The 72,089-nt window shown below is 38.9% G+C and overlaps 1 pseudogene; it reads left to right on the top strand.

Moving 5' to 3' along the window:
• The first annotated feature begins 53,844 nt into the window (after nucleotides 1–53,844).
• Nucleotides 53,845–71,283, top strand: LOC131748053 (glyceraldehyde-3-phosphate dehydrogenase pseudogene; annotated as a pseudogene).
• The last annotated feature ends 806 nt before the right edge of the window (nucleotides 71,284–72,089 follow it).

Below are 72,089 nucleotides of genomic sequence, written 5' to 3'. Positions count from 1 at the left end.
GATTTCTTATTGCCAAGTCTCAGATGTCATAAAGCCTATCACTCATTGAAGGGAAGGTAGAGCTAACTGTTTCTGGAAAAGGAGTTTTCCCCCTGAGTCAAATAAGCAAAGAGAATTTTTTTGTCCATTTTACTATCTTAATTTTTGGGGGTTGTTAGTTTGTTTAATTTCTTTTGACTTTGAATTGCTCATTTTATGTATATGTATATTTTTGGTCTGCTTTCTATGTGTGTGAAGCAACATGTTCTGGAACTTAGCAAGAAGCCAGTAGCAGCAGATGGGGTATTAAGTGGGAGACAGTATCGTCTCCATTGTTTTTAGCCTTTACTGCACCTGCCAAATCAAGATAGATGATGAGTATGGGTTCTGCCCGCCCCCCAAGCTAAAGCATCTATGATTCTGTTTCCTGGCCCTGTCATCCATCAACTTGATTGAAGTTGAGTAAGTCCAAAAGCTAAACGTGCCACAACTCTCATCTGACTGCCTTTAAATGGGCTGAGGATAGGGTACGGAGAGGACAAGTTGAGAGAGAAAGAAAAAAGGTTGGGAAGAAGAGGTAGAAAGGGTAGGTAGTTTTCATCCAATTTTCTTAGATCATATCTGCATTTTAAACAGAAAAGTTCTCTTGCATACTAACTTAAAATCTTCATCTAATGTCAATACTGACATTTTCAATCTCTTTTTACATTTGTCATATTATTGGGAAGTGACTTGGTATGTCTGTGGACTCTCTGGAATCCTATAAGAATAAGATCACGCAGTACAATGGCAACCCGTCAAGTACAACTTGTATTAAAGCTCCTTGACTTTGAGAAGTCTCATTATCAACCAAAGCACAATGTTAGTCTAGCAGGAGGCAAGTTAGACTGTTGATTAGCAACACTATGCACCAGCCACTGCATACTTTTTCTGTGATCTTTGTTGTAATCCATCTGGGCTGTGACTTGTTATGTGTTCTGCATCATGCCATTTATTCTTTTTACCTGGACTTGTGCTGTGGAGTTTTAAGTGATTTTGTACAGTGAAACAACACAAGTCTAGCCATAGGCCACCTGTACCAAAAACTATCATTATCTTTGCCTCATATTCTGCCAATCCCAGAAAAGAATACCAACATGGGTTATAGTAGCTACACCAATTGGATAGTAGAAACTAAATACTGAATATTCATTCGTAAATATTACTCATTATAGAGACTAGTGGGACAAATATCTCTCTCTCGCTCTCTCTCTCGCTCTCATTCTATCTCTCCCTCTCTCTCCCTTTGGATTCTTTAAATGAATACATTCAACACAGTCTACTGCAAACATTTAGTAGAAGGCAGTAGTATGAGAATAGCTGAGATATGAATTCCTTCCCATTTGGATAATTTTTATCTAGGAAAAACCTTTTGAAAATGCACAGAACTGATGTCTCAACACTGCTTTTTGGATGCAAAGGAATGGAAATTGAATGGCATGACCATATGACCTAGTTACTAAGGCAGTCAGGTGACTGAACTACTGAAGAGACTTTTTTCTCAAAAGAAAAGTAGAAATGAGGAAGAGGAAGAAACATTTGTTTACAGACACTGAACAACAGAAAGTACAGTATTATTGTTCCTGAGAGAAAAGAAACAAATGAAGTTAACCTTGGCTTTCTACCTAGAGGTAATTCTAGACCATGGTGCAAGGCAGGGGAACCCAAGTAGAGCATAGTGGTTTCACCGAGTCAAGGGCAGAGAGATCAATATTCAGGAAGACTGAGGTAGCCAGGGAGGAGGAAGCTACACAGAGAAAGAGCTCAAGAAATCTGCCTAGAGGTCCCTTGGAATTTGCTACTAAGTAAAAAGCCCTGAACGCATTAGGCAGAACTCTATGAAGCTGGGCAATGAATGATTGGAGAACTGTGAGTAGAGTGAAAAAATTCTCAGCGTTCACACAGAGCTGGGAGATATTTAAGTTCCTACCAGCCAGAGTAAAGTGGCCTCATGTAGCAACCAGGGCTTCCAATTGGATAGTAGGGAGCTAGGAAGGGTCATGCCTTGCTAGTAAGACTTAATTAGGCAAGAGTAAAGATTATCCTACATCCATCTCACAAAAGTAAAATAGGCCTTGAAAGGATCAAACTGATATGCAAGTAAGTCAACTGTCTTCCAGAACAATGTCCAACAGTCCTTAAAGGAAGACAAGAAAATCCAGCACTCAAAAGTGTAGCAATCAAATTCCATCCTCCAATAAAAATAATCATTAGACATGCAAATGGGAAATGGGACCCATAACTGAGGAAAAATCAGTCCATAGAAATAGACCCAGAAATGACAGAGGTGATAGAATTATCAGAGAAGGCATGCAAAACAGCTATTATAAATATGCTCAGGGTTTAAAGGTATACATGAACACAGAGAAAGTAAATGGACTTATTAAAAAATAAACACATGGAAATTCTAGAGCTGAAAAATACAACATCTGAAAAACTCACTGGATGGAAGTGAAGTCAGATTAGTTACTACAGAAAAAAATAGTCAACCTGAATAGATAATGACAGAAACTTTTCAAAATGAAGCACAGAAAGAATAAAGACTAAAATTAGTAAAGATGAGCTCATAAATAGTCAAGCTGAAGGAAAAGTCTAAGCAAATGGCACAGCGGCTTTGAATTTGAGGATGAGATGTTTGGGGAATAGTCATATTTCAATGTGGTTAGAACATAGAGAGTATGAAGGAAAATGCTGGAAAATGATGTTATAAAATTGGGTTCAGTCCTACCAAGGACCTCATATACTATGCTAAAAATTTTGAACCTTATCCTATGGATGATGGAAAACAATCTGAGCTTTTGAAGTGAGTGCTTGACATGCTAGGATTTGCGGTTTTGAAGGTCAGTTTTGAAGAATGATGATTTGCAAGCAGGAGATATCAAAGTCAGGGAGATAAACTGTGCAGCTTTTGTAGAAGTCAAAATGAAATAGGACAAGCACCTGAGCTTGGGCAGTAGATAAAAAGAAGAAGGACAATTCACAAAATTTTTAAGTAGAACTGACATGATTTGGTGCTAGGGTTTTGAGGAATATAGGAAGAGGGAGAATGAGGATGTTAATCAATATTTTATTTTATTGAAGTATAGTTGATTTACATGTTGTGTTAATTTCTGCTGTACAGCAAAGTGATTCAGTTTTGTATATATATATATATATATACATATATGTATATTCTTTTAAAATATTCTTTTCCATTATGGTTTATCATAGGATACTGAATATAGTTCTCTGTGCTGTACAACAGGACCTTGTTGTTTATCCATTCTATCTATAAAAGCTTATATCTGCTAACCCCAACCTTCCACTCCATCCTTCCCCCAGCTCCCTCCCCCTTGTCAACCACAAGTCTGTTCTCTATGTCCATGATTCTGTTTCTGATAGGTTCATTTGTGTCATAGTTTAGATTCCACATATAAGTGATATAATATCAAATTTGTCTTGCTCTTTCTGACATACTTCACTTAGTATGATAATCTCTAGTTGCATCCATGTTGTTGCAAATGGCATTATTTCATTCTTTTTTATGGTTGAGTAGTATTCCACTGTATATACATACCACATCTTCTTTATCCATTCATCTTTTGATGGTCATTTAGGTTGTTTCCAAGTCTTGGCTATTGTGAATAGTGCTGCTATGGAACACAAAGGTGCATGTACCCTTTTGAATTATAGTTCTGTCCAGATATATGCCCAGGAGTGGGATTGCTAGATCATATGGTAATTCTATTTTTAGTTTTCTGAGGAACCTCCATACTCTTTTCCACAGTGGCAAGAATGAGGATGTTAAAGAAGAGGAGAATCATTTCTAGGTTTCTGGCTTGAACAAATGGGGAAATGTTGATACCATTCATTGAGACAGAGAATGCAGTAGGAACATCAACGTGGGGGAAACAGTTTTGGACATACCGAGTTGAAGTTGCCAAGTCAGAATTTATTCACTCCTGATTTCAGGCGTTGCATGTCAATAATAAATTTCTCCACGTAGAAAATCTCTTTCTGTAAAACTAAACTGTTGTTGCATATGATGTTATTTTTTAAAGTTTTAAGACTAAGAAACTGCATTTAAAATGAAATTATAAAGCAGATTTAATGAGGTTCCTTTTATATTTTCTCTTTCTCTTTTTTTGCCCTAAGTTCCCTCAGGTTCCTGTACTAATTAGTATATTCAAAGGTCAAGTGAATCTCAAACTCTTTGTGTCCCAGCCCCAACCATACTAGCTCCAGAATTGTTATTATCATAAACCGCTGCTTATAGCTTGAGGACTGAGCTAGGACCACGAGGGACCCTCGAGATCATCCTCTGCTGGGTCTGAAGCTGCTTGAGGTCAGGCAGATAAATGATAGAGGAAGTGCAGGGTACTGGGAGAGCACAAAGCAAGGAGACCTCATCTAGGCTGTGACTCAGGAAAGAGCCTCCCTGAAATCTGAAGAGTGAGTAGGATATAGTGTGGAGGCCTAGACCTGAAAGAGCATGTGGTATGTTTAAGAAACTGAACAAAATTCAGGGCAATTGGAGTATAGAGAACTAAGAGATAATGGTGTGAGAGGAGAGTGGAGAGGTGGACAAGTTACAAAGCTTGGAAGGTAAGTCAAGAAGAGGACATCCCTCTTAGTGGTGTAGAATGCAAGCACAACACTTTAAGTTATATATTATTGGGAATTCCCTGGTGGTCCAGTGGTTAGGACTCCACACTTTCACTGCCGAAGGCCCAGGTTCGATCCCTGGTCAGGGACTAAGATCCTGCAACCTGCAAACTGTGTGACGTGGCCAAAATAATATATAATAATAATAAATTATATATTATTTTGGCCAATAATAAACCAAATACTGTTCTAAATATTTTAAGATATTAGCTTATTCACACTCTCTTATTCCCCATATAAGAGATGAGGAAACTGAGGAATAGAGTAGTTAAGTAACTTGTCCAAGATCACACAGTGACAAAACTGAGACTCAAACCCAATATGTCTGGCTCCAGAGTTTGTTTTCCTAAACACTCTACAATACTGTCTTATGCCAATGTAATGTGCCTTCGTGTGACAAGTAAATAAGATTTTCTTTAGAATAGTTAGAGCTACTAATTCAGAAGCAATACAGTTTTTCAGTATAGAGGGATTGGACTCCAGGACACTCCATGGATGTCAGAAGCCCAGGAAAATCCACCAAAAGCAAAAAAGTCATGCATTCATGTGCATGCACACACACACACACACACACACACACACACACACACACACACATTAAGTTTTGTTAAAAGATATGTTTGATTACTTCTGATTGTGGCAAGATGGAGTAGATTTACTTTATCTTATTCCTTCCAATTAAGTATAAGTAAAACCCTGGACATTATGTATGAAACAAACAAGAGAAGACTTAAAATTAGAAGGAAGAAAGCACACTGGCTAGGAAATTTGGGACCCAAGGAATGACATGGTGGTGAGTTCCCTGGGTTTTCTTATTGCCTCATATATCACAGACATGGAACTGAAAGAAACCTTCAACTAGAAAATGCCTACAGGTGGAAACAAAAAGGTCCCCACAAAAGCCTCATCTCTCTAGCTAAATGGCCAAGAAAGGGACAGCCTAACAAGATAGAAAACATTTTAGGTAGTACCTTTTCTACTCTGGCTAAACACTACAAATAAAATGGTGGCCCCATGCCCATCCATGCTAGTAAAGGACATCCAAGCCTACTACTCCCTGGAGTCTGTAACCAGGCACCACAACACCCTCACAGAGAGGCTGAAGTAGGAGAAGGCAAAATAAGGAGTTGGGACTTTCATCACTGCCAGCTTGTAACAAGGTCACACCTTCACCTGCCACAGTTTCAGTGCAGACTACACGGGGAACCTGAACTTCCACCCACTTTAGCAGTAATGAGGCACTTCGCCCCCTCCCTGCTTGTGGTGGTATCCAAGGAGGCCTAGTGGAAAGTAAGAGCTTTCACTACTAGCCAGCAGTCATAAGGCCACTCCATCACATGGTGTCATTAGATGCCACGCAGAGAACAGTAGTGAGGTACTCTTACCCCTCCCAATCAGGGATATATCAGTAGTAGGGAGCTAAAAATGCCACCACTACCCCAAAATAATGACACCCCACTTGAGTGTCAAAAAAGGCTTAGTAAGATTGTGTATACATGGGGAATATAGCCAATATTTTATAATAACTTAAAAAATGGTTAAGATTGTAAATTTTAAGTTATGTATATTTTAACACAGTAAAAATTTAGAAAAAAAGAGCTTGAGTAAGGAATCTGGAATCTACCTCCTGCTGGCAGTAACAAGGTGCATTCCTCTTCTTTGCTAGGACAGAGTCAGAAGAAGCCAGCTAAAGCAAAATTAAATAAGATCCAGAATCTCATATAACAATACCCAAAATATCCAAGTTTCAATAAAAAATTACTCATCATACCAAGAACCAAGAAAATCTCAATCTGAATGAAATGATTTCACAGGTGTTTGCATATGCCCAAGCTCATTAAATGTCCACATTAAATACATACAGTCCTTTGTATGTTAATTATACCTCAATAATGCTGTTTTTAAAAAGACAGTCAATAGGTTCCAACACCAAGATGACAGAAATATTAAAATTATCTGACAAATATTCAAATCAGCCCCATAAAAATATTCAGCACACAATTACTTATGTGCTTGAAACAAATGAAAAACTCTTAGCAAGGAAATAGAAAGCCTCAGCAAGAAATAGAAGATATAAAGAAGAACCAAATAAAAATTTGAGAACTGAAAATTTCAATTACCAAAAACAAGAAAAATAACCCACCATGGGTAATTTCCAACAGAAAGAATCAGTGAACCTGAAGAGAGAAAAATAGAAATTGCCCAATCTGACAACAGAGAGAAAATAGCCAGGGAAAAAAGTGAATAGTCTCAGATATAGTAGTCATGCTATTGGTGTCTCAGAGGAGAGAATACAGATGGCAAGATGGAAAAAGTAATCAAAAAAATAACTTTTGAAACTTGCCAAATTTGGCAAAAGATACAAAACTACACATTCAAGAAGTGAAACTCCCCCCCCCAAAAAAAGAAATCCACAGCAAGACACATTATACACAAACTTCTAAAAACTTAAAGACAAAAAAAAAAAAAAAAATCTTCCAGAATGTAGTAGCATCACTTTTTTCAAGTGCTGAAAGAAAAGAACTGTCAATCCAGATTCCTGTACCTGGCAGAAATAACATTCAGAAATGAAAGGGAAATTAAAACATTCTCAGATGAAGGAACACTAAGAGAATTTGTTGCCAGCAGCCCTACCTTAAAAGAATGGTGAAAAGAAGTTCTGTAAACAAAGACATAACAAGAAAAGAAGGAATTTTTCAACTTCAAAGATAAAACAAAAGAAAGAGCAAAATTATGAGTAAATAAAGTTGGCTTTCCTTTTCATCTTGAGTTTTCTAATTATGTTTGCTGTTTGAAGCAAATATTATAACACTGTCTAATGTGGATATAAATTAGTGCTCTAGTAACCCAAAGTAAGGCAGGAAAAAGAAAACACAGAAAGGAAAAACAGAGAGAACAAACAGAAAACACAAAGGAGCTAGGCAGACACAAGCTCTAACAAATCAGTAATTACATTAATCATAAATAATCTAAGTACACCAATTAAAATAAAGTGGAAGAGTGAATTTAAAAACATGACCCAACCATATGTTGTCTACAGAAGACACATAAGTTAAAGCAATTTACTGAGGCTGAAAGTTGAAGAATGGAAAAAGATATATCATGCTAGCATTAGTCAAAGAGGCAAGAATGCCTATATTAATATCAGATAAAGTAGACTTCAGATCAAGTAAAATTACCAATGACAGAGACATTACAATTGATAAAAAAGGGTCAATCCACCAGTAAGACATAGAAATCTTAAATGTATATGCACCAAGAAACAGAACTGCAAATTGTGTGAAAAACTTACAGAACTAAAAGAAGAAATAGACAAATACAGAATTGTAGTTTGAGATTTTAGCACCCCTCTCAACAATTGATAGAATAACTAGACCAAAAATTAACAAAGACGTAGAAGAATTCAACGACAGGGTCTAATTGGCATTTATAGAACATTGCATACAATAATAGCAGAATACACATTCTAAACACATATTCTTTTCAAGATCCCACAGAACATTTTCCAAACTAGACCATATCCTGGGCCATAAATCAAACCTTAACAAATCTGAAAGAATTGAAATAATTTAGAGTATGCTCACTGACCACAATGAAATCAAATTAGAAAATTAACAGGAAAATTTTCAAACACATGGTAACTGAAGAGCACACTTCTAAACAACCCATGAATCAAAGAAGCTTCAAGGGAAATTTAAAAATACATTAAACTGAATGAAATGGAAACATATATATCCAAATCTGTGAGACATAGCTAAAGCAATTCTGAGAGGAGAATTTATAGCACTAAATGCTTATATTTGCCAAGAGGCAAAGTCTCAAATCAATAATATAAGTCCTACTTCAAGAACCTGGTAAAACAGTAGCAAAATAAACACAAAGGAAGCAGAAGGAAGGAAATAATAAACATAAAAGCAGAGATCAATACAATTTTTAAAAAGATAGAGAAAAATCAATGAAACAAAGACCTGGTTCTTATAAAAGATCAATAAAATTGACAAACCTCTAGCAAGACTGACAAAGAAAAAAGAGATAAAACACAACTTACCAATATAAGGAATGAAACAGGGAATATTGCTGTAGATGCTTCAGGCATCAAAGGGATAATAAGAGAATGCTACAAATAACCCTACATGCTTAGATGAAACAGATTATTCCTTAAAAAATATAAATTACCACAACTAGCTAAATTTTAAATAGCCCTATAAACTATTAAATAAATGTAATTCCTAGTTTTAAGCTCTCAAAAAGGAATCTCCAGACCCAAATTGTTTCACTGGAGAGTTCTACCAAACACTAAGAATTAATTCCAATTCTACACAATCTCTTACAGAAAATAGAGGCTAGTATTATAAAGCTATTGTTACCTCAATACCAAAACCAGACAAAGACAGTACAAAAAGGAAAACTAAAAATATTCCTCGTGAATATAGATACAACAATCCTTAACAAAATGTTAAGAATAGAATTCTGGGCTTCCCTGGTGGCACAGTGGTTGGGAGTCTGCCTGCCGATGCAGGGGACACGGGTTCGTGCTCCGGTCTGGGAAGATCCCACATGCCGCGGAGCGGCTGGGCCCATGAGCCATGGCCGCTGAGCCTGCGCGTCCGAAGCCTGTGCTCCTCAACAGGAGAGGCCACAGCAGTGAGAGGCCCGCGTACCGCAAAAAAAAAAAAAAAAAAAAAAGAATAGAATTCAGCAATATATAATGAGAATTATACCCCACAACCAACTGGGATTTATTACAGGGATGCAAGGCTGGTTCATATTAGAAAATCAATCAGTGTAGTCTACTATATTAATAGGCTAAAGAAGAAAAACCACAGGATCATATCAATCTATGTAGAAAAAGAATTTGACTAAGTTCAACGTTCGTTCATGATAATATCTCTCTGAAAAATAGGAATGAAAGGGAACTTCCTCAAAATAAAGAGCATGTAAAGAAAAGGGAAAAAAAAAAAAAAAACCCTAGAGCTAATATTATAGTGAATGATAAAATAATGACTGCTTTCCCCCTAAGATCAGTCAAGGATGTGAATTCTCACTGCTTTTATTAAACATAATGCTAGAAGTTCTAACAAATGCAGTAAAGCCAGAAAAGGATACAAATGGCATATGGATTAGATGAAATAAAACTTTTCCTTTTTGACGATGACATGATGGTCTACATAAAAATTCCCAAGGAGTCTACAAAAAATATCCTAGAACTAATAAGCAAGTTCACCAAGATCACTGGATACAAGACAAACATACTAAAATCAATTATTAGAGTTTCTATATATTAGCAATGAACCTGAGGTCACCAAAATTAAAAATACAATACCTTTTACAATTGCTCAAAAATGAAATATTTAGGTGTAAATCTAACAAATATATACAGAACTTGTATACTGAAAGCTACAAAAAGCTGATGAAAGAATTCAAAGAAGATCTAAATAAATGGAGAGGCATGGTTTGTTCATGGATTGAAAGAGTCAACAGTAAAGATGTTAATTCTCCCCAAATTAATATGCAGGTCTAATATAATTCCTCTTAAAATTCTAGCAAGATTTCTCGTAGATATAGAGAAGATTATTCTAAATTTTATTTGGCAAAATAATAGAACTAGAACAGCTAGAGCAATTTTGGAAAATAAGAATAAAGTGGGAGGAATCACTTTACCCAATTTCAAGACTTACTATTAGCTACAGTAATCAAAACTATGATATTGAAAGAGTGATAGAATGATGAAACATAGAATGATGGAACAGAATTGAGAACCTAGAAATAGACCCACAGAGATATGCCCAACTGATTATTGACAAAGATGCAAAATCAATTCAATGGAGGAAGGATCCTTTTCAACAAATGGCATTGGAGTGAGTAGACATCCATAGAAAAAAGTCATAATAAAGAACCTTGACCTAAGTCTTACGTCTCATACAAGAATTAACTCTAAATTGTTCATGGACTTAAATGTACCCTGCAAAACTACAAAACTATTTAGGAAAACACATAGAAGAAAATCTTCAGGATCTAGGGTTTGGCAAAGAGTTTGTAGACATGACACTAAAAGCACAACTCAGGAAAGGAAAATTAATAAATTGGGCCTCACCAAAGTAAAAATATTTTACTCTGAGAAAGACCCTGTGAAGAGGATGAAAGGACAAGTCACTGACTGGGAGAAAATGTTTGCAAACCAAATATCGAACAAAGGACTCATATGCAGAACATATATCAAATACTCTAAACTCAACAGTAAACAAATAAATAAATAATCAAATTAGAAAATTGGCAAAAGAATAACACATGAAGAAACATTTAACTGAAGAGGATATGCTGATGGGATATAAGCACATGAAAAGATGTTCAACATCATTAGTCATGAAGAACATGCAAATTGAAACCACAATAAGATATCAACTACACACCCACAATAATGGTTAAAACAAAATAATGACAACACCAAATGTTGGTAAGGATGAAGAGAAACTGGACCACTCATGCATTGCTGCTGTAAAGTGGTACAGCCACTTGGAAAACAGTTTGGCAATTTCTTAAAAACTAAACATGCAACTACTATGCAATCCAACAATCACGTCCTTGGGCTACTACTCCAGAGAAATGAAAACTTATATTCATACAAATTCTGTACACAAATGTTCATTGCAGATTTATTTGTAACAGCCCCAAACTGGAAATAACCCAGATGCCCTTCATTGAGGTGAATGGATAAACAAACTGTGGTACATCCCTGCCATGGAATACTATTCATCAATTTAAAAAAAGAACAAACTAGTGATACATGCAACAACCTGGATGAGCCTCCAGAGAACTATGCTGAGTGAAAAAAAGCAAATCCCAAAAGGTTACATACTGTAAGGTGCCATTTACATAGTCTTGAAATGGCAAAATTATATGACTAGAGATTAATGGTTGCCAGGAGTTACAGAAGGGGGGACAGGAGGGAACTGGGTGAGGCAAGAAACGGGCAATATAAGAAATCCTAGCAGTGATAGATATACCTTGCATCTTGACTGTATCAATGTCAATATCCTGCAATACTTTACTATAGTGTTGCAAGATATTACCATTAAAGAAAACTGGATAAAATGTACTTTGGATCACTTTGTATTATTTATTATTGCTGTATGATAATTTATAATTATCTCAAAATAAAAATTTTAATTAAAAGAGATATTTGAAGTATTAGGAATATCAAAATGTATTCCATAAATACAAGTGTTTTTAAATATGTTATTGCCGTTGTTGCTCTGCCCTTGGGTACTCTGTAATCTTCAAGGTGATACCTCTTATTACTTTCTTTTGAAATTCTGAGTAGCTGATTAATCACTACTGTAAGTCTCTTAATCTTCCTTATCTTTAGATTTTCAATTTCCTGAAAAAATGGACACATGAGAGCAAAATTTTCTCTAGGGTGCAGCAACAGGGATCAGAACAACACTGCCTTGAAAGCTAAGTATAATGAAAAAAAGGCTGAACCTGGAGCTTAAGAAACTGCATCCAGTCCCAGTTGTCATAATTAGCAGGGTAATCTAGGAAAATCTGCCTATTATCTCTGAGTCGCAGCCCCCTCATCTGTAGAAGAATGATCTCTAAGGAACCCTTTAGCTCTGACATCCTAGGAAATCAAAGGGAGGCTGCCCTTGGGAAGAGAATTTTCCCACCTTGATCTAGTTGGACTAGCTGTGTGAATACCACTCCAGTTCTTAGATACCTGTAATCTTTTCTACTACCTTTTCTCCAGAAGTCACTGTGGATTTAGGGCCTGTTCTGTCTCCTGAAGATAGTGAGTCTGAAGTTGCAGATGTGATATTTTGTGTGAATGTAAGGGAAAAAAATCTCAAGAAAAATCCCAGGAAAGACAGTGGGGTAAGATAATTTCATGTCAAGCAAATGTGTGGTTGACTGTGAGCTCTGAACCAATCACAATGGGAAGTTCAACTTAGTGACACTGGGAAGAGACTAGGTGCCTTGAAGCAGCACCAAAAGAAAAGTTTTCTGTGTGCCAAGATTAAGACATGCCTACTAAGTGGTAACTTCAACGTGAAACTGCTGAAATTGGACTTAGGACCCCAACAGATAAGAATCCTGCTTCATCGGTGACCCAGGGAATAGAGAAGTAGGTGGTAAGTGTGCATGTGCCGGTGTGTGGGGAGGAAAACCAACAGGGCAGAATGATCATACAAAATATACTACAACAGTTTTCTAATTGACCTCCCCAGTCTCTCCTTACTTCAATTCATCTTCCACATTGCCATCAAATTCATTTCCTAAATCCCATATCAGATCGTCTCTTCTTGTTTAAAACTTTTCAACAGCTTCTCACTAAATTCAGAATAAAGTCTTAACTATCTATCATGGCTTTTGGCAACTTCTCAGATTTGACTCCAACCTATCTGATCCAACCTTACCTGCAGTTATAGGTTTACCATGTATTCCATACTACTCTCCAAACCAACCACATGCTATTCCACAAACAAATCTCTTGGCACTCCCAACCTATACTTTGCTGTTCACATATTTCTTTCCCTATTGCAAATTGCCAACCCCTTCCCGTATGAAGTCTTACTTGACCACTCCAGTTAATGTGCATTTCCTTCCCCTCCTGAATTCCTACAGTACTTTGCATCTACTTTGGAAAGAGAGGAATTAATCATCACAACTGGCTTCAAACACTTTCTCATCTTAGAAATTATTTCTCCCAGCCTCATTACTCCACAATGAAATCTTTGTTTTGCTTGACTTTCCAAAGGAGTATTTAACTATCTCCTCAAGCTATGAAGGAAAAGGCAGACTCTCATACTATTTTGCATGCTCCATAGTGGTACCAATGCTATGCACTTAAGAGGCCGTCAAGTTTTACTGATTTTACATTGATGACTAGCTGTTCAATGGGTTCCTCCCTCTCCATCCTCCTTAATCATGCCCTCCTCACCTCTGTCAGGAACCACTGCAACAGGCTCTTCAGTGGTTTCTACTGGGATGATCTGGCTTTCTAAATGTGAGCAAGACCCATTTCTCCTCTCAAATAAACCCACCAATGGCTCCTCATCTCCTAAAGAAAATGTTCAAGGCCTTTAAGGTGGTATGAAAAGAAATCCCACCAGAGCTTTTTAAGAGCTGGGGCCATGTCCTTCTGCCCTGCAAACCGGTTCATCTGTACCATTTTGCTAGGTTCCACATATATGTGTTAATATACAATATTTGTTTTCCTCTTTCTGACTTACTTCACTCTGTATGACAGTCTCTAGGTCCATCCACATCTCTACAAATGACCAATTTCGTTGCTGTTTATGACTAATATTCCATTGTATATATGTACCACATCTTCTTTATCCATTCATCTGTCGATGGACACTTAGGTTGCTTCCATGTCCTGGCTACTGTAAATAGAGCTGCAATGAACATTGTGGTATGTGACTTTCTTTTTGAATTATGGCTTTCTCAGGAACTTTAGAGAGTATAGTTTTAGAGATGTAGTTCAACCCTCTTGATTTACAAATGAGGAAAACTAGTCTCAGTGAGTTTAATACTAAGCCAGTCTTCATCTCAACCCTCTGTACTGCACTGAACTTTGTTAAATAATAGAATGGGTCTCCTAAAGTGGAATGTGATGCTTATTCTCTGAATAATTTTAAATATAGAAAGCATGAAGACTATAGGGATGGAACTCACTGGTCTTGGTTAACTCCAGAAAATTTTACAACTTGGCCCAGCACAGTGTGAAAAACCAGTGGTATTTCCCTCCTTCTTAGTAAAGCTTGTTAAAGTCCCAGAATCATTTTTCCCAAATAAACTTACAGAATGTAATGGAGGGGAAAAAAAGACAGTGTTTTTAAAAAGTAGCAAAAAATGTCTTGAAATGTTAGATGCAGACTAGCTTCTACTCAAAGGGCACTTTACCCTGACACCTACAGTTATGGTGCACACAACAGGCCAAGTCAGGAGTTGGCTCTGTACTGGAATGCATGATACAGAGGCCTCATACCTGCTTGTGCTTTCCAGAATGCCTAGCTTTGTAAGAATCCCACTCCAAACATAATAGTAACTTTTCCCTCCTCCTTTCAGTCAAGAGATACCTCTCTAAATGTCAGGGAGTCTTCAGATACCTCCCTCCAAAAGAATCAGGAATATTTGAAAAGCAGTATACATTCTCTAAGGTGCTCAAGAGATAGGAGTAGCTTTAGCAGGAAAGGGATATTATTTTGCCTGGATACACTTATGCCTTAGTGGCCACCCTTCCTCCTAGGAATATCGTGACTGCAGAGACTCCTCAAGGTGAAAGTAACCAGTGCTTTAACAATTTAGAAAGGTGTACATATGTTGGGAAGAGGTGAAGACCGTGAGGATAGGAAGGTGAGGACCCTTCAAGTGTCAAAAACTCATTGAAAGATACTTTCCTGTGTCCTCAAACTCATTTTATATGGTATCAAAAGACAGTTGTTTGATAAAGTCCAGGAAAAACTTTCTGGATTTACCATACCTTTTCAACTTATTAACTTTCAAAAATGACAAGGGTTTCTTTCTTGCTTCAAACTGTCTGGGTGTGACACCACTTCCTCGTGACCTAAAAAAATGTTTCTTAAAGTGGTTGTGTAGAAGCAACTACTTTGGAACTTGAGTATTTATGAACAGGGCTTGGTGTTGTGATAAAATACAGCTTATAACTAATAAGTTAGTCCGATATATATTGAATCATCTGCATAGAAATAACTGTGCTTTATGGTCATGTGGAGGCATACTTTAGGAAGTCAATGTAAATGACTAATTCCTCAAACTTTGACATATAGCCAGATGAAATGCCTAGTTTTTCTTTTTGTCCCTCGACTTTGGGCTGCGGTACCAGGCATTTCCAACCCCTTCATATTCTCTCAGAACCCTTGGCCTCCCTCCCTGATTACTCTCTGATGTTCCTGTTCTGAAGGATCAGCCCTGGGTATCTAAGGGACTCCTAGCAGCACAAATTCTGGGCCATCTGGTTCAGCCTGATTGATGTGGAGACCACAGAAGGGGCAAGGAAGGCATGGCAGGGGAAGGGGGTGGCTCCGCTGTATATGTATGCAGCTAGGAAAACCCAGATAGGTGAGGAGGTAAAAACTCAGGTGGAGTGTTCAATGGACTCTGGATCCACGGAACCTTCATGTTTTGAGGCAGATTGAGAACAAGCATTCTGATCAGGCTGTCAGTTCAGGCAAGAGCCAGAAAAGCAGGAAAGGCTCCAGTTTCCCAGGCTCCTTGGATCCCAGCAGTCTCAGAGAATAAGTAGACAGGCACTGTGTTAATCCCTACCAGAGGCTTATTGACTCTAAAGGATGGCAAACCCACAGCTGATCAATCTTTTCTCTGATAAGGAGAATTGAGGAAAAGAGCAGAAGGGAACTGGAGCATAGAAAACAAACATTGCTCATTTCACACTTAGATGTTGGATGTTGTTTTGACCTATTTACCACTAGAGCCTTCTAAGGGCTGGGACCATGTCTTATTCCCACTTGTATCTGAAATCCCTACCCCACGCTCCTGCCCAGTGCAGTGTCTCACACATTGTAGATCCTTAATAAATATTTTCAAACAAAATCTAAAGATGTATGGAACTGGACAAGGGAGTGGAGATAGAGGAAGTATATGAGGTTCTATCTAGCACTGGAAAACGTGGCTGGGTCATGAACTTTACTTGTTATATTTTCCCAGAGGGAAAGACTTGCAGTGATTTGAGACCTTAAAAACACTGCCTACTAATGCTTTAGCTGTATGGGTAAGTGTTTGAATTGAACTATGAAGGCTGTACAATTCTAGGTATAAATATCAACAATTTAACTATTTTTTTTTGCTGTTTTTTCCTTTATCTTTCCAACAGATTTATTGAGATATAATTAACATACAATAAACTGCACATGTTTAAATACATATATATATATATACATATATATAACCTTCATGAGAGCATCACAACAATGAAGATAATGAACATACCCATCACCTGTCAACGTTTGATCTTCATCCTTTGTAATTCCTCCTTCCTGCTCCTCCTGCCACAGACAACCATTGATTTCCTTTCTGTCACTACAGATTAGTTTACATTTTCTAGAGTTTTACATAAAGGGAATCACACAGTATGTACTCTTTTTGGTCTTCTTTCTTTCCACTAAGCATAATGATTTTCAGATTCAAATATGTTGTGCATGTATCAATAGCTCATTCATTTTTATTTCTATGTTGTATTCCATTGTATACATACACTAGAATTTGTTTTTCCATGTACCTGTTGATGGACACTTAGATTGTTACCAGGTTTTTGGTTATTACCAATAATGCTACTATAAGCATTCATATACAAGTCTTTGCATGAACATAGGCATTCATTTCTCACGCGTAGTCAGGAAAGAAATGACTAGGTCATTAATGTACACTTAACTTTTTAAGAAACTGCCAGATTGATTCCAAACAGGTCGAACCATTTTACCTTCCCACCTGGAATATATGAGAATTTCAGTTCCCACACAACCTTTCTAACACTTGCCATAGTCATTTAAAAATTTTTTAACTATCCTAATATTGTGTAGTGGTATCTCACTGTGGTTTTTTTTGCTTTTATTTATTTTTTTCTTTACATCTTTATTGGAGTATAATTGCTTTATAATGGTGTGTTAGTTTCTGCTTTATAACAAAGTGAATCACTTATACATATACATATATCCCCATACCTCTTCCCTCTTGCATCTCCCTCCCTCCCACACTTCCTATCCCACCCCTCTAGGTGGTCACAAAGCACCAAGCTGATCTCCCTGTGCGATGCAGCTGCTTCCCACTAGCTATCCATTTTACATTTGGTAGTGTCTATATGTCCATGCCACTCACTCACTTTGGCCCAGCTTACCCTACCCCCTCCCCGTGTCCTCAAGTCCATTCTCTAGTAGGTCTGTGTCTTTATTCCCATCTTGCCCTGGTTCTTCATGACACTTTTTTAGATTCCATATATATGTGTTAGCATAAAGTATTTGTTTTTCTCTTTCTGACTTACTTCACTCTGTATGACAGACTCTAGGTCCATCCACCACAATACAAATAATTTAATTTTGTTTCTTTTTATGGCTGAGTAATATTCCATTGCATATATGTGCCACATCTTCTTTATCCATTCGTCTATCAATGGACACTTAGGTTGTTTCCATGTCCTGGCTATTGTAAATAGAGCTGCAATGAACATTGTAGTACATGACTCTTTTTGAATTATGGTTTTCTCAAGGTATATGCCCATTAGTGGGATTCCTGGGTCGTATGGCAGTTCTATTTTTAGTTTTTTAAGGAACCTCCATACTGTTCTCCATAGTAGCTGTATCAATTTACATTCCCACCAACAGTGCAAGAGGGTTCCCTTTTCTCCACACCCTCTCCAGTATTTATTGTTTGTAGATTTTTGGATGAGGGCCATTCTGACTGGTGTGAAATGATATCTCATTGTAGTTTTGATTTGAATTTCTCTAATGATTAATGATGTTGAGCATGATTTCATGTGTTTGTTGGCAATCTATATCTTCGTTGGAGAAATGTCCATTTAGGAATTCTGCCCATTTTTGGATCGGGGTGTTTGTTTTTTTGATATTGAGCTACATGAGCTGTTTGTAAATTTTGGAGATTAATCCTTTGTCAGTGGCTTCATTTGCAGATATTTCCTCCCATTCTGAGGGTTGTCTTTCTGTCTTGTTTATGGTTTCGCTTGCTATGCAAAAGCTTTGAAGTTTCATTAGGTCCCATTTGTTTATTTTTGTTTTTATTTCCATTTGTCTGGGAGGTGGGTCAAAAAGGATCTTGCTGGGATTTATGTCATAGAGTATTCAGCCTATGTTTTCCTCTAAGAGTTTGATAGCATCTGGCCTTACATTTAGGTGTTTAATCCATTTTGAGTTTATTTTTGTGTATGGTGTTGGGGAGTGTTCTAGTTTAATTCTTTTACATGTAACTGTCCAGTTTTCCTAGCACCACATATTGAAGAGGCTGTCTTTTCTTCATTGTATATTCTTTCCTCCTTTATGAAAGATAAGGTGACCATATGTGTGTGGGTTTATCTCTGGGCTTTCCATCCTGTTCCATTGATCTATATTTCTGTTTTTGTGCCAGTACCATACTGTCTTGATTACTGTAGCTTTGTAGTATATTCTGAAGTCAGGGAGCCTGATTCCTCCAGCTCCGTTTTTCTTTCTCAAGATTATTTTAGCTATTCGGGGTCTTTTGTGTTTCCATACAAATTGTGAAATTTTTTGTTCTAGTTCTGTGAAAAATGCCAGTGGTAGTTTGATAAGGATTACATTGAATCTGTAGATTACTTTGGGTAGTATAGTCATTTTCACAATGTTGACTCTTCCAATCCAAGAACATAGTATATCTCTCCATCTGTTTATGTCATCTATAATTTCTTTCATCAGTGTCTTATAGTTTTCTGCATACAGGTTTTTGTCTTCTTAGGTAGGTTTATTCCTAAGTATTTTATTCTTTTTGTTGCAATGGTAAATGGGAGTGTTTTCTTAATTTCACTTTCAGATTTTTCATCATTCATGTATAGGAATGCAAGAGATTTCTGTGCATTAATTTTCTGTCATGCTACTTTACCAAATTCATTGATTAGCTCTAGTAGTTTTCTGGTAGCACCTTTAGGATTTTCTATGTATAGTATCATGTCATCTGAAAATAGTGACAGCTTTTCTTCTTCTTTTCCCATTTGGATTCCTTTTATTTCTTTTTCTTCTATGATTGCTGTGGCCAAACCTTCCAAAGCTATGTTGAATAATAGTGGTGAGAGTGGGCAACATTGTCTTCTTCCTGATTTTAGTGGAAATGGTTTCAGTTTTTCACCACTGAGGATGACATTGGCTGTGGGTTTGTCATATATGGCCTTTTTTATGTTGAGGTAAGTTCCCTCTATGCCTACTTTCTGGAGGGTTTTTATCATAAATGGGTGTTGGATTTTGTCGAAAGCTTTCTCTGCATCTACTGAGATGATCATAAGATTTTTCTCCTTCAATTTTTTAATATGGTGTATAACATTGATTGATTTGCATATATTGAAGAATCCTTGCATTCTTGGAATAAACCCCACTTGATCATGGTGTATGATCCTTTTAATATGCTGTTGGATTCTGTTTGCTAGTATTTTGTTGAGAAGTTTTGCATCTATGTTCAATAGTGATATTGGCCTATAGTTTTCTTTCTTTGCGGCATCTTTGTCTGGTTTTGGTATCACGGTGATGGTGGCCTTGTAGAATGAGTTTGGGAGTGTTCCTCCCTCTGCTATCTTTTGGAAGAGTTTGAGAAGGATAGGTGTTAGCTCTTCTTGAAATGTTTGATAAAATTCACCTGTGAAGCCATCTGGTCCTGGGCTTTTGTTTGTTGGAAGGATTTTCATCATAGTTTCAATTTCAGTGCTTGTGATTGGCCTGTTCATAATTTCTATTTCTTCCTGATTCCGTCTCAGAAGGTTGTGCATTTCTAAGAATTTGTCCATTTCTTCCAGGTTGTTCATTTTATTGGCATAGAGTTGCTTGTTGTAACCTCTCATGATCCTTTGTATTTCTGCAGTGTCCGTTGTTACTTCTCCTTTTTCAACTCTAATTCTAGTGATTTGAGTCTTCTCCCTTATTTTCTTGATGAGTCTGGCTAATGGTTTATCAATTTTGGTTATCTTCTCAAAGAACCATCTTTTAGTTTTATTGATATTTGCTATTGTTTCCTTCATTTCTTTTTCATTTATTTCTGATCTGATCTTTATGATTTCTCTCCTTCTGCTAACTTTGGGGTTTTTTTGTTCTTCTTTCTCTAATTGATTTAGGTGTAAGGTTAGGTTGTTTCTTTGAGATGTTTCTTGTTTCTTGAGGTAGGCTTGTATTGCTATAAACTTCCCTCTTAGAACTGCTTTTGCTGCATCCCATGGGTTTTGGTCATCGTGTTTTCATTCTCTTTTGTTTCTAGGTATTTTTAAATTTCCTCTTTGATTTATTCAGTGATCTCCTGGTTATTAAGTAGTGTATTGTTTAGCTTCCATGTGTTTGTATTTTTTACAGATCTTTTCCTGTAATTGATATCTAGTCTCATAGCATTGCGGTCAGAAAAGATATTTGACACGATTTCAATTTTCTTAAATTTGCCAAGGCTTGATTTGTGACCCACGATATCACCTATTCTGGAGACTGTTCCATGGACACTTGAGAAGAATGTGTATTCTGTTGTTTTTGGATGGAATGTCCTATAAATATCTATTAAGTTCATCTTGTTTAATGTATCATTTAAAGCTTTTGTTTCCTTATTTATTTTCATTTTGGATGATCTGTCCATTGGTGAAAGTGGAGTGTTAAAGTCCTCTTCTATGTTTCTGTTACTGTTGATTTCCCCTTTTATGGCTGTTAGTATTTGCCTTATGTATTGAGGTGCTCCTATGTTGGGTGAATAAATATTTACAATTGTTATATCTTCATCCCTTGATCATTATGTAGTGTATTTCTTTGTCTCTTATAATAGTCTTTGTTTTTAAGTCTATTTTGTGTGATATGAGAATTGCTACTCCAGCTTTCTTTTGATTTCAATTTGCATGAAGTAACTTTTTCCATCCCCTCACTTTCAGTCTGTATGTGTCCCTAGGTCTGAAGTGGGTCTCTTGTAGACCGCATTTATACAGGTCTTGTTTTTGTATCCATTCTGCCAGTCTATGTCTTTTGGTTGAAGCATTTAATCCATTTACATTTAAGGTAATGATCAATATGTATGTTCCTATTACTGTTTTCTTAATTGTTTTGGGTTTGTTATTGTAGGTCGTTTCTTTCTTTTGTGTTTCCTGCCTAGAGAAGTTCCTTTCACATTAGTTGTATAGCTGGTTTGGTGGCTCTGAATTCTCTTAGCTGTTGCTTGTCTGTAAAGCTTTTAATGTCTCCATCAAATCTGAATGAGATCCTTGCTGGGTAGAGTCATCTTGGTTGTAGGTATTTTCCTTCATCACTTTAAATATATCCTGCCTTCTGGCTTGCAGAGTTTCTGCTGAAAGATCAGATGTTAACCTTATGGGAATTCCCTTGTATGTTATTTGTCGCTTTTCCCTTGCTGCTTTTAATATTTTTTCTTTGTATTTAATTTTTGATAGTTTGATTAACATGTGTCTTGGTGTGTTTATCCTTGGGTTTATCCTGTATGAGACTCTCTGTGCTTCCTGGACTTGATTGACTATTTCCTTTCCTATATTAGGGAAGTTTTCAACTATAATCTCTTCAAATATTTTCTCAGTTCCTTTCTTTTTCTCTTCTTCTTCTGCAACCCCTATAATTCGAATGTTGGTGTGTTTAATGTTGTCCCAGAGGTCTCTGAAACTATCCTCAATTCTTTTCTTTCTTTTTCTTTATTCTGCTCTGCAGTAGTTATTTCCACTATTTTATCTTCCAGGTCACTTATCTGTCTTTCTGCCTCAGTTATTCTGCTATTGATCCCATCTAGAGTAGTTTTAATTTCATTTATTGTGTTGTTCATCGTTGCTTGCTTCCGCTTTAGTTCTTCTAGGTCCTTGTTAAATGTTTCTTGCAATTTGTCTATTCTATTTCCAAGATTTTGAATCATCTTTACTATCATTATTCTGAATTCTTTTTCAGGTAGACTGCCTATTTCCTCTTCATTTGTTAGGTCTGGTGTGTTTTTATCTTGCTCCTTCATCTGCTGTGTGTTTTTCTGTCTTCTCCGTTTGCTTATCTTACTGTGTTTGGGGTCTCCTTTTTGCAGGCTGCAGGTTCGTAGTTCCCATTGTTTTTGGTGGCTGTCCCCAGTGGCTAAGGTTGGTTCAGTGGGTTGAGTAGGTTTCCTGGTTGGGGGGACTAGTGCCTCTGTTCTGGTGGATGAGGCTGGATCTTGTCTTTTTGGTGGGCAGGTCCACGTCTGGTGGTGTGTTTTGGGGTGTCTGTGACCTTATTATGATTTTAGGCAGCCTCTCTGCTAATGGGTGACGTTGTGTTGCTGTCTTGCTATTTGTTTGGCATAGGATGTCCAGCACTGTAGCTTGCCAGTCATTGAGTGGAGCTGGGTCTTGGTGTTGAGACGGAGATCTCTGGGACAGCTCTTGACAATTGATATTACGTGGATCTGGGAGGTCTCTGGTGGACCAATGTCCTGTATGTGGCTCTCCCACCTCAGAGGCACAACCCTGATGACTGTGTGGAACACCAAGAGCCCGTCACCCACACGGCTCAGAATAAAAGGGAGCAAAAAAGAATGAAAGAATGAAAAAAGATAAAATAAAATGAAATGAAATGAATAAAATAAATTTATTAAAGTAAAAAATAATTATTAAAAAAATTAAATAATAAAATAAAAGAAAAAGAAAGAAGAGAGCAACCAAACCAAAAAAACAAATCCACCAATGATAACAAGCACTAAAAACTCTACTAAAAGTAAAAAAAAAGAACAGACAGTACCCAAGACAAATGGTGAAAGCAAAGCTATACAGACAAAAGCACACACGGAAGCATACACATACACACTCAGAAAAAGAGAAAAAAGGAAATATGTATATATATAATTGCTCCCAAAGTCCACCTCCTCAATTTGGGATGATTCATTGTCTGTTCAGTTGTTCCATAGATGCAGGTACATCAAGTTGATTGTGGAGATTTAATCCACTGCTCTGGATGCTGCTGGGAGAGATTTCCCTTTCTCTTCTTTGTTCGCACAGCTCCGGGGTTTCAGCATTGGACTTGGTCCCGCCCCTGTGTGTAGGGAACCTGAGGGCATGTGTTCTTCACTCAGACAGGACGGGGTTAATGGTGCAGCTGATTCAGGGGCTCTGGCTCGCTTAGACCAGGAGGAAGGAGGGGTACGGATGTGGGGTGAGCCTGCGGCAGCAGAGGCCAGCATGACGTTGCACCAGTCTGAGGCAAGCCATGTGTTCTCCTGGGGAAGTTGTCCCTGTATCACTGGACCCTGGCAGTGGTGGGCTGCACAGGCTCCCGGGAGGGGAGGTATGGATAGTGACCTGTGCTTGCACATGGGCTTCTTGGTGGCAGCAGCAGCAGCCTTAGCATCTCATGCCCATCTCTGGTGTCTGCGCTGATAGCCGCGGCTAGCGCCCGTTTCTGGAGCTCCTTTAAGTCGCGCACTTAATCCCCTCTCCTCGCGTACCAGGAAACAAAGAGTCTCTTGCCTCTTCAGCAGCTCCAGACCTTTTCCTGGACTCCCTCCCGGCTAGCCTTGGTGCACTAACCCCTTCAGGCTGTGTTCACGCTGCCAACCCCAGTCCTCTCCCTGAGATCTGACCAAAGCCCGAGTCTCAGCTCCCAGACCCCGCCCACCCTGGCGGGTGAGCAGACAAGCCTCTCGGACTGGTGAGTGCTGGTCGGCACCGATCCTCTGTGTGGGAATCTCTCCGCTTTGCCCTCCGCAAGCCTGTTGCTGCGCTCTCCTCCATGGCTCTGAAACTTCCACCCTCCGCCACCCGCAGTCTCTGCCCGCAAAGGGGCTTCCTAGTGCGTGGAAACCTTTCCTCCTTCACAGCTCCCTCCCACTGGTGCAGGTCCCGTCCCTATTCTTTTGTCTCTGTTGTTTCTTTTTTATTTTGCCCTACCCAGGTACCTGGGAAATTTCTTGCCTTTTGGGAGGTCAGCGTTCAGTGGATGTTCTATAGGAGCAGTTCCACGTGTAGATGTATTTCTGACGTATCTGTGGGGAGGAAGGTGATCTCCACGTCTTACTCTTCTGCCATCTTAAAGCTCCCCACCCTCACTGTGGTTTTAATTTGCATTTCCCTAATGACTAATTAAGATGACCATCCTTTCATGTGCTTATTTGCCATAGCATATCTTCTTTGGTGAAATGCTGTTCAGACCTTTACCCATTTTTTAATTGAGTTGTTCATTTTCTTATTGTTGAATTTTGAGGGTTCTTTATGTATTCTGGATACTAGATGTTTATCAGATATATGCATTGCAAAGATTTTCTCCAAGTCGGTGGCTTGCATTTTCATTCTCTTAAAAGTGCCTTTCACAGAACAGAAGTTTTTACTTTTAATTTTGATGGCATCCAATTTATCATTTTGTTTTTTTACAAATTGCTTTTGTGTCGTATCTAAGAAATATTTGTGTAACACAAGGACACGGTGATTTTATACTATGCTGCCATCTAGGAGTCTTATTGATTTTGATTTTTACATTTAAGTCTATGATCAATTTTGAGTTAATTTTTGTGTATTGTTCAAGACATGAATCAAAGCTCATATTTTTGCATTTGCATATCCAATTGTTACAGCAATATTTGTTCAAAATATTCTTACTTCAACAAATTGCTTTTGTTACTTTGTCAAAAATCTGTTGTCCACATATGTGTGTGTATTTCTGAGCTCTCTATTCTGTTACTTTAATTTATTGTCCAACTTTATAAAAATACCACACTGTCCTGATTATAGTATCTTTATAATAAGTCTTGAAATCAGATAGTGGTAGTCTCCCAACTTTGTTCTTTTTATAAGTTGTTTTAGCTATTCTAGGACCTTTGTATTTCCATATGAATTTGAGAATCAGCTTGCCAATTTCTACAGAAAAGACTTTGGAGGTTTCAGTTGAGAGTTATTGAATCTATAGATGAACTTGGGAAGGATTGACATCTTAACAATGTTGAGTCTTCTAACCTTGTGAACAAGTCTTTTTTTCCCATTTATTTAAGCCTTTCATTTCTCTCAGCAATGTTTTGTGGTTTTCAGAGTGTAGGTCTAGTCCATCTTTTGTCACCTTTATCACGAAGTGTTTAAAATTTTTATGTTATTGTAAGTTGTATTTTTTTACACTTTAATTTTCTATTCACCATTGCTAACACATAGAAGTACAATTGATTTTTTGTATTGATTTTGTATGCTGAAACCTGGCTGAACTCATTTATGAGTACTAATAGTTCATTTGTGAATTCCTTGGGATTTTCTATATGCAAAATCATGTCATCTGTGAATGAAAACAAAGTTACTTCTTCTATTCCAGTATGAATACATTTTTATTTTTCTTGTTTTATTGCACTAGGCAGAACCTCTTTTCATTGTTAAGTGGAAGTGTTGAGAGCAAACATCCATGTCTTATTCCTTATCTTAAAGGTAAAATATTCTCTTTTACCATCAAGTATGTTATTAGCTTGCTTTTTTTTAATAGAAGCCATTTATCAAATTGAGAATGTTCCCTTCTATTCCTAGCTTACTGAGTGTTTTTATCATGAGTGTTTATTGGATCTTGTCAAATGATTTTTCTGTGTCTCTTGATTGTCATATAATTTTTATTCTGTGTCCTCTTATCATGGTGTAGTACACTGAGTGATTTTAGTATGTTGACCCAACCTTGCATTCTTGGGATAAATCCCACTCATCATGTTGTATAGTTACTTTAAATGTGTTGGATTTCATTTGTAAGTATTTTATTGAGGATATTTGCATCTATATTCATGAGGGATATTGGTCTATAGTTTGTTTGTTTTTTTCTGGTTTCTGTATAAAAGTAACAATAGACCCATTGAATAAGTTGAGATGTATTCCCTCCTCCTGTATTTTTTGAAAAGTTTAGGAGGAGTTGATATTAATTCTTTTTGATTTTTTTTTTTTGTGTGTGTGGTACATGGGCCTCTCACTGTTGTGGCCTCTCCCATTGCAGAGCACAGGCTCCGGACACGCAGGCTCAGTGGCCATGGCTCATGGGCCTAGCCACTCTGCAGCATGTGGGATCTTCCCAGACCAGGGCACGAACCCGTGCCCCCTGCATCGGCAGGAGTACTCTCAACCACTGCACCACCAGGGAAGACCTCTTTTTGAATATTTGATAGAATTCAGAAGCAAAGCAATCTAAGACTGAAGTTTTCTTTCTGGGAAAGTTTTTAACTACAAATTCAATTTCTTTAATAATTATAAGGATAATTGTTTTATCTGTTTATTTTTTATTAAGCTTTGTTAGGTTGTGTCCTTCAAAGAATTTATTCATTTAATCTAAATTGTCAAATTTATTGGCATAAAATTGTTAAAATATTCCCTTAATAGCTTTTTAATATCTGTATATTCTGTAGTGTTGTTACTTCTCCCATCCCCAATATTGGTTATTTATTTCTTCTTTCATCTTTTCCTGATAAGACAGGCTAGAGCTTTCTTAGTTTCATTAATCTTGCAAAGAATCAGCTTTTAGTTACATTGCTTTTTCTCTATTTTTTTCTATTCCATTGATTTTTGTTTTGATACTTATTATTTTCTTTCTTTTGCTTACTTTGCTCTTCCGTTTAGAAAAAATAATCAGTGGTCATTGGCATAAGAACTTGCTTCTTTCTAATATAGACATTTGGTGCTATAAATTTTACCATAAGTAGTGTTTTAGTGTCATCCCAGTGTTTCTGAGATGCTGTGTTTTCATTTTCACTCATTTAAAACATTTAAAATTTCCCTTAATTTTCTTCTTTTACCCAATAGTTATTTAAAAATTTGTTATTTAGTTTCCAAATATTTGGGGGTATTTTGTAGAGGGCATTCTGTTATTGATTTCAAATTTAATTGCATTGTGGTAAAAAAATACTTAGTATGACTTAAAACTTTTAAAATATATTGAGATTTGTGTTGTGACCCAGAATATAGGGTATCTTGGTATATGTTCTGTGAACATTTACACTTGAAAAGAATCTGTATTCTGCTGCTATTGGGTGCAGTATTCTATAAATGTTAATTAGGTCAAGTTGGTTGATTGTGTTGTTCAAGTCTGCTATATTCTTTCTAATTTTCACTGTATTTATTCTATTAATTATTGAGAAGGATATTGAAATCTTAGAGTATAATTGTGGATTTTTCTATTTTTTCTTGCAGTCCTATCATGTTTTTCTTCATGTTTTTTGAATCTTTCTTTTTAGGGACATAAACATTGAGGATTATTATGTGTTCTTGATGGATAGACCTCTTCATCATCATAAACTAGACTTCTTTATTTCTGGTAATTTTCACCCACTGTTTCTTCAAATATCTGCCCCCCCACCTTCTTCTGCAATTACATGTATATTAAGTAGTCCCCAAAATCACTAATTCTTTTTGTATTTGATTTTTTAATTCTCTTTTCTCCCTGAGTTTTATTTTTATTAGTTTTCATTGTTATGTCTTCAGGTTCACCAATGTTTTCTTCTGCAATATCTAATCTGCCATTATTCCATCCAGTATATTTTTCATCAGAAATGGTATCTTTCATCTCTAGAAATCTTATTTGGCATACCTCTATATCTTTACTTATCTTTTTGAACTTCTGGTGTATAGTTATAGTAATGGAATAGTGTTAAAATAACTATTTTAATGTTCTTGTCTGCTAATTCTAATATCTGTATCAATTCTGGATTTACTCTGATTGGTTGTTTTTTTAAATTATGGATTGTATTTCCTTGTTTCTTTGTTTGCCCAATCTGATAATTTTATTGGACGTACAATGTTGTGAATTTTACCTTGTTTTGTGCTAGATATTTTTTTTTCAGTTTCAATAAGGTGTAATTGACACATAACATTGTATATATATTTTAAATTACTTATGCACAACATGATGATTTAACATAAGTTTACTTCGTGAAATGATTACCACAATCTGGTTAATTAACACATCCATCACCTCACATAGTTGCCATTTCGTGTGGTTGTAGTTGCTGAGAACACTTAAGGTCTACTCTCTTGGAAAATTTCAAGTACACATCACAGTATTATTAACTATAGTCATGATGTTGTACATTAGGTACCCAGAGCTTATTCAACTAATAAATCAAGCCTTGTACCCTTTGAACAGCATCTCCCCATCTCCAAGCTCTGGTAACCACCATTCTACTTTCTGATTCTATGAGTTTGGCTTTTCTCTTTTAAGATTCCACGTACAAGTGAGTTCATATGATATTTGTCTTTCTTTAGCATGCTGTCCTCTAGGCTCATCAATATTGTTGCAAATGGCAAGATTTTATTCTTTCTTGTGGCTGAGTAATATTCCATTTATATTTATCTTCTTTATCCGTTCATTCGTCAATAGACATATAGGTTTTTTCCATATCTTGGCTATTGTGAATAATGCTGAAATGTACATGGGAGTGCAGATATCTCTTTGAGATACTGATTTAGTTTCCTTTGGATATATACCCAGAAGTGGGATTGCTGGATCATATGGTATTTCTGTGCTTAAACTTTTAATGACCTCCATACTGTTTTCCATAATTGCTGTACCAATTTACATTCCCACCAACAGTGTACAAGGGTCCCCTTTTCTACACATGCTCACCAACAGTTGTTACTTGTTGCATTTTTTTAAACATGGTACCTAGAAATGCCATGAGCCTTCCTATAATTTTTTTTAAACCCCACATTTGTTTATTTATTTATTTTTGGCTGTGTTGGGTCTTTGTTTCTGTGTGAGGGCTTTCTCTAGTTGTGGCAAGCGGGGGCCACTCTTCATCACGGTGTGTGGGCCTCTCACTATCACAGCCTCTCTTGTTGCGGAGCACAGGCTCCAGACGTGCAGGCTCAGTAGTTGTGGCTCATGGGCCTAGTTGCTCCGCAGTATGTGGGATCTTCCCAGACCAGGGCTCAAACCCATGTCCCCTGCATTAGCAGGCAGATTCTCAACCACTGCACCACCAGGGAAGCCCATTCCTTGTTACATTTTTGATAAAGCCATCCTATCAGGTGTGAGGTGATATCTTATTGTGCATTTGATTTACATTTTTCTGATGATTATCAATATTGAGAACCTTTTCATGTACCTGTTGGCCATTTGTATGCATTCTTTGGAAACATATCTCTTTAAGTCCTTAACCTATTTTTAATTGGATTATTATTATTATTTTGCTATTGAGTTCTGTAAGTGCCTTATATATTTGGGGTATTAATTCCTTATCAGATATATGGTTTGCAAACACTTTCTCTCATTCTATAGGTTGCCTATTTGTTTTGTTGATTGTCACCTTGACTGTACAGAAGCTTTTTAGTTTGACATAGTTCTATTTGTTTATTCTTGCTATTATTGCTGGTGCTTTTGGTGTTTTCTTTGGGGAAATGTCTATGCAGATCTTCTGTCCATTTTTTAACATCTTTATTGGAGTATAATTGCTTTACAATGGTGTGTTAGTTTCTGCTTTATAACAAAGTGAATCAGTTATACACATACATATGTCCCCATATCTCTTCCCTCTTGCGTCTCCCTCCCTCCCACACTCCCTATCCCACCCCTCTAGGTGGTCACAAAGCACCGAGCTGATCTCCCCGTGCTATGTGGCTGCTTCCCAGTAGCTATCTATTTTACATTTGGTAGTGTATATATGTCCATGCCACTCTCTCACTTTATCCCAGCTTACCCTTCCCCCTCCCCGTATCCTCAAGTCCATTCTCTAGTAGGTCTGCATCTTTATTCCAATCTTATCCCTAGGTTCCTCATGACTTTTTTTTTAGATTCCATATATATGTGTTAGCATATGGTATTTGTTTTTCTCTTTCTGTCCATTTTTTAAATCAGATTGTTTTTATGTTATTGAGTTGTATGAGTTCTTTATACATTTTGGATATTAGCCCCTTGTCATATATATGATATGCAATTATTTTCTCCCATTCAGTAGGTTGCCTTTTCATTTTGTTTATGGTTTTCTTTGCTGTGCAGAAGCTTTTTATTTTGATGTAGTCCCACTTGTTTATTTTTGCTTTTGTTGCTTTTGCTTTTGGTGTCAGATTCAAAAATCATTGCCAAGATCTATGTCAAGGAATACACTGTTTATGTTTGCTTGTAGGTGTTTTACAGTTTCAGGCCTTACATTCAAGCTTTTAATCTCTTTTGAGTTAATTTTTGTATATGGTGTAAGGTAGCAGTCCCATTTCATTCTTTTGCATGTGGCTGTCCAATTTTCCCAACACCATTAATTGAAGAGACTGTCCCTTTCCCCGTTGTATATTCTTAGCTTCTTTGTCATAAAGTAATTGAACATATATTCATGGGTTTATTTCTGGGATCTTTATTCTATCTCATTGATTTATGTGTCTGTTTCTATGCCAGTACTATGCTGTTTTAATTACTATAGCTTTGCAACGTTGTTTGAAATCTGGGAGCATGATGCTTTCAGCATTGTTCTTCTTTCTCAAGATTGCTATGGCTACTCAGGGTATTTTGTGGTTCCATACAAATTTTAGGATTGTTCATTCTATTTCTGTGAGAAATACCATTGGAATTTTTATAAGGATTGCATTGAATCTGTATATTTCTTTGGGTAATATGGACAGTTTAACAATATTAATTCTTCCAATCCATTAGCATGAAATATCTTTCCATTTATTTGTGTCTTCTTCAATTTTTTAAATTAATGTCTTGTACTTTTAACCTTTGGTTAAATTTATTCCTAGGTATTTTATTCCTTTTGATGCAATTAAAGATGGGATTGTTTTCTTATTTTCTCATTCTGATAGTTCATTATTAGTGTAAAGAAACACAATAGATTTTTTGTATTGATTTTGTATCCTGTAACTGTACTGAATTTGTTTACTAGTTCTAATAGTTTTCTTGTGAAATCTTCAGGCTCTTCTGTACATAATATCATGTCATCTGCAAAGACTGAGTTTTACTTCTTCCTTTCCAATTTCTATAAAAATCTCCTCCTTGTTAAACTTCCTTCAGTTCTTGCTACTGTCTGACTTGAAGTGATTGTTCCAGCCAAATAATCTTATTTCCTGAGTGAGTAAATATGACTTGCTCACACCTGTCTCTGAACTTTCCTACATGCTTGGAATCCCCTCTCTTCCCCTTCCCTCCTCCATGAACACAGCTCTGGCAGGAGATCAAACTGATGACTGAAATAGAGCCCACTGCAGTACGCAAAATGCAAGTTAGCTCCGTGCATATCTGAAACAGTCAGAACAACTTTGTTTGGGCACTTGGGTCTCCATTTACCAATTCTGGGCCAGTTTTGATCCTGAGGTCCCCTGAGGACTCCTGGGAGAGAGAACTCAGGCATTTCTGATCTCACGAAGTTAGGTTCAAGGTTCTGAGGCTGCCCCAAATAAAACTGTGAGATTATCAAGTTTGTCTGTAGAGGTCCCACTAGTGTCACTGTCTTCTTTTATATTTTTCCTCTTTTAAATCCTCTAATCCAGAACTCACCATCATTCCTCTTCATCCTGGCAAAAAGAAAAGGGAATCCAATAATTTTATTCATATTACAGTGTTGAGATTGAATCTGCTACATCTCACAGGAGGATGTCAGGGGTTAGAAGGAACCTCTGCCGCTTACTGGCTATGTGATCTTGGACAAAGAGCTTGATCACTCTGTGCCTCAGTTTCCTTATCTGTAAAAGGGGGATAATAAGAGTGCTTACATCATTGTTAGATTATAATTATTATCTGTCAATCCCCAATAAGGCAACCCCACTTAGTAGTTAGGCAGCCTATGCTTCAGTGTCCGCAATGATGGGAGCACTATGCCTCCCAGGACAGCCCATTTCTCTTCCAACTAAAAAGCTGTATCAGAGAGAAGGTATAGTATTTGCAGGAGAGGAGTGGGTCCCTCTCAGATTTCTAGCATAAAGATAGTCCCCACCATGGATTTTGTGAGGCTGCTTCATTCTTTCTGAGGTCAATACTTGCATAATCCTAATTGTTGTAGAATGTTTATAGTAATAATAATTCATCTATTGAGCATGTACTATGTGCAGGCATTGTGCTAAGTATTTTATATGCATTATCTAAATCCTTGAAATACGCCTATTATTATTATTATATTAAAACTAAATTTTAGATAGTGCTTATTATGAGCCAGGCACTTTTCTAAGTGTTTTAATTATATTAATGAATATAATAATTCTAATCAACACGGTCTCAGAGAGTATAACAACTGCCAACATTCTCTTTTTGCTCCTGCCCTCACCCCAGCCCCCCATGGGGAAACTTTGCTTTGATTTTCATGTTACCTCAACTGTCCTCTTAGGGATCATTGCCACCTTCTCATCTTTGCTAGTGATGAACAGTGTGGCATAAGACAAATTGCATGACGTCTTTAATTCTCAGTTTCCTCCCCTACAAAACAGAAATTATATCCACGTAGCAGGATTGTTATTACTGTCTGCCCCAGCCCATACCAACCAACTCCAGTCAACCCACCCACAGGCTATTCAGCTAGCAGCCAATAAAGCCAAATACCAGCCCTCAGGGGCCTTTTCATGGCCATCACCTTGAACCCACTCACTTTGCTCCTACCCTGGCTCTTCCTTCACTCTAAACTGGTTCTTATGGGTACTTGCCTCCTGATCTTGGCTCTGCACCCTGTGTCTGTCTTCACACGGATCTCCCAGATTTGATCATTTCAGTGCTTCCTAGGCAAAGATTAGCACTCACCCTATGGTTCTGCCTGTTCCTGGCTATTCCAATTACGTCCAGCCAAGCCCCAGACCTAAATCCCAATGAGGCAGCCCTGGGCCACTGCCAAGGGCCATCAGACTAAACCTCTGCTAGTACTTGTGCAGCAACATGACATATTTTCCCAGTTTACTACCATTGAGTTCCCATTCAGGATTTTTTTTTACACGTTGAATGCGCCCTTAACCTAGTCACTGCAATGACAATTTTCATCCTTGCCACTTTCCTGCATTACTAAGCACCATCCCAACCATGTAACTTCCAAGCACTAGGGGAGAAAATTTAGATAGCAGATCCCATCCAGTTTTCTTCCCAATAAAAATAAACATTACCATTTATTAGACATTTACTATACACCAGGCACAATGCTAAATATTTTACATGCATACACTCACATAAGCTGTTCAACAACCTTATGTGATAAATATTATTACCCTCATTTTTCCAGCTGTCGAAACTGAGGCACAGAAAGGTTGAGTGACTCACCTAGGATTACACAGCCATCACATGGCAGAGCTGGGATTTGAGTTCAGGTCTACATCCCACAGTTTTAACTGCTGAACACTATTGCCTCCCAATTTACATCACCTCCACCCTTCTAAGTGCTTGAAGACCTTGCTGGAACTATTTACAATTCAAGAAACTGTGAACCATTTGACTTCTCTTTTCTACTCACCCTGCCCATGTAATGGGTAAGTGGCTTCCAGCACTCTTGAATAAGCCCAACCTACCCATATCTCTCCCTATGGCCCCATGTCCTTCCATGACAACCAGGGACTGGGGAAAGAGGAGGTGCTGAAACTCTCAGCTCCACAGTGCTAGTTGTGGGAGCTGGTGCAAGAGGAAGGAAGGCTGTGGATTAGCAGAGTGCTGGTGGGAACCAGCCTCCTACCTCAAGAATGCTCTGGAGCAAGTCACAACTTCTCACTGGGCAAACCAGGAGAAGTCCCGGCTCCATGCCATTATACTGGGCCAACTCACCCACACACTACACAGCAGGTGGTCAAAGAAAATGATTCACAAACCTCAGGCCCTCATTTGAGGCAATTACCTTGAACCCTCTCACTTCTCTGATGTCCTTGCTCTTCATTTCCTGCTCTGTTCCTTTGCATACTTGGTTTCAAACCATTTTGGAACTATCTCCTATTTGTAGCCCTGCATTCACCCTTTAGGCTTGCCATGCTCAGCTTTTGACCCTCTCAATGCTGTCTAAGAACAGGCTTGCCCTCATGCTCCATCTTTTGCTGATCTTTAGTCCTAGGTCACTACCCTGGCCAATTCGAGCTCCTGTCCCTGGAAACTCTACCCTGGCACTGGCTCACCTGACCAGCACCCCAGCCCTCAAGGTGGTGAGGGGTTGGGAGAACAGAAAGGGGGATCAGAAAGTGATGAGAAATTAATGAGAAAGATGCCTAGCCAGTGCCCCTATCCTACTGTAAACGCCTCATTCATGGTATACTAAACCTTAATCCTCTTTCACTATTTGGAAACTTCCTGTGGCCAAATCATTTTCCCACAAAATAGACATGATCCAGGAAACTGAGAATGCACACAGCTGCCATATTCTTTAGACTATAAATTATAATACATGAACTGATGCTACAAATGTACTTATGACAACAACACGGAATGTTTGAATTCATTACTGCCCTGGAAAATCTTTGATGTGCCATAACCATGCTTATATAGTATGATGGAAGGGTACCACATGTGCTTGTGTGCTCAAACACAATGCCTATTCCCTAGGCATTGACATGTTGACATATACCCTACCACACACGGCTCATTCCTTGTACTCTGGCCACACTCATCTGCCTTCAGTTCATCATATTTGCACCACTTCCTCCTGCAACAAGGTGCAAGCTATTTCCTTTTCTGGCAAGTTCTTTCTCTCTTCTTGAAATTAACTCTCCATCATTTTCCAGGTCTTACCTCCATCATCACTTCTCTGCAGGTGTTTTCCCTGCCTTCCTCATTAATAGTATCATGATCTTACCCATTGGATCCATTGTAGCACTTATGACAGTTGCAATTTTGCATTTATTTGTATAACGTGATTAATGTCTGCCTCCACCATTAGAATGAAAGTTCCATGAGAACAGGTACCATGTCTTCCTGTTCACCACTATAACCTTGGCACTTGGAATGGCCAACACCAAGCAGATGTGGTTTTTTGTTCGTTTGTTTAATTATGCAACAAATGAGTGGGTTGAACTGCTCACCAACCAAGTCTTCCAAAGATCTTTGGCTAAGTGCATGAATCCCATGGGAGGAGAAGGAGGGTCCTGGAGTACATTTGGGCTTGTTTTCTCCAATCAACAAATTGGTACCTACAAGTTTAACAGCTGAGTAAAATTCAGGCTCTTAGCAAATGGGATATAGGCTATGTACCTTTCTAGAATAGAGAAATTGTGATAGGCAGGACACAGAGAAGTAAGCAACGTGCCCAAGCTCACTTAGCTAGTAGATAGAAGAGCCAGGATTTAAACCCCAGCTATCTGGTTCCACTTGACTAATCTTGCTGAAACTCTGTTTTCTCATCTGTAAAATGGGAGCAGTCAATGGTGCTAGCTTGCAGAGTTATAAGAATTAAACATGATAATGTATGGAAAGAACTTGCACATAATAAGTATTCATTGTATGGTACCTATTACTATTAGTTTCTTTGAAAGTGAAGGGAAGGCAGAAAATCTATATGCTAAGATGTGGTGAAATAGCTGTCCTTCCATAAAGACCTTACCCACCCTTGTCTTGTTACTCCCTCTCCCTTTTCTCTTCTCTGTCCTTCCTTTCTCTCTCTCCCTCTAGCTATAATCTCCAGAAGAGATGTTTTTAGGGGTTAATAAAGGAAGAGAGGGGAGCAGATGGAGAGAGATCAGACTTATGAAGAAAGACGCTGAAAAGAACACTAGAAGGAGGAAGAAACAGAAGAAAGGTAGGAGAGAAGGGACAACACATGTAAGATGGTTACATTTTTCCTTTACTAAATAAAAGTATGGCTGCACACAGCCTTACTACAGGACTTTCTTTTCCTTTTTAAAAAGGGATGGAGAAAGTGGGAGCATATAGAGCATGGGCTTGGAAGGGAACTGGCTAAAAGCCCTATTTAATTTATGGTCAGCTCTGCCCTAAATTTTTTGGAAAGGACAAAAGGCCTAGAAAAATTGCCTCAAATTATGTAACTTTGAAACATACACACACACACACACACACACACACACACACACACACCATTGTTCAGTGCTGTCCCTTTAGCATTTCCCAGTCATGTCATTCATATTTATATGTCTGTTGGTTGAACATGTCCCTGGCCCTCATAGAACATGAGCCCCAGGAGTCAAGGGAATGTATCTTTTCCTCTGCAACCAAGTGCTTAATGTTTGCTGGGAATTGTGATGAAAGATGGATGAGGGGAATGGCTCTTCTGATGGTCGTAACACAGGCAGCTCCCCTTGCCCTACTGGGTTTGTTTAGCTATGCCTCAGATACCAGCATACCTGGGCCTCTTAGAAGACAAGGACCCAATTGAATAGATCCCCTGGAAGTCCAAGGGGCAGAGTGCAGCAGGAGAAGTGATTTGGGGGAGATTGCTATGCCAACTTGGCAGACTGGAGACTTGGGAAACCTCTGGGGTACATATCCAAACCAAACTTGTGAAATACTGGCTCATCCCCAGGTCCTCTGTTAGGGCCTTTGGGGAAAGTCCTAAATGAAAGCCAGTCAAGTTGAACATTACACTATTTATAATTATAAAGCAGGGAAAAAAGACAGGAAAAGGGGGAGGGGAGACAGAAAACAAGAACATAATTAAGGCTTGGCTAGCAACAACTTGGATACAGTATCTTTGAAAGTAAAGCATGCTGCTATAAATCAATGAATGAAAGCTTTTTAAAAAAATTGTTAGCAAAAAAGAAAATGAATGTGCAAAAGGAACCATTGTAGTTCTTAGAATTTCATAAAATGAAAAAGATATTTGTATTCAAAGGGAAATGTGCCGTGGAAACACATAAGAGATGAAATGCTGTAGGATCTTAATCATGAATATATGCAAAGCATTATTATACTTAGCATTTTTACAGTTCTATATGAAATATAATTTAGTTGGGGAGGGTGGAGTGGGGGCAAGCATTTTACATCTGATGAGTCACCATAATGCTACTTCCCTATTCCTGCTTATGGTGAACTGACCGTCTTTATATCAGTACTATGCAGAGTTGTCTAAGATTAGGAACAAGGCAATGGTGCCCACTCTCACCATTCCTATTCAACATATTACTAGAAGTCTTAGCTAGAGCAATCAGGCAAGAAAAAAATAAAAAGGTAGTAGGATTGCAATGGAAGAAGTAAAATTATCTCTATTTGCAAGTGACATGATTTTATATATAGAAAATCCTAAAAGCTCAACCAAAACACTGTTAGATCTGATCAATGAATTCAGTAACTTTGCAGGATACAAAATTAACATACAAAAATCATCAGTATCATTTGTATATACTAATGACTTTCCTGAGAAAGAAATAAAGAAATTGATCCCATTTACAATAACATCAAAAAAACCTTAGGAATAAATTTAAGGAGGTGGAAGATCTCTACTCTGAAAACTGCAAGACCTTGATGAAATAAATAAAAGAAGACATGAACAAATGGGAATGTGTCCTATGTTCATGGATTAGAAGAATTAATATTGTTAAAATGTCAATAGTACCAAAATCTATCTATAGATCCAATGCAATCCATTGTTTACAGTAGAAAAAAACCACTCCTAAAATTTATATGGAGCCACAAAAGATGCATAGCCAAAGAAATCCTGATAAAGAAGAACAAAGCAGAAGATGTCACAATTCCTGATTTCAAGCTATACTATGAAGCTATAGTCATCAAAACAGTATGGTACTGGCCAATAGACCAATGGAACAGAATTGAGAGCCCAGAAATAAACCCAAACATATACAGTCAACTAGTATTTCACAAGAGAGCCAAGAACATGCAAAGGAGAAAAGACAGTCTCTTTAATAAATGGTGCTGGAATAACTAGTATTCAGAATGAAGCTGGTAATTATTAGAGAAATGCAAACCAAAACTACAGTGAGGTATCACCTCACACCAGTCAGAATGACCATCATTAAAAAGTCTACAAATAACAAATGCTGGAGAGGGTGTGGAGAAAACGGAACTCTCCTACACTGTTGGTGGGAATGTACATTGGTTCAGCAACTATGGAAAACACTATGAAGTTTCCTCAAAAAACTAAAACTACAGTTGCCATATCATCCAGCAATCCCACTCCTGGGCATATATCCAGACAAGACTGTAATTCCAAAAGATCCATGCACCTCTATGTTCATAGCAGCACTGTTTACAATAGTCAAGACATGCAAACAACCTAAATGTCCATCAATAGATGAATGGATAAAGAAGATATGGTATATATATATATATACAATGGAATATTACTCAGCCATAAAAAAGAATGAAATAATGCCATTGGCAGCTACATGGATGGAGCTAGAGATTATCATACTAAGTGAAGTAAGTCAGAAAGAGAAAGACAAATACCATATGATATCACTTATATGTGGAATCTAAAATATGACACAAATGAACTTATCTACAAAACAGAAACAGACTCACAGACATAGAGAACAGACTTGTGGTCACCAAGGGGGAGGGGGATGGTAGAGGGTTGGATTGGGAGTTTGGGACTAGCAGATGCAAACTATTATATATAGAATGGATAAAAAACAAGGTCCTATTATATAGCACAGGGAACTATATTCAGTATCCTGTAATAAACCATAATGCAAAAGAATATGAAAAAGAATATATATATGTATGACTCAATCCCTTTTCTATACACCAGAAACTAACACAACATTGTAAATTGACTATACTTCAATAAAGAAAAGAAAGAAAAAGAATGAAGCTGGACCCATATCTTATACCTCTCGTAAATACTAACTCAAAATGGATTAAAGACTTGTATGTAAGACCTGAAATCACAAAACACCTAGAAGAAAACAGTGGAATAAATCTCCTGTACATGAGTCTTGGTAATGATTTTGTGGATAGGATACCAAAAGCACTTACAACAAAATAAAAAGATAAGCAAGTGGGACTGCCTCAAACTAAAAAGCCTCTGCACAGCAAAAGAAACCATCAATAAAATGAAAAGAAAACTTATGGAAAGGTAAAAATGTTTGCAAACTCTATATCTGATAAGGGGATAATATCCAAAATATATAAAGAACTCACAGAACTCAGTAGCAGACAAACCAATAAGCCATTTAAAAAATGGGCAAAAGACAGTAATAGACATTTCTCAAAAAAAGATATACAAAAGGCCAACAGGTATGTGGAAAGATGCTCAGCATCACTAGTCATTAGGAAAATGCAAATTAAAACCAAATTAAAAACTCACACTTGTTACAATGGTCATCATCAAGAAAAGATGCTGGTGTGGATATGGAAAAAAGGCAATTCTTGTGCACAGTTAGTGGGATTGTAAATTAGTACAGCCACTATGAAAAATAGTATGGAGTATCCTCAAAAAACTAAAAATAGAACTACCATGTGATCCAGCAATTCCACTTCTGGAATACATCCAAAGGAAATGAAAACACAAACTCAAAAATATATCTTCACCCCCATATTTATGGCAGTATTATTTATAGTAACCTAGGTATGGAATCAACCTAAATACCCATGAATAAATGAATGAATAAAGAAGTTGTTATTTTAAAAAATATACAATGGAATATTACTTAGCCATAAAAAAGAATGAAATCTTACCCTTTTCCACATGGACGGACCTTGAATCCATTATACTAAATTACATAAGTCAGACAGAAAAAGACAAATACTGTATGATCTCACTTACATGCAGAATCTTTAAAAAAAAACTTATAGAAAAAGATATCAGATTTGTGGTTACCAGAGACATAGGGGGAATTGGAGGAAGTGGTCAAAAGTACAAACTTCTAAAAAGATGGTGGAAGAGTAAGACGCGGAGATCTCCTTCCTCCTCACAGAGACATCAGAAATACATCTACACGTGGAACTTCTCCTATAGAACACCCACTGAATGCTGTCAGAAGACCTCAGACCTCCCAAAAGGCAAGAAACTCCCCACGTACCTGGGTAGGGCAAAAGAAAAAAGAATAAACAGAGACAAAGAATAGGGACAAGACCTACACCAGTGGGAGGGAGCCGTGAAGGAGGAAAGATTCCCACACACTAGGAGCCCCTTTGGGGGCAGAGACTGTGGGTGGTGGAGGGGGAAGCTTCAGAGCCGTGGAGGAGAGCGCAGCAACAGGGTGTGGAGGGCAAAACGGAGAGATTCCGCAGAGGATCGGTGCCGACCAGCACTCACCAGCCTGAGAGCCTTGTCTGCTCACCCGCCGGGGAGGGCAGGGCTGGGAACTGAGCCTTGGGCGGATCCCAGGGAAAGGTCTGGAGTTGGCAGAGTGAAAACAGCCTGAAGGGGTTAGTGCACCATGGCTGGCCGGGAGGGAGTCTGGTTGAAGTCTGGAGCTGCCGAAGAGGCAAGAGACCTTTTCTTCCCTCTTTGCTTCCTGGGCACGAGGAGAGGGAATTAAGAGCACTGCATAAAGGAGCTCCAGAAACGGGCTCGAGCTGCAGCTGTCAGCACGGACAGTAGAGATGGGTGTGGGACGCTAAGGTTGCTGCTGCCACCACCAAGAGGCCTGTGTGTGAGCACAGGTCACTCTCCACACCGGCCCTCCCAGGAGCCTGTGCAGCCCGCCACCGCCAGGGTCCCGGGATCCAGGGACAGCTTCACAGGGAGAACGCGCGGCACACCTCAGGCCGGTGCAGCATCACGTCGGCCTCTGCCGCTGCGGACTCGCCCCGCACCCGTGCCCCTCCCTCCCCCCCACCTGAGTGAGCCAGAGACCACAAATCAGCTGCTCCTTTAACCCCGTCCTGTCTGAGCGAAGGGCAGATGCCCTTGGGCGACCTACACGCAGAGGCAGGGCCAAGTCCAAAGCTGAACCCCAGGAGCTGTGCGAACAAAGAGGAGAGGGGGAGGTCTCTCCCAGCAGCCTCAGAAGCAGCAGATTAAAGCTCCACAATCAACTTGAAGTGCCCTGCATCTGTGGAAAACCTGAATAGACAACGAATCATCCCAAGTTGAGGAGGTGGACTTTGGGAGCAAGATATACTATTATTTTCCCCCTTTTTTCTTTTTGTGAGTGTGTATGTGTGTGCTGCTGTGTGAGATTTTGTCTGTATAGCTTTGCTTTCACCATTTGTCCTAGGGTTAGACCAACGCGTTTCTCTGGTTTTTTTTAATAGAATTTTTTCTTCTTAATAATTATTTTTTATTTTAATAACTATACTTTATCCTACTTTATTTTGTCTTCTCCCTTTCTTTCTTCCTTTCTTCCTTCCCTCCTTTCTTCTTTCCTTCCTCCCTTCTTTCCTCCCTTCCTTCCTCCCTTCCTCTCTTCCTTCCTCCCTTTCTTCCTCTCCTCCTTCCTTCCTTCCTTTCTTGCTTCTTTCCTTCCTTCATTTCTTCCTTCCCCCTTCCTTTCTTCCTTCCTTCCTTCCCTCCCTCCTTCCTTCCTTCTTTCCTTCCTTCCTTTTCTTTCCTTTCTATTTTTTCTCCCTTTTATTTTGAGCCGTGTGGATTAAAGGCTCTTGGTGCCCCAGTCAGGCACCAGGGCTGTGTCTCTGAGGTAGGAGAACCAACCTCAGGACACTGGTTCACAAGAGACCTCCCAGCTCCACGCAATATCAAATGGCGAAAATCTCCCAGAGATCTCCATCTCAACACCAAGACCCAGCTTCACTCAAGGACCAGCAACGAACAGTGCTGGACACCCTATCCCCAACAGAGAGCAAGACAGGTCTACAGCCCCATCCATTAGCAAAGAGGCTGCCTGAAATCATAATAAGGCTACCAACATCACCAAACACACCATCAGACGTGGACCTGCCCAGCAGAAAGACAAGATCCAGCCTCATCCACCAGAACAGAGGCACTAGTCTCCCCAACCAGGAAAACTACTCAACCCACTGAACCAACCTTAGCCACTGGGGCGGGAACTACGAACCTGCAGCCTGCAAAAAGGAGACCCCAAACACAGTAAGTTAAATGAGAAGACAGAAAAACACATAGCAGATGAAGGAGCAAGATAAAAACACACCAGACCTAACAAATGAAGAGGAAATAGGCAGTCTACCTGAAAAAGAATTCAGAATAATGATAGTAAAGATGATTCAAAATCTTGGAAATAGAATAGACAAATTGCAAGAAACAGTTAAGAAGGACCTAGAAGAAATAAAGAGGAAGCAAGCAATGATGAGCAACACAATAAATGAAATGAAAAATACTCTAGATGGGATCAATAGCAGAATAACTGAGGCAGAAGGACGGATAAGTGACCTGGAAGATAAAATAGTGGAAATAACTACTGCAGAGCAGAATAAACAAAAAAGAATGAAAAGAACTGAGGACAGTCTCAGAGACCTCTGGGACAACATTAAATGCACCAACTTTCGAATTATAGGGTTCCCAGAAGAAGAGAAAAAGAAAGGGACTGAGAAAATATTTGAAGAGATTATAGCTGAAAACTTCCCTAATATAAGAAAGGAAATATTCAATCAAGTACAGGAAGCACAGAGAGTCCCATACAGGATAAACCCAAGGATAAACACACCAAGATCCATAATAATCAAACTGTCAAAAATTAAATACAAAGAAAACATATTAAAAGCAGCAAGGGAAAAACAACAAATAACACAAAAGGGAATCCCCATAAGGTAAACATCAGATCTTTCAGCAGAAACTCTACAAGCCAGAAGGGAGTGGAAGGACATATTTAAAGTGATGAAGGAAAAAAACCTAAAACCAAGAATACTCTACCCAGCAAGGATCTAATTCAGATTTGATGGAGAAATTAAAACCTTTACAGACAAGCAAAAGCTGAGAGAGTTCAGCACCACCAAACCAGCTCTACAACAAATGCTAAAGGAACTTCTCTAAGCAAGAAACACAAGAGAAGGAAAAGACCTACAAGAACAACCTGAAACAATTAAGTAAATGGTAATAGGAACACACATATTGATAATTACCTTAAATGTAAATGGATTAAATGCTCCCACCAAAAGACACAGACTGGCTGAATGGATACAAAAACAAGACCCATATATATGCTGTCTACAAGAGACCCACTTCAAACCTAGGGACACATACAGACTGAAAGTAAGGGGATGGAAAAAGATATTCCATGCAAATGGAAATCAGAAGAAAGCTGGAGTAGCAATTCTCATATCAGACAAAATAGACTTTAAAATAAAAACTATTACAAGAGACAAAGAAGGACACTACATAATGATCAAGGGATCTATCCATGAAGATATAACAATTGTAAATATTTATGCACCCAACATAGGAGCACCTCGATATATAAGGCAAATACTAACAGCCTTAAAAGGGGAAATCGACAGTAACACAATTATAATGGGGGACTTTAACACCCCACTTTCACCAATGGACAGATCATCCAAAATGAAAATAATTCTCAAGTTCTCATGGAACATTCTCCAGGATCGATCATATATTGGGTCACAAATCTAGCCTTGGCAAATTTAAGAAAATTGAAATCGTATCAAGTATCTTTTCTGACTGCAATGCTATGAGACTAGATATCAATTACAGGAAAAGATCTGTAAAAAATAAAAGCACATGGAGGCTAAACAATACACTACTTAATAATGAAGTGATCACTGAAGAAATCAAAGAGGAAATTAAAAAATACCTAGAAACAAAAGACAATGGAGACACAACGACTCAAAACCTATGGGATACAGCAAAAGCAGTTCTAAGAGGAAAGTTTATAGCAATACAATCATACCTTAAGAAACAGGAAACATCTCGAATAAACAACCTAACTTTGCACTTAAAGCAATTAGAGAAAGAAGAACAAAAAAACCCCAAATTTAGCAGAAGGAAAGAAATCTTAAAGATCAGATCAGAAATAAATGAAAAAGAAATGAAGGAAACAATAGCAAATATCAATAAAACTAAAAGCTGTTTCTTTGAGAGGATAAACAAAATTGATAAACCATTAGCCAGACTCCTCAAGAATAAAAGGGAGAAGACTCAAATCAATAAAATTAGAAATGAAAAAGGAGAGGTAACAACTGACACTGCAGAAATACAAAAGATTATTAGAGATTACTACAAGCAACTGTATGCCAATAAAATGGACAACCTGGAAGAAATGGACAAATTCTTAGAAATGCACAAGCTGCCGAGACTGAACCAGGAAGAAATAGAAAATATGAACAGACCAATCACAAGCACTGAAATTGAAACTGTGATTAAAAATCTTCCAATGAACAAAAGCCCAGGACCAGATGGCTTCACAGGCGAATTCTATCAAACATTTAGAGAAGAGCTAACACCTATTCTTCTCAAACTCTTCCAAAAGATAGCAGAGGGAGGAACACTCCCAAACTCATTCTATGAGACCACCATCACCCTGATACCAAAACCAGACAAAGACGTCACAAAGAAAGAAAACTGCAGGCCAACATCACTGATGAACATAGATGCAAACATCCTCAACAAAATATTAGCAAACAGAATCCAACAGCACATTAAAAGGATCATACACCATGATCAAGTGGGGTTTACTCCAAGAATGCAAGGATTCTTCAATATACGCAAATCAATCAACGTGATACACCATATCAACAATCTGAAGGAGAAAAACCATATGATCATCTCAATAGATGCAGAGAAAGCTTTTGACAAAATTCAACACTCATTTATGATAAAAACCCTCCAGAAAGTAGGCATACAGGGAAATTTCCTCAACATAATAAAGGCCATATATGACAAACCCACAGCCAGCATCATTCTCAATGGTGAAAAACTGAAACCATTTCCACTAAGATCAGGAACAAGACAAGGTTGCCCACTCTCACCACTCTTATTCAACATAGTTTTGGAAGTTCTAGCCACAGCAATCAGAGAAGAAAAAGAAATAAAAGGAATCCAAATCGGAAAAGAAGAAGTAAAGCTGTCACTGTTTGCAGATGACATGATACTATACAAAGAGAATCCTAAGGATGCTACCAGAAAACTACTAGAGCTAATCAATGAATTTGGTAAAGTTGCAGGATACAAAATTAATGCACAGAAATCTCTGGCATTCTTATACACTAATGATGAAAAATCTGAGAGTGAAATTAAGAAAACACTCCCATTTACCATTGCAACAAAAAGAATCAAATATCTAGGAATAAACCTACCTAAGGAGACAAAAGACTTGTATGCATAAAACTATAAGACATTGATGAAAGAAATTAAAGATGATACAAATAGGTGGAGAAATATACCATGTTCTTGGATTGGAAGAATCAACATTGTGAAAATGACTTTACTACTCAAAGCAATCTACAGATTCAATGTGATCCCTATCAAATTACCACTGGCATTTTTTACAGAACTAGAACAAAAAATTTCACAATTTGTATGGAAACACAAAAGACCCTGAATAGCCAAAGCAATCTTGAGAACGAAAAATGGAGCTGGAGGAATCAGGCTCCCTGACTTCAGACTATACTACAAAGCTACAGTAATCAAGACAGTATGGTACTGGCACAAAAATAGAAATATAGATCAATGGAACAGGATAGAAAGCCCAGAGATAAACCCACACACATATGGTCACCTTATCTTTGATAAAGGAGGGAAGGATATACAGTGGAGAAAAGACAGCCTCTTCAGTGAATGGTGCTGGGAAAACTGGACAGCTACCTGTAAAAGTATGAAATTAGAACACTCCCTAACACCACACACAAAAATAAACTCAAAATGGGTTAAAGACCTAAATGTAAGGCCAGACACTATCAAACTCTTAGAGGAAAACAGGCAGAACACTTTATGACATAAATCACAGCAAGATCCTTTTTGACCCATCTCCTAGAGAAATGGAAATAAAAACAAAAATAAACAAGTGGGACCTAATGAAGCTTAAAAGCTTTTGCACAGCAAAGGATACCATAAACAGGACCAAAAGACAACCCTCAGAATGGGAAAAAATATTTGCAAATGAAGCAACTGACAAAGGATTAATCTCCAAAACTTATTAGCAACTCATGCAGCTCAATAACAAAAAACCAAACAACCCAATCCAAAAATGGGCAGAATAACTAAATAGACATTTCTCCAAAGAATATATACAGATTGCCAACAAACACATGAAAGAATGCTCAACATCATTAATCATTAGAGAAATACAAATCAGAACTACAATGAGATATCATCTCACACCGGTCAGATTGGCCATCATCAAAAACTCTAGAAACAATAAATGCTGGAGAGGGTGTGGAGAAAAGGGAACCCTCTTGCACTGCTGGTGGGAATGTAAATTGATACAGCCACTATGGAGAACAGTATGGAGGTTCCTTAAAAAAACTAAAAATAGAACTACCATATGACCCAGCAATCCCACTACTGGGCATATACCCTGAGAAAACCATAATTCAAAAAGAGTCATGTACCAAAATGTTCATTGCAGCTGTATTTATGATCACCAGGACATGGAAGCAACCTAAGTGTCCATCAACAGATGAATGGATAAAGAAGATGTGGCACATATATACAATGGAATATTACTCAACCATAAGAAGAAATGAAACTGAGTTATTTGTAATGAGGTGGATAGACCTGGAGTCTGTCATACAGAGTGAAGTAAGTCAGAAGGAGAAAAACAAATACCATATGCTAACACATATATATGGACTCTAAGAAAAAAAAATGTCATGAAGAGATTAGTGGTAGACGGGAGTAAAACACAGACTTACTAGAGCATGGACTTGAGGATATCGGGAGGGCGAAGGGTAAGCTGTGATGAAGTGAGAGAGTGGCAGGGACATATATGCACTACCAAATGTAAAATAGATAGCTAGTGGGAAGCTGGCGCATAACACAGGGAGATCACCTCTGTGCTTTGTGACCACCTAGAGGGGTGGGATAGGGAGGGTGGGAGAGAGGGTGACGCAAGAGGGAAGAGATATGGGAACATATGTATATGTATAACTGATTCACTTTGTTGTAAAGGAAAAACTAACACACTATTTTAAAACAGTTATACTCCAATAAAGATGTTTAAAAAATTTTTTTTAAGTACAAACTTCTAGTTACAAAATAAATAAGTACTAGGGATGTAATGTACAATGTGATGACTATAGCTAACACTACTGTATGATATATAGGTAAGTTGAGAGTAAGTCCTGAGTTCTCATGATAAGGAAAAAGCCTTTTTTTCTTTTTTTTTTCTTTGCTTTTTATTATATCTATATGAGAAGATAGATGTTAGCTGAACCTATTGTGGTAATCATTTCACAATATATATAAATCAAACCATCATGCTGTATGCCTTAAAATTATACAGTAATGTATGTCAATTATTTCTAAATGAAACTGGAAAAAAACAGACAAATAAAACAATGATTTTTAAACATTGGACAGCAAGGGCTCACAGGATCCCTGAGAGAAGAGGAACAAATAAGGTGAGCCCTACAATTGCTCTAGCTTCCTTCTGGGAAAGAGTTTCCAGGACATAATGCAGGAAGTGAGAAACTGGAAAGAGTCTGGTATTCTCACTAAGTTGAGGAGACAGGATGGAAGATTTGAGGAGGCCAAGGTGTTAGAATATGCAGGGCAGAGTAATAGAGAGGAGGAGTCTACACAGAGTAAGAGCTCTGTAGACACCCAGAAGCTTCCCTTTCCAGTTTTCCAGTGAGTTCTGATCATGTATTGTGAGGAAACTACCCTTAGACCATCAGAAATGAGCAGACAGACCAATTTTTGGAGCTCAAACAGAGCTGTTGAGAGTTCACATTCCCAAAAGCCAAAGTCAAGAAATGTCCTAATGAATGGGACATCAGATAAAGTACACAGAAGGATATTATCTCAATAGAGAGGATAAGTTAGCCCCAGACCAAAACAGTTTGGTAGCTTCTGGTATCACCTAAAAACTCTTAAAACCTCAAACTGATCGAGCTGTTTCCAAGTATCTTAATTGTCTCTGAGATCAAGGCTTTCAAAAAAAAGGAATTTAAAAAAGTCCAGTACCCAACAATGTAAAATTCACAATGTCTGGCATCCAGTCAAAAAGTACCAGGCATGCAAAGGAGCAGGAAAATACAACTCATAATGAGGAGGAAAATCAATCAGTATAAACAGTCCCAAAAAGGCACAGATAAGAGAATTAGTAGACAAGGGTATTAAAACAGCTGTTGGTAAATGTACTCTACATGTTCATTGCCTACCCACAAGATCATAAATTCACTCTTTTATTAAACCACATGGGGTGAACTTTAGTGTATCTGCAAAATAGAAGGCAAGATTCACTGTTTTTTTTACACTATGTGGATATCCAATTGACCAAGCATCATTAATTGACAAAGAACATTCTTCCCTTGCAATACAGATGTACCCTCTGTCTCAAATAAAGTGTTCATATATGAAACAAAAATTGTTTTCAGAAAGAAAATGAATATGCAAAAGGAAACATTGTAGTACTTAGCATTTCATAAAATGAAAAAGATACTTGTATTCAAAGGGAAATGTGCCATGGAAATATACAAAAGATGAGATGTTGCAGGATCTTAATCATAAACATGCAGAGTTAGCATTGTCACACTGTATATGAAGTTCTTGGAAATACCATTTAGTCAGGGGTGGGGGGGCGAGCATTTTGCATCTGATGAGTCACCATAATGCTACTTCCCTATTCCTGCTTATGGTGGATTGAACATCTTTATATTAGTGGTATGCAGAACTATTGAACAAATGGAATTTCCTTTCTCACCATTGTAACCAGGGGAATGAAAATTATTCTCGTAGTAAAACGAGAGTTAGAATATTTGAGTTATGTTCTTACCTTCCTCCTCATCCTACTATAGAAGCTCAATAAGTCACTTCACCTCTTTGAATCTCTAACTCTCCATCAGTCATTTGAATTTAATGCGTGTGACAGATGGTGCTGGCTTTTTTCAAAAGGGTATTTTCTCCCAATATGTGTCACGGTTGTAGCTCCAATACAATGATTTGGGAAGTCCTGAAGATCAGTACAGATCTATGTTTCTAGCCCCTCTCCAAGAAATCTGTATGAGCTTAATGAAAGCTAGCCAATGGCTTCAAAACATGTGACCTGCTTTCCCTTTGAAGTCAGTAAGCATTTCTTGAGCATCTACCATATGCACAGGAAGCTGATGTAGTACATGTGGAATTTGGAGACCACTAAACTTTCTGGAGAACTCTCAGAATGGCCTCTTTACCCTTATGCCCTGACCCCACTACCTCTTTCTGATTTCTTTAACCACTAGGACTCTGCTTAGTTCAGGGTGGCCAACAGACTCCCCGGCCCTTTCCTTCTATTCACGCCGGATGAATTTCAGCAGCAGCAGAACTCTGGATGAAAGAGGCCAACTGAGCCTAGAAGACTCAGAGTCCCTTTGAGCCTCTGCGAACTACCTGACTTTTGAAGCATCTATGACAAAGTGTTTTCTACCTATTACTCCAATCTCCAGGAGGGGAGAAAAAGGGCTAGAGACAGGGAGTCCTGCTCCCTACATCCCCTTCACAGTGGCCCTTTGGGTGCAAAGAAAGGCATGGTTCGCCTAACCTTTCATAATCTGTAAGGAGGTAACTCCTGATACAAAAACACTACCTCACCCCTATCCCATACCAGCCTAGTATGATGGGGAGTGGATCAGACAGGGTCATAGGGAACAGTCTGGATACCAAGGAGAAGCAGAGAAATTCTATTGTAACAGGTCACCTACAGCCAAAACAAATGATTCCCTCCAACTCCACTGGGAACCAGAGCCCAAACCAGTGAGCAGCTACCAGGGCTCCTCTGTGCAACTCTAGAAAAACACACAAAACATACAGCTGCTCACAATTAACTGATGAGCTGATAATGAACACTGTGTATGTAGACTTTGGGCACAATATGTGACTTGATTTGAGAAAACAATGTCTGCCAGCAGCCTCTTTGGTTCTGAGGGACACCAGCTGGGACTGGGATGGGGCCAGAGGCAAAGGAAGACTAAAGAAGACCACTGACATCCTTGAAACCCAGTCAGGGGAGAAGTCAGGGAGAGGAAGGAATTCCTAGGAGAATGGGAGCAAGAGAGGAGACCAGTAAGGGAGAGGAAAGAAGGGAAGGACAAAAGAGAAAAAGAAATAAGCAAAACATTTCTTAGAGGGCCCCAGACAAGGTCTTGGATGGCATGGAGCTTGCCACTCCCCACTCACATTCACTGCATCTTTATTCTTGTTTCTCCTACCCTACTCTCTCTCCATACTCATTTTTTGAGGGTAACCAAACCCACATATCTACAAACAGAAAGACATGTCGAATCTTTTTTTTGCTTAAAAGCTAGCTGTCACCTACCTTTTAGTGGTTGACAAAGAGGCCACATTACAAGTATCTCTCTTTTGCTGCCAAATCTCTTGCTGCCATGCTACTCTCTGTAATTGTGTCACTCAGTTCTCTTGGGTGAGCCAGGAAAGCTGAAGGGTTCCTTTTCTAAGAGTCTCCTCTGTGCTCATCTCCTAACACAGCAGGGCTGACTGTCTTTGGCATCCTTCCACCTGTCTTTTCAGCACCATTGTCCTCCTTGATCCTGATTCCCTCTATCCAGCCTCCTGGCTCAAGATCCCTCTACTAGATTCCTTATCCTAATCCCTCAGGGGCCTGCTTTCCCTTCTGCCAAAGAGCAAATGAACTCCACTGAAGGTGTTAAATGTAGTTGGTGGCTTAATGTGTCACTCTTCCCTTGTATGATTGTTTCATTTTCATAAGGGTTAAACCAGAGGAATAGCCCTCATACGGCAGAATAATAAGCATGATGGTAGATAAGGAAATTTGGGGACAGGAGACCTCCTTATTCTTCTTCTATGAAAGGCTGATCTTGGACATGAGGATAACACTATCAGGTCACCAGGGATATTTCCCAAAGCTGAAACGTTGCCCTGTGGTTTTCTTAAATTGGTTAGAGGGAAGAGAGGGCAGAGCCAATGGAGGTGAGTTTTACTTCTTGTCCTGTTGCTCAAATTCTCAAGAGCGCTTACCTTCAGGAGTTCTACATAATGGCTGTCTCCTGCCATGGGATTTACTCAGCTGAATAAATTTTCCAAAGCTGTATTAATGACAAGGCCAACAACAGAAAAGATAGATTATCTTGTACCCAGGGTTACTCCCCAGAATCATGCATAAACCATGGTTATTTCCAGCTATGCTCTTGATTCAACCCACAGACTAGCTGGGCAAAGCAAGATGATTTGCAGGCTGATCAACATTCGTAGAGATAAAGAGAGAGGGCTCAAGTCAAGTCCACTCTGCTTTACCCCTGGGCTAGTCATATTGGCCTGCCTCTGCACTTTTTGGCCACACATCTCCTGTGCCTCTTCTTCCACTGAGTTCTGAGCCAGGCCAGAAAGGCAAGTATATCACTTCTTCCAAGTGAGTTGGCAGAGTTCCAAGTGCAGGAAGGAAGCAATCTTATCAGACCTCTGGCCCATTGATAAAACCACAGGAGGAAATCACTGAGTTTCAAATTCAGAAAGGAAAGTCTTGGATAAAACTAGGAATTAATTGCCTAGGGAGTGTCCACTTTAAAGTCATTTTTTCCACATCAATAAAAAAAGCTTTTTATCATAGCTAGGGTAATGGTCTTAGAGCCAAAGTGCTGTCTGCCTGTTTAGAGCTGTTTATAAGGTCTTCAGTAAAAACTAGTCCCTTCCACCTGTCCCCCCAAAATAGCCATTCTTTTCTCCACCCCACTTCCTTTTTTAGGTCCATCAGGCCTTTTCCTAGAGGCACTGGGTTCTTCTCTCAGATACTCTCTGAGGACTCCCAGTACTTAATTTAGGTTTCACAATAGAGCAAACTACCAGATGAGGCAAGGAGACTGGCTGTACCACATATCAAAAGAAATTATGGAATTGCTTTCATGTAAATATGTTCATGCAAAGGATTATCTACTACCCATCTGAGTCTATCTAGACTATATTACTCCATTTCAAGGTCCTTTTTAACACTAGACTTTGGGAATTCTTTGTAGTGTTTTGGTTTTGTTAGTTAGCTAGCTTGTTTGTTTTTGTATTCAGTGATATTTGTCTTTAACAACACTCAGGAAGAGACCAGATACACTGAGGAGAGTGGTCTAGAGTAAAGGATGAGGTGGGTATACACTGAGGCCAGAGAGACTTTTCAGATAGACACACAATTGAAAGGAACTTTTGTGCTAAGCAATGATCTTTAGCCTTCCTTGCTAACTTAAGCTGAATTCCTAAGGGACAGTGGCCTAAAAGCCTTTTCAAGAATGAAGGATACAATAAAGAACTAAGTTTTTCCTAAGTTTGGGAAACAATGCAGTATAGCGAGTTATGTCTGTTTTATAAATTCATTTTTAAATAGTTTTATCGAGATAATTTACATACCATGCAAGTGACTCATTTAAGGTATACAATTCAGTGGCTTTTAGTATATATCCACAGAGTTGCACAACCATCAACACTATCTAATTCTAGAATATTTTCATCACCCCCCAAAAAATCTTTATATCCATTAGCAGTCATTCCCCATCCCCTGCAAATCCTTCTCACTATCTTTGGGCAACCAAGCACTAATCTATGTTCTGTCTCTCAGATTACCTATTCTGGACACTTCATATAAATGGATTCATACAATATTTTTAACAGCTTTATTGAGGTATAATTGATATACAAAGAACAACACATATTTAATATGTACAATTTAATTAGTTTGGACATAAGCAAACATCCCTGATGACGTCCCCACAATCAAGGTAATAGACATACCCAACAACTCCCAGAGTTTCCTTGTGTTCCTTTGGGTTTGTTTCTTTGTTTTTTTGTGTGTGTGGTAAGAACACTTAACATGAGACCAGCCCTCTTAACAAATTTTGAAGTGCACAATACCATATGGTTACTACAGCAGATCTCTAGAACTTATTCATTTAGCACACATAGCTGAAACCTTATACCCAGTGAACAACTCCCCATTTCTCAACCACCCACCCCTGGCAACCACTACTGTATTTTCTGTTTCTACAAGTTTGACTTTTTATATACCTCATATAAGTGGAATCATTCAGTATTTGTCCTTCTATGACTGGTTTATTTCATTTAGCCTAATGTCCTCCAGGTTCATTCACGTTGTCACATGTGGCAGGATTTCCTTCTTTTATAAGGCTGAATCATATACATACATATATATATATATATACAAGTCCCTTAGTAAATTCACTTAAAAAATAAACTAGAGTTTTCCTGGATCACTGTTTTATTTCCCACATTTCTTCCCAACACCTAACATAGTTAGACAATCTGCCTCCTGCTATTTATTGCTTTTAGGCTGCTGCCTCCTTTTCAGGGACACTCTGGCCACCAATGATTTTTTGCAATAGATAACAGGCCCTACTTTTGGTATCTTGAGGTCAAGCTTACCCAAGACACTGGACCTCTTCACTGTCCTCTCTGCTTGCCAACTAAAAACTGTTTACAATTCAACCTGGAACTGTAAACAAACAAACAAGAAAAAAATATAGCACCCCCATTCCTCTACCCAAATGACTGAACAACTAAAGAAGAACATACCAACCTCCAGCTAAGCTGATGGCTGACACCACAATGGTTCTAGCTCCTCTCAGACATTAATCAAATCAGACATTTCAGCACCTTGAATCACCTCATGAAAATATCTTGCCCTACTTTCATTGATATCTCTTCCACAAGATGGTATCTTCTTCAAAGAAAACAGGGAGCCATCCAGGGCGACCATCTAAACTATCAGTCTTAAATGAAAAGGTTTACAGGGGCTCAGCAGGTAATCCGATGAGTAAAGCTGCCCAAGTGTAGGATGTGCTGAAAGCTTTGGGAAACTGGAAAGCAAGTACCAGTATAACGTGTAACCTGGCCCCAGCTGACTTTGCCATGCAGGACTGAAGATCCCATGTTGCCAGATATTTTTTTAAAAGAAGATGGAAAGTGGAAATTTTATGTGAAAAATTTCTTTTTAAATACTGGCAATAAATTTGATATTTTAGAAAACACTGTGCAGGTCAAACAAAACATGTGTGCTGGCTGGATCTAGCCCATGGGCCACCAGTTTACAATCTCTGTTCAAAACACTACTTAATTCTTCCTCCTACATTCCCTGTCATTGGCAGCACCAACCTAGGATCCCACTGCTGCCCACATTCTTAAGTCTTTGTCCTTCAGACTGTTAGCCTTTTATTAAAAAACACTCTTCTTCTAGCTCTTTCTTCTATGTGTGCACAATCAGCTGCATCCATCCTTAAAGAGTAACTTAATACACTAATGAAAAGCATGAACTTTCACTGGAGTCAGTGAAATCTGTGTTCAATCCTAGCTCTGTCAACTACTAGCTATGTATCTTTGGGCAAGTTACTTTACCTCTCTGAGCCTCAGTTTCCTCATCACTAAAATGGGTACCATAATCTCTAGTTCACAGGCTTGTTCTGAAGCAATATATTTAAAGAACCTGGAACAAAATAGATGCTTAATACACATTATGGGTCATCCTTCATCCTTACTTTTTCAGTAACAGAATCTAATATTTGACACATTGACACACTTAACTGCATCTCTTTTCCCCCTTTTAACATCAACTTCTTGTAGCAGCACTGTTTATACTCACATTGTGAAATTCACAAGCCCCAGCATTTATCTGGACCCTGTCCACTGTCATTTGAGACCCCTGATCCCAACCCTAAGCTCCATCCCAAACTATGTGTAATTTTCCCATACATTTTTTTATTGTTAAATCTAAATGACAGTTGTTTGTTTTCATGCTTGTCAATCTCTGTGAAGCCTCTGATAGAACAAACCTCATATACCCTCCCAAGCTCTTTGTTTGTTTTTTTAAAATTTCTATTGGAGTATAGTTGACTTATAATGTTGTGTTAGTTTCTGCTATACAGCAAAGTGTATCAGTTATACATGTACATATAGCCACTTTTTTGTAGATTCTTTTCCCATATAGGTCATTACAGAGTATTGAGAAGAGTTCCCTATGCTATACAGTAGGTCCTTATTAGTTATCTATTTTATATATAGTAATGTGTATTTGTCAATCCCAGTCTCCCAATTTATCTTCCCCAAACTTTCCCCCCTGCCTATCAAACTCTTTGAATGGGCTTCCAGGATAACAATCATCAGACATCTTGGACTACCCAATGATCTCTATCTATTCAGTTTTGTATCATACAGCTCTCTTGCTTTTGTCTTTATCCCTTAAGACCTAGATGGAATTCATTTGGTCACATGGAGTCTATTTCACAAAGGGTAGAAAGTGTAGAAGAGTTTCATCTAACTCCATTTGCAAGCAAGCAAACTTTGGCAGGATGATATACCATCAACTCAAGATAAACATCAAAATGAAAAGAGGGTGTTATACCTGGGAGAAGATCCCAGAGGCCATATGGGTCTCTCCATTTTTAATTAAGATGGCTCCGTTTACTATACTGGTATAGGTGGTCACCTCTCCAGCTTACCAAGTGATCATTAAAGGTGGTGGCTAGGAAGCCATGAGTCATATTCCAGTCTTCAGATCCCTCTTACATTGCAGCTAGTTATTTCCACTTTCTCTCTTAAAGGAATGGGTGCAGTTTGCACGTTTGGCTCTGAAGGCTAGACCAGAAGAGAATATTCAAAGGTACCTTGGGCTTCATTAAGAATCTAGACTCTCAAGATGTCTGCTTTGAAGAGGACAGCACTGAGGGGATGTAAAGTACTGGTATGTTTGTATCCAAAGCAGTCACATTCATCACTTTATGGTTACACCTCATGTGTGAAGGCACACCTGTTTCAGGTTCCCTGCAGGCACATCTCACTCCCACCTCTGAACTTTTTCCAAAGCAATATATTCTCCCTGGAATACTTTTCCTTCAGGCAGTCAAATGGTCTTTCCCATCATTTAAACAGCTTCTGAAATCCCATCAATCCTCTAGTCTTCTAAGATAGATTGGCCAACAGACAGGTTTTTTGGTTCAGCCTGGACATGAAATACACACAACTATTCTCCCTTCTCTGATCATGTACTTAGCCCTCATTGCCTCACCTATACTAAAGTACATTTACCTTTTCTTTACATTGGTAGAATTTGTTCTGGCCAAAGATTGAACAGAGAGCAATGTCTGCTGCACAAACGAATAGCTCATAAATCTGAAACTCAGAATTCTACCCATAATGCTATTGTACAATGCAATAATTTAGTAGCTTAAGTAAAATCCTAGGTTTTGGTTACAGATATTAGGGTATAAAAGTGTTGACAGAGGCTAGGTCCCTGTTGTGAAATACAAATGCAAAATTTAAATGCATATATGTGAATTAGAATGCAGTAACATTTACTAATATTTACTAATGATCTTGATGAAGGTAGGAGAACACAGTAAAAATTAATAATATATGACATCTAACAATATAGGTGAAGCTAAGACTCACATATTAATCATTGTTTTTTTTCTCTGTCATATACATTAAATAGAGAGTAGCAAAGTAGTTCAATGAGAAGTCTACTTTGTAGACCACCAAGTAAAATTAGGTCATTAAACTGCTTACTGAGAAAGTAGAAGTTAGAGGAGAAGAAGACAGGGAAGAGAGGTAGAGGTGATTTCTTGCAACCCCTACTCCACTACACCTCCAGGGTGATTCATGCCCTTCAATGGAGCCTAGCAGCCCTCATGTCAAGGGAATGCCTATGGCATCTTGCATCATCACAGCATGGTTGTGAGGCTTGTTGAAAACAAAAGTAAGCACCAGAAGAACTGGGTGAATATCAGCATATTATGAGAATTGGGAAGAAAACATTAATTACTTATATGCTATATCTTGAGAGGCCCAGAAAGCCTGAAGGGTCCCATATTGCTGTTTAACGCCTACCATTTGAGAGTTATTTATTTTTAACAAGTTCCCCTTCGAAATGTATATTTATTTTGGGAAATAAACACATTAAGCCAGATATCATTCACATCTTAAATCAAGTTAATTTAATCAGAATGCTTCCTCTCTACCAAATAGATGGTCTCCACTGTGGACAGAATGGGAGATTGGCTCCAGCCATTGTCAGAGAGAAGATTAATTTCAGAACGTAGGGGCACTGCTTAAGTGTGGGGAGAAACTCATGAATCTGTCCCCAGGCCCTCTTTTAAAATGCCAAAACTCGTGGGAAAGGATAACCAACACAGTTTATCGTTGGTCTATCTGATCTGCTTTGCTCCTAGCAGCAATGAGGAGGGCTTAGCGTAAAGACGGCAAGATGGAGAGGAGAGAGAGAGGAAAGAGATGATCTTTATGTATCTGGTCCCCACATCCAACCTAAGGACTTCATGTGGTCAATGCCTGATAATGGGCTTTTGACTTGAAATTAGGGAAAGGCAGCAGGGGGAAGGCAACTATTGTTTGTCCTTAATGCCTCCCTCCTATCAGTGACAATTTAAGTTTCAGCAGAATAGTCCTGGAGGTTCCCAAGACTCTTTGGAACTTGAGAATATAGGTTCACCCAGTGGGACGGAGGCTTGGCACTCTTTAACATTACAGGGATGTCACAAAGCTGGCTGCAAAGCTGTGTCTGCAGCACAGGGAAAAGCCCCACCAGACACAGGACCTAATGGTGGACTTTCAGATTCTATGACTGGCCAGTGTGAGAATAACTTCTCGGTGGAGAGGGCTTCATGGTTATTCTAAGATCAAACCACAAAGGTAAGCACCTGCCTCTCAGTTTGTCTCTGGTGATTCTCCAACTTTTACATTCTTCCTTCTATATGCTAATCTGCTTCTCCAATACACAGGGGCCCAAATTTGAGCTCCCACTGAATGAGTTCACAGTTTGTTTCAGAGTCAAGGACTGCCATCCCACCTGCTTCAGGTGTTCCTCCCCCCTGATGTTAGTGTGGTGAAAAGTCAGTAAGGTTGCAGACAATGAAGGAAAGGGGAGGAAGGAGCAAGAAAAGAAGAAAGGAAGCAGGAGAAAGGAAGCAGCTAATTGTGGCTAAGGAGCTATTGGTTCTAACACACATGCATACTCGCAAATCCATAAAAGAAGGAATCAACCAAACCACCTCCACTACCTGGACCACCTAAACAAGGATGAAATCAAGGCCAAAGAATTTAAGTTATTGCTGGAAATGGAAGAGTCATGCTTAAGGTGGTCTTCACAGCCTAGTTTGAGATCATGAACTACAGAAAGCACAGCGATATACATTCATTCATGCAGCTTTGGCATATCTCCTTCATACACACATAGACTCTCACTCAGTATATGCATAGATACAGCTGCATACCAAGACTACTGCACTCATACAGATACAGAGAGAGATACATTTCACCAAATACCGAAATATACATCTATATACCCAGGTAAGTACATGGATACAAAGTCAGATACGGACACCTGGAAAATATAAACGTGGAGATATACACAAGAATACACACTGCATATAAGATACCTATGTAAAATGGAATAGCTACCATTTATCAGGAGTCTACTATGTCCCTGGCACTTTATATATGTTGGCTCATTAATCCTCACAAACACTCCTCTGAGAGGGTTATTATTAATCTCATTTTACAATTGAGGAACTAAAACTTAGAGGAGATGGTAACTTGCCAAGAGTCAGGCAGTTAGTGCGGCTTATAGTAGAGCAGGAACTCAAACAAGGTCATGCTACCTGAAAGGCTGCAAGTCTCCAACACCCTTATGCTGCAGCCTCTCGTGACAGCTCAGAGGCAACCACAAACAGACACACATCCATTTACAGGTACTCGGGCTCCCTGGCAAAGAATGTGATTAGCATACTTCAGGGTCTGTTATCATTGTAATCATTTGTTTGAACTAAACAATGTGGAATTCCTTTGGGTCATTAGTACCCGTCAGTAAATTATCATGTGTTTAAATTACCTCTGGAGTACTTAAATTTAAACACTCCAGCATCTTTGTCCAGGGCCAGCCAATATTTTAAAATAATAACACTATAATTAAGCTTAGGGTAAGCTTAGGATCTCATTCAAGTTAACAAAAGATTACTCTTCACAGTAGAATTAAAAACAAGATTCTAATTAATTAATGTGCTAATCGTTCTTCTTTTTTGCAATCAGCGTGGCAATTTCATCTGAGAAGACACTGTCAAACACGAACACAAAACCCCCAGCTGATGCCCTGGTCGGATGCATGGCCCAGGGAGCTGTCTCATCTCCTTGTACTGTCCTGGGCAACTGTGGGCACTCTGTGATGTCCAACATGGGCCTAGAGTAGGGCCTTCAACTGTGAATCCACACCATCAAGTTTTAGAGAGCTTTATCTCCAGGATAGGGAAACTAGCTTTCCTAGTTTGCCCAAGACAGTCCAGTTTACTCCTATTGACTTGATTCAGCAAAGAGCACTCTAAAGAATGTCCTGATTTGGATGATAACTTATGTAGGGACCCTACTTCAGATCTTTCATGGAGCCATGAATCTTTCTAGCAGGGGAGGAGAATAGGAAGTGCTATAGACTATTGACTTTCTCCTTGAGCCTCCTACTAGCATTGGTGTTTGTGCCACAGTGTGGATTTCCTGTCACCACTCCCTACTTTGTGCAATAATAACCACATACAGCCCCAGTTACTAGGGGCTTCCTTTCCCCCCAGCACAGCCCAAATTATAGTGTTTCCTGAGACCTAGAGCCTTTTCTTTCTTCATGGTACGTATAAATTTTAGCACCTGAAACCGTGGTGATGGTGCTAAGGAATGGGCATGGGTACAGCCTTGAAAAAAATAGTTCCTCAGTGCTTCACAGTTCTGTCTGGCCTGAAGTTGGAAGATGACAAGCCATATAACATATAGACTCTTCAGAAGAAAGAAAAGATTTGGAGAAAATTCCTAGCAAAGTATTCAGGGGAAGAAGATTGGAAACGCTAAAACAAAACACACGGGATGTGTCAACGGAGAGCAATCCTGCCTGAACAAGCAAGGAGTTGACTGCTCTCCTGGACTTTTTTCAAGTCTAACTTCTAAGTATTTTTCTCCTGAAGAGACTGAAAGGAGAACAATGGGGGTCAAACTGCAAAACATATAGCCAGCAAAAGCAAATCTTTTTCATGAGATCTTTGAAAGACACTGAGAAACAGTAACAACTTAGATCCCTACAACTTCCTTTTGAAAAGCTTGCTCATGGCTCCAGCATTTTCAATCGAATTCTCTTGACATTTGCATAGCATAGGCATGCAGAAATAGAGGAAATTTCCCTTGGTCTCACAAGCCAGTGCCAGAGCCAGAATCAGAACTCATCTTTCCTGACTTCAAGCTTAGGAGAGTTTTAATGTTTTAATTAAACTCTGTCCCTATGGTAAGATTACATTAGTATAGTGGCCAAATAAAAGGACTCTTGAGCTTGCCAAGGTTTGAATCCTAGCTCTACCACTTATCAGCTGTGTGACCTTGGGCAAGATCCTTCACCTCTCTGTGTCTCAGTTTCTTCATCTATAAAATGTGATAATAGTAGTACCTCCTTCAGAAGGTTGTTGGGGGCATTATATATTACATATGAAACCTGTAGAGCAAAGCTTGACACAGAGCAAGCACTCAGTAAGTGTTAGCTGTTATATATAAGACAGGTTTGAGAAACCATTTGGGGTCCTTTACTAAGCAAGTGGTTGGATAGTCACACATAAATAAATCTGATAATATCCATCAAATGATCAACCCAGGTTTGGGGTAACCAAAGTGTATCAGATTAACTGTGAGACAATCAATTTGATGATTGGTCTCTTGATACAATCAGAGTTTAGGTATTTCTGTCGAACCACATGTTTCCGAGCTCTTTAGGCACTAAGAAAGGAGTCTCCATTATCTGGATATGTCACAGGTTCCTTTCTAGAGACTTAAACAGGAAGGGAGTCTTCTTTAAAAGGTTTTTGGGGCCAGGAATGAAACTTACCCTGAGCTAAATTGTATGGAAAAAAAAAAAAAAACATGTTGGGAGGAACATGATATGACTGAGTTTTCCTCCTGGAGATTTTAAAGTATATGATGTTTTACACTCAGTTCTAATGCTTCTTTCCCAAGGAGCAGGTTGGAGAGGCAGGACAATGTATAAGCACCACTCTCTCTCTCCTCCCCAATCCTTGCCAGAGAACCCAGGTCTGGCAGCTTTGGGCTGTGAGGGCCTATCATAGATGCAGTTGGGTGGAGGGTGGTATGCTGGAGTGTACTTGCATCACCCTTAAGGGCCATTTGTGTTTGTCACTTTCCAATTCCACATTTAGTGATGTCATGCTGTTAGCTTGCAATCAATCATGGTGGGAGTATTTTCACCATGGAAATTGGCAAACACAACAAATCGGGGGGGTTTTCCCCCCACAGAGCCAGTTGTTAAGCATTTACCCGCACATCTCTGGGCAGGATTAACTGTCATTGCGTCAGATACAGCTCCCTTCTATGGTCAGGTAAGGTGGGACCCTTTCAGCTCTTGGCAAGTGTCAAGAGCCTTTTACCAACTAAAGAGCTTCACTGGGCTAGGACTAGACTGCTTTGGTTCAATTTCTCATTTTAGGTTTGTTTGCTGTGGCTGTCCTAACAACATATTCCCAAGGGGCAGTGGATTACCCAGCCTCCTCAAACATAAGAGGTCTCAGCCCATCAGAGAGGAATTTGAGGCCCAAGATGCTGGACACTGCTGTAAAGAGAAAATCCAAAGGAAGGTAAATGGTAGGAAACTGAATACAATGAAGGAATAGTAACTAGCCTGCTTTCAAGTTTCCAACCATCATTTTGGGGAGTGAGATCGATTCTATTGTTAAAGAAAGAAGAGGATCGTACACAAAGCCAGGAACCAATTTGAAATTTAATGACCAAAACAGAGAGAATTGGGTTAAAGCCAATTTATAGAACCAATGAAATGGAGGGAAGTTGAAACAATATAGGCACAGAACAAACAGGCTTTAGGCCACGTGTAAATCTAGGCAAATACAAAACACATGGTATAGTCTCAGCATACAGGCCTTGCTCTCTGCCTCTCCCTCCCCCATACTCCTTCCCTTAAATTTGGTCAGTGACATATTGATAGTACTGGAAGAACAGAAAGTCTACAGTCAACATCCAGTTCTATCTCTGGCACTCCCATAGAATCTTCAAGTATGAGTGTTAGAAGAATATTGTCTACTGTAGTCCCCTCCTGTAACAACTTTGGAAACTGAGTCCCAGGAAAGTGAATTTCCCAAAGTCTCCAAGCTAGTTAGTGGCAGATCTGAGCCAAAAGCTCAGGACAAGTGTGTTCTTATAAGCCACAAGTCAAGTGTTTCTTAAGGGTTTCCTCTTGTAACTGTCCCTGTAAAGATTGAATATGTTCTTACTAAGTTGTGAAGACCCTGATCTTCTGGTTATTGCTCCTAGCTTTCCTATTATAGCCCAAAGTCTATAGTTCTTTTTCCAGATCACAGAAGTATATACAAATTGAACTCACATGCAGACAAGAAATCTTGGCTTTAAAAAATTATTGATAGCAAATGCTTGACACAGGATCATCTGTGAACAAGTTGAAATTCTATCCATGTGTAAGAGGAAAGCCTGGCTGGGGTAGCTTTTCTGTATTCATATAAGAAAAAGCTTCTACCTCCTGGTGGTACATTTTCTGTCTGAAAAAACAATATTGGTTCAAAATGACTGAGTTCTTGAGATATAATTTACCTCTGGATGTAGAATTCTATTACTGAGGCCTTCCTCTTTGCTCTTCCATTTCCCAGTTGCCAAGGTAGTCCCAGTGACTACCTTGAGGTAGCAAATCCTTTTGTACAGAATACCAACATGTCTGCAGAAAGTTCCTCCAAGGACATTTAAGGTCACTCCAACCATTTTGATTTATACAATTACTTTTTCTACCAACTCACCATGATGCCACATTTCAGCAGTTAGCTGACCATTGTTATCCTTGGGATTCTTTGACTCTTGAGGATTTTCCTGGGTTTCAACATCACAGGGTCAACTTGAAGATATCAGTTTGCAATTCTACTGCTGTAAGGAAGGAGGAAAGGGAATAAAGAGCAATGAACAACTATGTGCAGATTGCCTGCAGCCTGGAGAATCATACTATTTCCACAAGACTCAGAACAAGGAAGAGTCCTGGATCTGCTGGAGGAGAGAGAGCTAACGTTTGTTGAAAGCCTTCCATGTGATAAGGAAGTTAACTTGGAGTCTTCCCCCAAATTCCATGCAGTACAAGAAAACTGAGGCTAATAGAGGTCAAGTTACTCAGGTAGAAAGTAACAGAACCAGAGTGAGACTCCAGGTCCTTTGGATTTCAAAGTTCATGATCTTTCCATAAGATCTGCCTCCATAAAGGGAGGGAGGAACATCTGAGCTGAGTCCTAACCAAACTCTTGTCACAGCGCTTCTTGAAGAAAGGGATCTTCCTCGCTGTGTTTATAGGCTCATTTGCTCAAGTCTGGGTTTGGCAGCTGCCAGCCTAGAAATGGCATCAAAGGCAGTGGGAGATGGAGGCATCAGCCCTCCAGGTGGAGAACCCAGGCTGAACCCCTTGGCCTTGCTTTGGAGTGTTCCTACCTGCTAACCTTTTACCTAGGACAGATGAATAGCTCCTTGCAGATCTGTCTTCACTGTACCTCCCCGACATAAAGGCCATTTGCCTCATAAAAAATTTCTAATTATTCAGGCAGCTGAGTGGGCAGTCCAGTCCTGTGCAAACTCTTGCTCACATCTGTGGAAAGGGAAATAAGCAAAAAATCATTTCACCTGCCTGCGGGTTTCTTTGCTGAAAGCACCAAATCTTGGCATTCACTCATGCAACCTACAAATAATGAGCTCCTAATATGTGCCAATTATTGTGTTAATCTCAGGGGATATGCAGACAAATGGCATGCTCCCTTCCTTCAAGGAACTCCTAGCTCTTAGTAAAACTGCAAGCTCTGAGAGGCAGTCTGGTTTGATGGCCAATAGCATGGACTCTAGAATACAAATGTCAGGGCTTCCCTGGTGGCACAGTAGTTGAGAGTCTGCCTGCCAATGCAGGGGACACGGGTTCGTGCCCTGGTCCGGGAAGATCCCACATGCTGCAGAGTGGCTGGGCCCGTGAGCCATGGCCGCTGAGCCTGCACGTCCGGAGCCTGTGCTCCACAACGGGAGAGGCCACAGCAGTGAGAGGCCCGCATACCGCAAAAAAAAAAAAAAAAAAAAAAAAATATATATATATATATATATATATATATATATATATATATATATATATATATATATACAGGTAGAATCCAACTGTCAGGCTTAAGTCCTGACTCTACCACTTACTATTTGTGTAGCCTTGGGCAGGTGACTTAACTTTTCTGTTCCTCAGTTTCCTCATCTCTGAAGTAAGGGTCGGTAAGATTAGTTAGCCCATGTAAAGCCCTTATAACAATGCCCAACAATTGTAAATCCCCCATAAATATTTATTATCATTACCACTACAAGCCAAAGCAAATTCTTCCAAAGCCTGTCATATCAGAATGAGTGTATTCAGTGAATGAGGTAACTTTAGCTATCTAGAAAAATCACTCTCAATGTGTGGATAGAAATAGAAGCCAGAGGTGGGGTGGGGAGGTGGTGATCTTCAAAAGAGAGGAAAATGTATCTCCTTATCCAGTTTATTTTGAGAATGTGTGCCAATTAAAAGCAAGTAGTACTATTGACATTTTATAAACAATTAATTACCCTAACAGCCTCAGATATGTAGAGAATTTCCTTAAAACAACACAGCTTGGGCTGGACACTTCCCTTCTGTGGGCCTTTATTTCTCCATCTGTGGGTTAAGAGGGTTTGAGTGAGTTGATTACGAAAGGCCTTTCAGGCTCTGACACTCAACATTTCTCCTATTCTCAGTGCTCAGTTGTTATTCCTGGAGAAATAAAACATAAAAGGTTTGTTGGAAAGTTCCGAAAAAGTTTATTAGAAAATTTCCTGTTGTGATAAGGTATATGTCTAGGGAAGAAAATTCTGATATAGCAACCATTGATCACTGATCAAAATATATGATGTTATTATAATTATATACCAGAATCATATGCAGTAATGTAAAAATTTGAAGAAAACTTAAATTAGATCATCTAGACCAGGGTTCTCAACCTTGACACTATTGATGTTTTAGGCCGATATTCTTTGCTTGGAGGGTGAGTCTGTCCTGTGCCTTGTAGGATGCTGAGCAGCATCCTTGGCCTCTGCCCATTAGATCTCAGTAGCAACGCCCATCCCCAGTTGTGACAACCAAAATTGTCTTTGGACATTGCCATACGTCTCCTGGGGATAGGATTGCCAGATTTAGAAAATGTACTTTATCTGGCAGCACTACTTTGTGAGGGGGACAAAGTTGTCCCCAGATGAGAACCATCAAAGTTCTAGCCTCTTGCTACTCAAAGTTCAGCATGGGCATCACTTTGGAACTTGTCAGATAAGCAGAATCTCAGGCCTCAACCCAGACCTACTGAATCATAAAGGGCAGGTATTTTAATAACTTCCCCCAAGTGATTTTGTAAGCATATTAAAGTTTGAGAAACCCTGATTTAGTCTTAACCATGTATACATATATCTGACTTACTGGTGATGCTTTAAAAAACTATAGATACTCACCACGATATACTCTAATTCAGTAGGTAAGGGGTGGGTACATCCCTAGACTTAGTATTTTTAATTCTCATTGGTACTTCTGCCCAGTGAGTCTAAGATGCAGGAAGATTTAGGAAACATTAATCAAGTTAGTCCTACCCCCTCATTTCACAAATGAAGCTGAGGCCCAAATGAGGCAAGTGATTTTCTCAGGTCACAACTCAGTTGAAGAACCATTGTTAAGCCTCAGAATTAGACCCTGGGCCTACTGACTTCACAACTAGTATTCCTCTTCTTGTCCACTACTTCTTCCACTGTCATTAATGTTGTCCGCCAAAAGTTGGCTCTTCCCAAGAGAAGACAAAGGAAGCAGAAGTGTTGCAAAATCAGTTTTCATCAATGGATGAATGGATAAAGAAATTGTGATGTGCGCACACACACGCACACACACACACACACACACAAACACACACAGAGTGGAATATTACTTGGCCATAAAAATGAATGAAATTTTGACCTTTGTAGCATGGACCTGGAGTGTATTGTTCTAGTAAAATAAGTCAGACAGAGAAAAACAAATACCATATGATTTCACTTATATGTGAAATCTACAAAACAAAACAAACAGAAAAAGACTCATAGATACAGAGAACAAACCAGTGGTTGCCAACTGGGGAGTGGGGTAGGGGGACAGATGAAGTAGGTGAAGGGGATTAAGAGGTAAGAACTTCCATTCATACAATTAATAAGCCATGAGGATGTAAGTTACAGCACAGGGAATATAGTCAATAACATTGCAACAACTTTGTATGGTGATGGATGGTAACTTGACTTATTGTTGTGATCATTTCAGAATGTATAAAAATATTGAATCACTATGTTGTACACCTAAAACGAATATAATATTGTATGTTAGTTTTTTTAAACATCTTTATTGGAGTATAATTGCTTTGCAATGGTGTGTTAGTGTCTGCTTTACAACAATGTGAGTCAGTTATACATATACATATGTTCCCATATCTCTACCCTCTTGCGTCTCCCTCCCTCCCACCCTCCCTATCCCACCCTTCTAGGTGGTCACAAAGCACAGAGCTGATCTCCCTGTGCTATGCGGCTGCTTCCCAATAGATATCTATTTTAAATTTGATAGTGTATATATGTCCATGCCACTCTCTCATTTCATCACAGCTTACCCTTCCCCCTCCCAATTTTTTTAATAATTAAAAAAAATTAATTTTTAAAAAGCAAAATCAAACAGACTGCTGCTACTCCAAAAATGTTAGGAGTTACTGGCCTTGAAGACAGATAACACCCTGGTAGGAATGCTGCTTCTGGTCCCTATCATCAGCTGTAAGAAACTTTGCAATTAAAAGCAGGCTGACCTAAGGGAAATCCATATCTCAACTCAATTCAGCAGAGAATATTGCAGAGGCTAATAGATTCAGGTGCATTTTAAAATGAAATGAGCAAACAGAGAACATCTTAAACAGTATGACAATGAGCCTGGATTCTACTTTAGGTCAGTTACAGCACTGAAAATCCACATGACTGACCAGTGCTACTAGCAGGCCACCTTCCCTGAGAAGGAAACCCTCTACATCCCAAGATGTATAAGTATACCTTCTGAGTAGGAATATGTAGGCTTGGCACACAGTACCATGGGAGCCAACAGTCATCAGAAGAATTTAGGAAACACCTCACTTCCCAGTTTGTATTAGAATACTCTAGGATGAATTAGAATGAAGCAGTCTCTTGCTGGGTTTTGGAACTCCCAAAAGTCACTGAAATTGGGGAAACAAAATCCTAGCACACACCAGTATGTTCTTGACCGAAGGCCAGGGCTGGAGAATATACTGCCTCCAGAAATCAGCTTGAATTCTAATATCTTCATATTCCAGAAAGAATGCAACATTCACTGATTAGAAGGAGAAATCTGGGAAGGGCAAGGCATGAAGCAATCTTTGCAGGCTGCCCAGCCCACTGTAATCCACATAGCCCAGGGCAGAAGCAGATGAAAAAATTAATGTGTTCATTTGACAACTTTCCCCACCAAAGGCTAGGTCCTGTAATTCATTTTTTAAGCCCCTAAGTTATTCATCAGCAAGTGCAAAGAGTGCCCAAGGGACACTGCTGGATCAAATTTACCTTTATAGTTAAAATGATTTGTTAGGATTTATGAGTAATGTCTTTAACACCAGTTGATTATTGGGTTGTCTTAGAAAAACAGGAAAAAAAAGCTCATTTCTCACAGCTTATGCTTGCCAATTTCCCCACCTGGAATCAATCAACAAGTCATGCAATGTTTGAGTGCCTACTACGTTCCCTGTGCTGTGCTGGGCGTGATAGAAAATATAGGGTAAAAAAGATAGGATATCATCCTCATTCTTAAAGAACTTACAAATAAAGTCTATACACAAAGGACAGTTACACATTAAGCTGCGCGCATTCAGAGGTCAGAAAAAGAAATGGAGTTGCCTGAGAAGACTTCATGGAAAAGGTGGAACTTGAGTGAGACTGTATAGGAAGTTGTGCCTTTATGCCTTCCCACATCATAAACCATTTCTAAAGCAAGTAGTCATCTATATGAGATCACTGGTTTAAAATATAATGTCCAATCACCTATTTGGGATTTATTGATATATAGCTTTTTTCAAATGTTATGACATCCATTCAACAAATATTTATTGGTCCCATTGTTCTAGGAGCTGAACATATACCAGTAAACAAGGCAAGAAAGTCCTTGCTTTCCTGAAGAGTCCATTCTAACTGGGGAAAGAGACAATAAGCATATATTCAAATAATTATGAAACAGGATGAGAAGATAGACAGTGACAGAGGGTCTGACTTTATATAGGGAGAGCCAGGGAAGATCCCTCTGAGGAGGTGACATCCTTGAAAAATCAGCACTAAAACTATTGTAGATACTATTAATATTACAGGCTATTATTAATAGTGTCTAAAAGAGACATTATTATATAGACGCTATTATAGAGGAAGAGGCCAGGTGGATATCTGGGGGGAAAGTATAGACTTGTTTCCCTGGTCACTCTTGCCTTGTGTGGGCATCAGTAAGCCTTTGTAACATCCTGCTCCCAAACTATACCTGTTGCCGTTCGAGATGGCTGATTCTATCTGCTCCACTAATCCAGTGCACCTTCTTCTGTGCTGAAAAAAAAAAAAAAAATTGTTCCATCACTCCTTTGAGCTGATGGATTCTTGTTACCAGCAAACATACTGGAAATTTTGGTGGGAGTTGGGTGATCATTTTAACTAATGTCAACTTTAGAGTAATGCTAGAAGATGTAAGTGGCTTAGTTTTGACCCAGGCAGTTTCATAACCACTGGATTCTTTATTTCTGCCAATCATTTAATAATCAGAACTAAAACTATTTTAGACACTACTATTCATCCAACTGTATTATTAGACTGACAATTCCTTTTATGAAAACAACTGGAAAATGTTTCTTAAATTTAAACTCAAAAAAGCCTTCTAACTTCTGTTTTGATCTTGATAGTTTATTTTTAAGAGCACATTATATGTACTTTATTCTGTGAGTCTTATGAAGGCTTCAGACCAAAAACAATAAAATTCTGGACTGACCTAAATGCCTTCCTTCCCCGCTGTTTCTCCAATTCTTTTCCATGCCAAATCCTCATAACTCCATGAAGGCTGCTCAGCCTGCCTCATATAAGGTTTTCCTCCTCAACAGACTATCCCAAGATAGGGGCTACATCTTACACTTCGTGCCACTCTACTGTACCTAACAGAATGCTTTGCCCTCAGGTACTTTATAAATACTTATTTTTTGATCAACTAAATGTAAGGACTAATTGAGGTAAGCTTGGACAGAAGTCATAGTGCTATAGAAACTCTTTCCAAGTTCTTTGTTGGTAAATTCAGTGATACACTGTCTGATAACTCAAGTCCTAGGGATAAAGGGAATGACTGACCCCATCAAAAAGGGTAGCTTATTGGTCAGACATTGAGTCACTGTATAGTAATCTGTCTGCCCAGGAAACCAGGTCATCTCTTACATACACAGGTCACTGCAGAGACATTTGACTTTCTCTCCTTCTGGGAAATGCTGAGGCACTCGTTTGGGAAACGGAATAATCATTCCAATATCCTATCTCTAACACAGGATTCAATGTATTCCTAACTCTTTGGATCAGTGTCTAGCATGACTTGGGCATTTCATATAGAGCTATTATTAATCATGAATGGAGAAAAGCTTTCACTTAGGCTGATGGAAGAGGGTATAGAGGTTGATGGACAGTGGCAGGAGACGTTTTGAAAGAACAGATTAGGTAATTGATAGGCTATGTGGATAAGGCATATGTTAAGTGATATGCTTCTAATATGGGGCCTGGGAGAATGCTGACGTATTCCTTTACCTTAAGCACTGCCATCAGTTGTCAACCCTAAAGCTAAAAGGCCAGCAGAGCATGCATCTCTTCTCAAGTTACTACCATCGCCTCCAACGTTGGCCTCCAAGAAGGCTGCATTTAATGACACCTCTTCCATCCTTCTGTTTATTGGTTTGAAAGTTAAGCTTGTTTAGTTATCATAGATTTGTTGTGGGGTTGTCAGGTGTGATTTATCAGTAGCTTATTCACGGTGACTCTAAAAATACAACGATGTTATAGCAGCCATGCCATTTTCTCAGTATCAGAGAAATGATTCAATTGACCTAGTCATGCTCTTTTACAACTTACTAAATGCATGGGGTGCTGAACCCTTTCTGTTTGCTTCTGTTTCATTAGAACTTGGTAACATATTAGCTATATATTAATTAATCAACATTTAGCCTTGAAAGTTAATTTGGACATGTTAGTTAGTCAAAATATCTATAACCACATTTCTCCAACAGGTTGGTGTTTGCTGTGGAGTCCACTAGCCTCTTCCTACTCTTGGAGAAGGCTGGAGCTCACTTGAGGGTTGGAGTTTTATAATTTCTTTCCCTTCTGCAGATGTCCTCATGTTTGTAAGGGAAGGGAACCATGAGAAATATGATCACTGTCTAAATATTACCAGCATTGCCTCCTGTACCACGAACTTCTAGGTACCCTGGTCAAGGGTGTTTACCCCTGACAATGTAGGGATCATGGAGAGACTCATGATCACACCATTAATTCTACACTGAAAAATGTGGATGGTCCTTCTGGAAAACCGCAGCCTGTTGACCATGGGGCTGCTCAAATCATCATCCCTACAAGCACTGACACCACCAAGGTTGTGGGCAAGGTCATTCCTGAGCTAAATGGGAATCTCATTGGCCTCTGTGTCTCTACCCCTAACATGTCTCTCATAGATCTGACCTGCATTCTGGAGAAAGCAAACAAATATGATGACATCAAGGAGGTGTTAATCAGGCCTCGGACAGCCCCTTGAAGGACATCCTGGCCTACACAGAGGATCAGGCTGTTTCCTGGGAGTTTAACAGTGATACCTATTCCTCTATCTTTGTTGCTTGGGCCAGCACGACCCTCAGTGACCGTGTTGTCAAGCTCACTTACTGGTATGACAATAAATTTTGCTATAGGAGCCACATTGTGGACTTCACGTTTCACATGGGCTCTTCGGAGTAAGAGCCCTGAACCAGTACTCCCAACAATAGCCCAAGAGGAAGAGAGAGGCCTTAGTTCTTGGGTGTCCTGTCTCAAATCTACCCCTCAGTACACTGAGAATCTTCATCCTCAACATGATTTTAATCCCATGTTCATTAGAAAAAGAATACCATCAATATAATACCCTATACCCGGCAAAGGAAAATATAGGATGGTTTGCTATGAGTAAAACTTTGAAGGCAACTGTCAGTCAAAAAGTATGAGGCATTACAAATAATAGCTTTAGTGCAGACACCATTTGGACATGGAGTAGAAGTGGGCCTTAACTCATGGCCTCTAGGCATGGCTGTTCGGATCCTGTGGAATATATTGAAATACTTTCCTCTTTCCTTATTTATGTCATTCTATGCCATATTTTTTTTCCTCTACTGACCTATTCATAGGGGTTAAAACTGGATGTACATGTCTCTTTAGCCACTAGCACCCCTGCAGCTATGACATCATGAGTGTCACCGTTTAACGGAGGAGACCATGATATATGTCACAAGGTGCAAAACCTAGTTACTCTAACACACTTAATAGAGGCAATTGGCCCCTTGAGGTGGAGGGAGGATATTTCCCATGTGGACTCTCTATGCTATAGGGGAGGCTTTTTGCATGTGTGTGTATAGAGGCAGGGGACTTCCTGTGGGCTCCAAGGGTGGTCTTGAGGTGTGGGAACCCTCAGGTCATATTTCTGTCCATGGTTTTATTTGTGCATCCATTAAGAAAAGATCTGAGTATGACCTAAGAATAGCTGTCCCTCAGCCCCTCGCCAGGCATTGGCT

The sequence above is a fragment of the Kogia breviceps genome, chromosome X, assembly GCF_026419965.1.
Source record: "Kogia breviceps isolate mKogBre1 chromosome X, mKogBre1 haplotype 1, whole genome shotgun sequence".
In the NCBI taxonomy this organism is placed as follows: Eukaryota; Metazoa; Chordata; class Mammalia; order Artiodactyla; family Physeteridae; genus Kogia; species Kogia breviceps.
Note: the sequence above shows the minus strand (reverse complement) of the source record. Positions and strands in the feature narration are given on the sequence as shown.